Genomic DNA, 72,089 nt, shown 5'->3' with positions numbered 1-72,089 from the left:
TAAAAGAATGGATTTGGAATAAAATTATTTTTAATTTTTATTTATAGAAGAAATTAATAGATCAATTCTAAGCAGAATCATAAGACTCGTAACTTGTTCTCGTAAAACTTGTAAGAACTTATAACTGTAATCTAATTTTATGCGTATGTATCGTAAGATGTAAGATTATTCGTAAATATTTACGATTTCTTGTAAATCTTATGGCTTGTAAAAAGCTATTTATAAAAATATCGTATAAACATTTCAAAATTCATAAATCTTATGAGAATATGTTACGAACCTGACAATTTTGTTTATAATTTAGACATAAATATCAAAGAAATAACAAAGTCAATATGTATATATATATCTTAAAAATATTATACATTTAGGAAATCTAAATGCATGTACATACATATATATATTATATATAAAATTTAAATAGGTATATAATAAAACATATAGAAAACTGTATAAATTTTACTTAAGAAATCTTTTCAAGTTTTCATATATTTTACTGTTCCTACGACAATTACTTACGCATAAGAGCATGGATTACGTATATACGGAAGTGTTAATAATTAATTCTCAAAAATAATATGTTGTAATATAACTTTATTTACACATGGTTGAATTCGTAAAGAAATTTTTAATTTGGTAAAAAAAATTTTATTTTAAGAAAATTATGGGTGGCGGGAGTATTTTGTTAAACAAAAAAATAAACAAAATTTTTTTTATCTATAACTTTAAATTTTTTATCTTAAAACCATACAACTTTTGTTTAAAAAATTTTTTTCTATCTTTTATGTTTCTGACGATATTCGCATTGAAAAAAAAAAATCATTTTTATTAAAGGGGTTTTACTTCTTAAACATGAGTTAGCGTATTAAAAAATACGTGTCTCTTAGATTTTTGTATTTAACAACATATCTCATGCAGGATCAAATCAGTTCCAGACAGTTAAGAACCCTTGTTAGATAATTTTATAAAAATATTTTACAATGTTATCGTAATGTATTTCTTTTAACAATATTATCGTAAATACATGAATATAATTTAAAATATGTGAGCACAAAGATGCGAGATACGTCAAATAAGTATGTATTAGAGATTAATGATTAAAATTTTTGAAAGAAACAGAAAAATAAGAAATTGTTAAATTTTTAACATATAATAAATTTTTAAGTATAAATATAATTCTCTAAAACCACTAGTCTCGGATTCGGATAATCTTGAACAGTTGGTTCCGAGACACTTTTATATCCGTATATTTAAAACATTATAATGACGTATTTTATTGACGTATTTTATTATTATTAAATATAGGTACTTCTTTGTAATTACTATTCTACAAAAAAATTAATCATTTTTAATAAAAGATGATTTTTAATAATGTGTTAGTACAGTGCTGGAATTTATTTATACATTTTGGTCAATTTTTAGCTTGATTCCTATCTCTTATTTCACCAACCTGCCGATCGATATTTAAATTGCGCGCGGGTTAATGAAGTAAGGGACAGGAACCAAACTGAAAATCGGTCGAAATGTACAAGTAAATTCCATCACTGTGTTAGAATATTTTTTATACATGCGAATTTAATATTATTTTAAAGATGCGATAAAAATGATAATTGTAATTAACATCCTGTCAAAATTATTATTATTATAATATAAGCGGCCTGGAAGATTTAGAATTCACATCCTCCTATAAAAAGACAGTTAGTATTCGACGGATAACTTAACTTTTCTTTGAGGATAGATTTTATGGGAATTTTATGGGAATCAGTATACATTAAATTCGCTTTTCAATACAAATTATTTTTCTTTGTACCGGATACTAATCACAAAGAAAAGATGAACATTTATTAAATTTCGTTAGATGAATTTTAATAAATTTTATAATCGCAAGTAACAATTAAAAATAAATACAATTTGATTACTTTAAAATCCGAAGTGCCACTACAGTCTGAGTATTGAGATGTTGAACTAATATATATATTTTCAAACAAATGAATTAATTTCAGAAATGATAATTACGTGCCGATATGGTTGTCAGCATTACAATTTATTTATTGTTGATATTTCATTCCGTCAATACTACAGTAACGATTAGTTCAAAATAAAATGTGTGTTACCATACATTTATATATTTTCAATGCTATTATCCTGCATTATTAATTTTTTAATTTTGCTACTAATAATAATATTTCTATTGTATTTTAAACATTTATAGTTGTACGAATAACTTCCTTTAATTACCCGTTAATTGGATAAATTTTTCTCATAATACCCACAGAATATATCTTGTTGATCAAACATGTCTTTCTGTTAATTATTGGGGCATATTGTTTTTTATGCATAATGTACTGTTTCTCCTTGTTGTTCATCGAATATAAACAAGGCATAAATAATGCATCATATGCATCATGCACTCATAAGGTCTGTTTTTGTTGCTGCACTTTCTGAACTGGTACAAATAGTGCAATAAATTGTAATGAAACAAATACATTTGTTTTATTTCAACTTATTGCACCGGTTCTGAGTGCAGCAATAAAAAACAGACTTATAATCTACGAGGTATTTACAAAGTAGTATGTAATATAGAGAAATTCAAATTAATCCTATCGCTATAATTTTTTTTCAAAATTTTTATACATTTCTCTCATAATTATATTGACGATGGAAAGAGAAGACGTTTTCTCATCAGCCATAGTACATATTATTTCATTCCAATTCACTACAAGAAACAACACGACGACATAAAGTAATATATCATATTCACTTATGTCGACTGATACAATAACTGAACTATAGTGCGCTGAGATTAAAATTAATCATGATTCTGATAATGCATATCTAAAAGACTTTTCTATAATTCCAACCAAACTGAAACATATTAAACAAATTCTTATAATGTAATAAATAATATAATACTTATAATAGTTTTAGTTCTGGTTATAAAATGTTGAATCTCTCTCTCTCTCTCTCTCTCTCTCTCTCTCTCTCTCTCTCTCTTTTCATAATAACCAGAAATACTTTCTGGTTGTTATGAAAAGAGAGAAATACTTTCTGATTGTTATGATAAGATCAGAGATTTTGATTTAAATATAATGCAATTTAATTATATACCCGTGCGCGCATTTCATTCATATCAAACCATAATCAAACAAAATTTTTCATGCATTGCTGCGAGAATAGAAAGTTAATTATATACCTGCGACGTAAGAATTATTGTAACGGACAAAACTGTAGAATACATCTGAAAGAAAGTATGCTACCATTATACAATATTTAATAAAAACAGTTTTGTTAACCCTCTTTCGCTCAGAAAGCGGACAACCAGAATATTACTAATGATCAGGACCCCACGCCGAAAATGTACACATACGTGACGTTAACATTTTCAGTCTTTAACATTTAAAATTACGTTTCACACCTAAACAACGTCACTTTGATATGTTTTTTTTTAAAAAAAGGGAGTATTCTTTAAAACAAGATGATTATAATTTCTTCGTAAACTGTTTTTTAATTAATCCCTTCATGCTGGTAGCATTATAGACATCAATATATTACTACTACTAATTATGTTTAAATATATATCTTTTGAACAAAATCAGTGTTACACTTGACTGTATACGGCTGTATGAGATGATTTGGCATAACTCTTATTATAAGGAACACAATAAATTACTTTGCGCATGCTGGCTATATTTTGGTTGTCCGTCTATACAGATAGCTTTGTGGATGCAAGCATAGCCAACATTAAGAGTGAAAAGGTTAAATTCAAAAGAATTATTTGTAAAGAAGATCTGGAATACATTCTATTTTATATATGCATTTATTCTATTACATATATACAGAGTGGGACAGTAACTTTGTTCACTTAGAATGTTTCGCTATTTTTAGAGGTATAAAATGATATAATTATTAAAGTTGTATAGCATCAAGAGATACAATATACTGGTAATAGTTTTTCTAAGTGGAGGCACTTCGAAGATTTCACTTCCACTTTTTAAAATGGAATTGTATGATTTTTTTACACAATACGAGGTCAATAAGTTTTTAGAAAAACATAGTAAAACACATTTTTTTTGATCGATTCATTTTTATTTCTCAACCTGGTCTCCTTTCAGCTCAATACATTTGATCCAATGATTCTTCAACTTTTTCCAGCCGTTCGAATATGATTTATCCAACTTCAAAATAAGCCTCTGTTTCGGCAATAAGCTCTCTGGTGATGAATCTTTTTCTTCCGAACCATTTCTTCAGGTTTGGAAACAGGAAATAGTCGCAGGGGGCTAAATCTGGTGGATATACTGGATGAGGAAACAATTCGTAGCGGAATTCGTTGAATTTAGTCATCGGTGTCGAGCACGTGTGAACTCGTGCATTGTCTTGATGGAAGAGCACTTTCTTCTTCGCCAAATGGGAACATTTTTTCTTTAAAATGTTGTTGAAACAGTCCAATAAGGCTGCGTAGTAATCGCCATTGATCGTTTGCTTCGATGGAAAGTAATCGATATGAAGGTAATCAATATGAATTATATTGCATGCATATCCCAAAAAACTGTGGCCATCACCTTTCCGGCCGACTTCACGGTCTTCGCCTTCTTTGAAGCTGGTTCACTCGGTGAAGTCCATTGTTTTGACTGTTCCTTCGTCTCGGGTGTGAAGTAATGGATCCATGTTTCGTCCACAGTAATGAATCGACGCAGAAATTCATCTGGATTACGTTGAAACGTTGAACATCTCTAAACATTGTTTTGAAATCGTCACACGATCGCGCTTATGATCCACAGTGAGCAAACACGGCACCCATCTTGCCGATAGCTTTTTCATACTCAATTGTTCGTGCAAAATTGAAATCACTGTGCCATGTGAGATGCCTGTAGCCTCAACAAGCTCGCGCACTTTCACTCGTCGATCAAAATAAACTATCGTGGACTTTATCGATAATTTCTGGCGTAGCAGTTTCAATTGGACGTCCCGAACGAGGTGCATCACATGTGGATGTACAGCCACATTTAAATTCATTCACCCAGTTGTATATACAGTCGCAAATGCTGGTGCAGATGCTATGAACATTATCCAACTCGGCTTTGATTTTTTTCGGCGTTAAATGTTTCATATGTAGATGTTTGATCATTGCACGAAACTCATTTTTTTTCATTTTGCAAAAAATACAAAGGTTGTTCGCTTTAATCGTCTACAGAAATGAAATCACGCGATAAATTCCGTTCAAAATTTGATAGTAATCAGTTGAAAGATGCTACTTGTCAAAAAGTAATGTGACATAACTCTGACAGATTTTCTATGAAACTTTATTGATGAGAAAAGAATTAAGAAGAATTTATTGACTTGCCCTCGTATGATTCCTCTAATTATTCTGCATATACAACTATTGAAGTAGTGGTATCAAAAAGCCAATAATTTACGAGATATTTTCAACTTTATTTGGGTCTTAATTTTATTCTGGCATATACATATATTGACATAAAATATTAAATACTTGTAAATTATTAATATTTTTTGTAATCCTTAATACTTTTATGAATATATATAATATAATGAAATATATATAATAATATAATGAGTAATATATATAATATAAGAGAATATATATAATATAATGACATAAATCAATTGATGGAAAGAAACTACATAGTTGCTTATATAAAAAAATTATCTCTTTTGCATACATATTTTTTTTAAAGCAACTGTGTGTTTTCTTTCTACCAATTGATATTAATACTGTGTTCATAAAAGTATTAAAGTACGATTATAAAAAAATTAATAATTTATGAGTTATTAAATATTTTATGTCAATATATGCCAGAATAAAGTATACAAGTCTCATAAACTATTGGTTTCTTGATACACTATCTTAATATTTTTATATGCAGATAAGAATAATTAGAGGAATCATATTGTGTAAAAAAAATCACACAATTCCATTTAAAAAAGTGGCCTTGAAATCACCGAAGCTCCCCCATCCATAGAAAAACTGTTAGCAATACATTATACCCTTGATGCTATACAACTTCAATAAATATATTACATATTTTTAAAAATAGCGGAAATATTTTAGGTAGACAGAGTTACTAGCCTCTCCTGTACATACATATATATATATATATACACACACACACACACACACACACACACACACACATATATATATATATATATATATATACACAGTGCGACAAATATGTTCCCGGACACGAACCACATCTCAGCAACCAGTGGCGACATCTGTGCGTTCAAACATGCATTTTAAAGGTTGAACATTTTGCTATCATCTGTCAAAGTTTCATTCATTTCGGTTGACATATAACAAAGATATGACAGTTCATGTTTTTGCAACAAGATTTTGGTCGAGATAGAAATTTTAATATGAAACAAAGAGCAGTGATTAAATTTAACGCAAAACTTGGTAAAAGTGCATCAGAAACATTCCGATCGATGCAACAAGTTTACGGCAGTCAATGTCTAGGTCATACAGCTGTTTTTGAATGGCATAAGCGTTTTTTGGAAGGCAGAGAGACCCTTGAAGATGACAAAAAATCAGGACGGCCAATTTTGGTTCGAACACTCGAAATGATCGAAAAAGTACGTAATTTTGTTGCAAACGATCGCAATGCATCACTAAAAATGATGGAGGAGGCTTTAAATATCAGTAGAGAAACGATTCGAACCATATTACATGAAGATTTGGGTAAAACGAAGGTTTGTGCGAAGTTTGTTCCGTACACATTAAGAAGCGATCAAAAATCAGCGAGAATCAATTATTCCAGAGACATCGTTGCAGCCGCAAAAAATAATTCAAACTTCCTAAAATCAATTGTTACTGGTGATGAAATATGGTGCTTTCAATATGATCCAGAAACTAAGCGTCAAAGTGCGGAATGGAAGTCAAAAAATTCACCACAAGCAAAAAAGTACGAAAAGTTCCATCAAAAATCAAGACAATGCTCATCACATTCTTTGATAGCAAAGGTATTATCCACAAAGAGTTTGTTCCAACTGGCCAAACAATTACTGGTGCATACAGGTATTATCTCGAAGTTTTAAAGCGATTGATGCGCAGAATTCATCGTATTCGCCCCGAATATCGTGATCCAGAAGATTGGTCTTTGTTGCATGATAATGCACCGAGTTACACTTCATTGATTGTCCGTCAATGTTTGGCTCGAAATCGTGTCTCTGTGTTAAACCATCCACCATATTCACCTGATTTGGCCCCCTGCGACTTCTCATTATTTCCAAAATTGAAATTGAAATTGAAAGGACGCTTTTTTGATGACATTCCGACCATCCAATCAGCTTCTACACAAGCACTAGAGGCAATTCCGCAAACTGAGCTAGAACATGCATTTGAATCACTATTGAATCGCTGTATCAAGTGTATTGAAGCCAGAGGAGAATATTTTGAATAATAAAACCAAAAAATATGCATATTGTTGTTTCAATTATGATTTTCAGGCCCTGTTCGTGAACATATTTGTCGCACTGTGTATATATATATATATATATATATATATATATATATATATACATATATATATACATATATAGATACACGCACACACACACACACACACACACACACACACACACACACACACACACGTGTGTGCGTGCGTGCGCGCGCGCGCGAGTTTATTACATACTTTTATACTTTTATTTAAAAGATGACTTACCTCGCAGATAAAATTATATCCAAAGTAGTAATGTCCCAAGCCAAATTTTACCTTTGTCTGCTTTATTTGCAATATAAACTGCAAAATATAATTAAAATAGATAATTTAATAAACGTAAATATATACTAACATTATTAACAGTTCGGATAAATTTTATTTTTTTCGGATTGCATAAATTTTATTAAACGGATGAGTAAATTTAAGACATTATTATAAAACATCAATTATGTATTATAACAATTTCGTAGATATCAAGAGCCTATATCAACCCCATCCCTTACGTTTAATAATATTCCGTTATTTTTAACTTAAATATGTGTCAAGATCAATCTATTTTTTTAGTATATATTAATGTATGAACTTAGTAAATAATGAATTAACTTTGAATCAAATTTAATACATTTTCAAGAGTTAAGTTATTTAACTATTGTACAAGGTTTTAATTAAATTAACGACATATTGAGTAGAAGCAAGGTCGACATATAGAAATTATTAAAAAATAAATAACTCAAAATGATTATAATACAACACCATAAATTTAACATATTGTTTTCTTTTATATGTATGTATTTTTGAGATATTTGTACGTATCAACACCAATTACAAAACCTTTATCAATTATTTTCAATTCTATATACCAAAATGCATTGAGTATATTTTGCAGAATATTTATTAGCGTAATAGTAGAATGTAGATGATATAATAATAAAATTGACAGTATGATAGTGTGATAGCAATATATTGATAGTATAAAATAACTTTCAAAAACTCACTTTTGTTATATAGAATAAAAAATAATTTGAAAACTTTTTCTAGCTTATCCTTATCTATGGCGTTAGAATGTGTGTAAAAGTATCCTAAAATATTTAAAAGTATAACACAATTGTTATACTTTGCAATGTCCCAATTTTGTACATAAACATTTCATGAAGATTAAGTAAGTGTCCGAATTTTGAGAGCTAGTAAAATTACGCATAAGATAGTTTAAATTCTATATAAAATTTTGTTGTAATTACCTGTTTATGTAAATCTTCATCGAGATTATAACTGGACAATTTGTGAAGAATTGTTACTGTCTCATTTATCTGAAATTATTAACATTAAACAAAAGTTTGTAGTAAATTGAAAACTTTGTATCCATGATTTGAATAAGATTTTGTCATTTCAAATAAACTTGACATGTATAATTTCATTGCTGCTTGTGCTTATTATTCAAATCATAAGTAATTATTAATGCTTATGATCTACTGTAATTACAATATACCTTACAGTAAACGGTTTGACATATGTAGTTTAATGTGAGAATTAAAATGCTACTCAAAACGAATTCAAAAAATGTATATAATTCTACTGTAATATAATAAAATGTCCACATTTCCTGATGACCTCCAAGTAAATAATATGTTGATTGACAGAACTTAAAAGCTATAGAAAAGTACCATATCATTTGTATTAGCATTTGTACTTTAAATATTATATTTAGTTTGCGTGATATAAAGCACAGTTGTAGGTGGACGTTCCTGTAAATAAATTATAATTGTTATAATTAATCAAATCCCAGAGACATACAAAAAGTATTAAGCAAGATATATTTTTAACGTAAATTCGATATAAACTTATAAACTACAGTATTATAACTTACGGTTCACAATGTGTGATTATTTCAATAAATTAAAGTAATTGAAATTAATTATCCTTGTGCATACATATATATACATATATAGGTCTCATTTCAGCTGTTGCATAAAATTATCTCGAAACGATATGAAAAAATATATTTCAAATAAAAGAAACGATTTCGAGAGAGACATACTTTTTTAAATATTTTTTGAACATATTATTTGTTACATTGTTTCTTTTTTAAGTGCAAACACCTAAAAGATATTAGATTGACAATTTAAGGATGTATTAAATGTACACTTCCTACAAAGAAAATTGAATTTGGACGTATGTTTAATATTTACGTTTCAAATAAAATATATACATATAAAAGTTGTGTGATTATATTTTTGTTTAATAACGTTGTTGTAATATATTTATTTTAATTGTTGTTATTTCGTTGTTAAATGTTAAAATTTTTTTACTGATAAAAGTTTATATTTTTCTTTTATACGTACTTTACACACATATTCACATAAAATAATTTATGTAAAGTTTTATTGCGATTTACTAATTATTTACAAAAATATAAAAATAAATATTTTGTGGACTAGTTCATGCATCACAATGTAACTCTACATATGTAATTCTAAACACATAATACTTATATTAAAAAATTGAGATATTTATCATTTATTCTATAATATACAATGCATTTCCATATACTTTTATTAAAACACAGATTAAAGAAATACTACTATTTATTAAAACTTATTCAGATAGTAAACCGTTACCTTTGTCGCATTATTTTTAAACGTGATTTAGAATAATCTGTAATTTTTTCACAATTTTGTTATCATTTTGAAAATATCCTTAATTATAAAATATAAGTATAAAACATCCTTAATTCTCTGCCTCTACATTTAATCGATTATAACACCCATTCGAATTTAAATTTTTTTCCATATAGTTTTAAGGGGATCATAAAGACGAATATGCATATTGTAAATAGTACATATATACAGACGATTTACATCTTATCGATACGTCATTATATACTACTACATCAATGTCTCACGCACATGTAGGTACGCAAATTTTCATATAATAATAACGTTCTAATTGGACGTCTAAGTTCAATTTTAAGAAATCTATATTGCTTCTTCGTGCAAACTACTAGTCTGTGAACTAATATTTCGTAAGTACACATTATACAGCTTTTATATGAAGCAAATGTTGTTATAACGTAATAGTTCTGGAGTACCATATTGGACTAAAAAAATAATAAAGAAAATCTCAATTTCGAAACTTTTTGTCGTTCTCAACATTTAGATTCTACTTCGCAGATATGTATTAATGCTTATTCTTTAATCCTGGAGAACAATTTTGGAGAATGAATAACAGAGAAAAAGATAACTGTTACACAAAAATTATGTGTTCGGTAATACAGGACACACATACACACACTTTAGGATTCACTTCCATCTTACAGGACCCATCCTCCTTCTGCTTAAATGCTAAACATCTTTCTAAATTATGAATGCGTGATTATGTTTATTTATATTCTGTAAAATTCGTTGAATAATTAGTTGACATTATCTATTCTATTTTTTTATTTTATCATATTCTAACTTAGCTACTTTTTTCTTATATTATTTTTGTTTTGAAAGTAGAGTATTTGTGTCTTTTAGAGAATTTGTATTAGTAAAGCAAAGAATATAAAGGAGAGAATTTTTGTTTTAAAACACAGAATTCGTCTGCTTTACTCCATTTGGAAAAAAACAAAAAGTTAAACATACGTTTATATTAGGTGTAGTAAAAAGAAAACCATTATTTTTCCAATAGATGGCTTTAGTAATCTGTATCGCGTAGACGATCATTGGAAAAATAATGGATTTTTTTTTACTGCACCTAATATTATCAATTTTATTTAATAATAGTTTTCTAAGGAAGGACAAGCGACGACTAAAAATCCTGTAGAAGGTCTCTTAGGATTATGACAATATCTATCATGATTACTGAAATTGGCAAAAGGTCGCCCATTTACTAAAGTTTTATCAAAAAAATAGATACAATGAATAATTTTGTTAAACAAAATGTATATGTTTTCTTTACACCTGATTTATCTCATTATTCTATTCATAAAAGTATTAGGATATTACAATTATCAGAATATTAATAGTTTACGAGATATTTAATGTGTCATGTCAATTATATGTGCTAGAAAAATGTACCTATAATATATCGTAAATTATTAATTTTTTTAAATTTCTGACTTAAAACTTGTAGAATGATTATAGATCATACATGTAGAATAATTATAGATCATATTAAAAAATCATAATTCTATTTTAAAAAGCGCAAATAAACATTACATATTTTTCATTGCGTCTCTCATGGTACCTTTATCTAGAAAAAAATAATGTGATTACAGGCCAATAGGCCTCTCTCGAAACAGTTGCACTTTCATAAAAAATATTTTTTATACTTTTTAAAATATGTCGATGTGAAAGTTAGTTTGAGACATTCTGTATACATATATACATTAGTGTGCACATGTGTGTATACCATATAGTAATTTTATTAAATAATTATTACATTATAATCCATATATATTGAATGTGATTCTTAGCTCCTGTTATCTGCTGATCCACAAAGATGGATCTATTTTGTTTTCTGTAATCTGCACTGTTTCTGGACAGGTCAGAACAGAGTACATGTAAGAGATCATTGATTCGATGAAATCTAGAGCTTGTGTATCTAAAATGAGTGAAAAAGAGTGTGTTTCATTAATATAATTAGTGTTTTTCATTAACATTATGACATATGCATTATGCATATAAGCATATTCTAATTGCGTTAATAAGTAATAAAAAGTCATACTAAATTAGAATTTTTTAATTTTTTTTTTGTTTTAATACAATATTTTATTAGGTGTTGGAATTAATTCGTAGCGTTTTACAAGAGATGGCACAAGCAGTACACTATTTCGTTGTTACCTATAGTTCTGTATACATTGTAAACATCTATCATAGGACGTCATTTGCCGTACATAACCTTTCTTGAAATCATAAATAACAATACTGTATAATTCATTGAATATGTCAAAATTTGTGCCAGATAAAGTGTTTTTGCGGGGAGTTTTGCTTCATTACTTTAATATGAACAAAAGTGCAGCTGAAGCTCATCGTATTTTAGTGGATGTGTATAGTGAACATGCTCTGGCTGAGCAAACGTGTAGGAAGTGGTTTGCACGTTTTAAAGCTGGTGATTTCGACTTGGATGACAAGGAGCGACCTGGTCAGCCGAAAAAATTTGAAGATAACGATTTGCAGGCACTGCTCAATGAAAACTCATGTCAAACACTTAAAGAATTATCTACGTCATTGGAAGTTGACTTCTCAACAATAGGAAAACGTCTTAAAAGTTTGGGCATGATCCAGAAGGAAGGACATTGGGTCCCATATGAATTGAAACCAAGGGATATTGAGAGACGTTTTCTCACGTGCGAACTGCTGCTTCAACGGCAGAAAAGAAAAGGTTTTTTGCATCGGATTGTTACCGGTGACGAAAAGTGGATCCATTATGACAATCCAAAGCGCAGAAAGTCATGGGTTAAGCCCGGCGAACCATCAACATCAGTGGCAAAGCCCAATATCCATGGCTCAAAGCTCCTGCTCTGTATTTGGTGGGATCAGAAGGGTGTCATATACTACGAACTGCTAAAACCGCATGAAACCGTTACTGGAGATCTCTACCGACGGCAACTGATGCGCTTGAGCCGTGCATTGAAGCAAAAACGGTCGGAATACTTCGAAAGACACGATAAAGTCATCTTGCTGCACGACAATGCTCGCCCACACGTTGCAAAACCGGTAAAAACATACCTGGAAACACTTAAATGGGAAGTGCTACCGCACCCGCCGTATTCTCCTGATATTGCACCTAGCGACTACCACTTGTTTCGATCATTAGCTCATAGCTTGTGCGAGCAGAAGTTCACATCTTACGAAGATTGTACAAAATGGTTCGATTCCTGGATTTCATCTAAAGATGAACAGTTCTTCCGACGCGGTATTCATTCATTGCCCGAAAGATGGTCAAAAGTAGTAGAAAGTGATGGGAAGTACTTTCATTAATGTATTTTTTAATGCTCATGTGAAATAAATAACATTCTTTCATTAAAAAAACGCTACGAATTAATTCCAACACATATATATATGGAGTAGACTTTCAAGATATGTTTTCTCCAAAATTTACAATTTAGTTTTAGTCGTTTTAATTTATAATTTGCTTTCAGAAAATGAAAACAAAAGCCACCAGAAAAATATGCGCCTTACAGAAAATAACAATTTGTCAATCAGTAAGCTAAGAAATGTTAAACAAAATTACTAAAAACATTAAATGAATGCATTTTGTTAAGGAGATTTTTACGTTTTAGGGACAAAAAATATCAATTATTTTATATTTTTTTGAAAACTTATAGTCTCAAGAATATCCCAAAAATGTTTTTTGGGAGAAATGACAATTTGGGAGAAAATTGTCCAAGATATACGAGATAAAATGATATGGTGTTTGGTGCCTCTTGATCGATTCAAATGGCGCCCATCTATCAATTGCTATAACTAGAATATAAATAATTTCAGCGCTCGCCATTATTTATATTCAACCTTTCAAAACCATTCTAGAAATTTTCTGTCCAATAGAGCAGAGTTTCGTTCCCTTCTGAGCGTCACTTTCGTTTCTAATGAAAAACGGAGCGATATGTACTAAATTATAATTAATATTGTACTAAAATATTTCAAAAATTTTATTCGCCTTTTTCCCGAAACCCTGTTTTCGAATATGGCCATCACGATTTCAAAAAGTCCGACTGACTTCTACTTTTACGGTTATACTCAGAGAAGATGTTATTATCACACATACTAGAAATAATAGTCTACTAATAGTTTCTTAATTTTAATACATAATAATAGTCTCTTAATTTTTTCTATTTTTTTGAAGGTCAAATAAAAGGAAAAATGTGAAAAAAATTCGAATTATTTTTTCAAACTGTTGTCATTTTAAAAATATGCACATGATATTAATTATTCTGGTTATTCGGGCAAGAATTATAAGTCCATACATTATAAGAAAAAGCTTCACTTTTGCTATCGGACCAACAATACCATCTGTACCTTGATCACCGTTTGACCGTATTCGCAGTGTAGGCCTAATTTCAACGTCATCTTATTACTATCATGTAAAAATTAACACTACAAAAAATATATTTTTTTATATTTGTATTGTACGCACTTTCTAAAGAGACCTGTATTAGTTTTAAACTACCTAAATTTTTGTTTATTGAAAAAATTCTCAAAGAATGCCTTCAAAGTCGACTCTCAAACGTAAAGATTCCCTTAAAGAACCTTTTGTTAAAGCATCTTTGATTAAAAGATTGTTTTTTTTTTCTTTGCAAGTCTCTTTCCAGATGTCTCGCAGGACATCCGGAAAATTCGTTATCCAATCGGATAATTGAATGTATAAAAAAATTTGACGGCAGATATTCGATGTTCTGTACCCCTTAACATATTATGCGGAGCATTCCTAAATAGTAATATAAATAAATTTGTGTTAATATACGGTACTACATACGTTCGATGCATTTACTTTAACATTCATTTTTATATGAAAAGTGTAAATTTCCAATTCCAATTACTCTTTGTAAAAACTTTATACCTAATATTTCCTTAACCAAAACTCGTAAAAATAGTAGAAAATCTATAATAGTGAATTCCAAACATCACGTTTCTTCGACATATTTCAATTTGAAATTGTGAAGTTACATCGCTCATGGCCATCCTTTCATAGACGTTAATGTATCAAAGGCGAATCGGGGACATTTGGGAAGAGCGTAAAAATTTTATAGTAGAAATAATAAGTATTATACAGCCCTTTGAGTCCAAATATTTGCATGCACACTGCGAGCACGCAGATGAAACTTTTATACAGAACTTTTATACAAATTTTTTTTTTGAAATGCATTTACGAAACAGGACGCTTTGGATATAGAAACTTATTCTATTGCGAAGGCATAGCATCTGATTCGATCATAACTACCATACTTATCGACATGCGGCGCGGCTCTCTCTTACAGCCAGGGACGAAGTTACTTTTATCGTTAGTTTTGTCGTTACTCTTTTAGGATGATTTGACCGTTACCTTTTATGTTACAATTTTATCGTTACTTTTCTATGTCAAGATTGAGTTCATTGGAAGTAGAAATTTTGACCGTATATTTATTCGATTACATTACTTAACTTTTCTTCCTTCGAAGCATTTTCTAAAGATGGTCAATAAATATTGTCTTATAAATATTTAACAATGAAAGATAATGATTAATTATTTATTTTAAATAATTTAGTATATTTTTAAAACTCAAAGTAAGTATTGTATATACATGTTTTGTATATACAATACAGAAAGCATATATATGTTGTCTACATCATGATCATTGATGATCATGGCTTCTATTTTTAACATGTTAGCAAAAAGTCTTTATGTGTTTTACACTGTAAACATTTTGACGCACTATGTCAATAAAAATAGCTTACAAAGTAAATATATACACATATATAATACTAACCCAAGAATAGCTGTAGAAATCAGAGCACTTAAGATAATGATGTTTAACGGATAATGGACCAGAAATGTAGTTCTCGTCACATAAAAAAGCGAAGTGAAATTTATGTCATAATTAAGAACGAAAAAAACAAAAAAAATACTACATGCTAATGGACAAAAAACGTATACAATCCATACGATTATCATTCGAATTATCCAGTTATGTAATCTTTGGTATTCCTTTGACGCTCCGAGAGCTTCCAACGTGTTGTCTACTATAGCAAGCTCATGTAAGCACATTTTCAATTCCTTTAAAAAAATCATTGATCATTTATACGACACAGAAAGAATTATTATAATTTTATATTTGAGTAAAAATTGTTATTGCAATATGTATAGGAAATGTGACAGATAAAGAGTTATATTATAATAATGTAAGCATTAAAGTTGATGTGTCCAAAAACTTTTTTTTTTCAATAAGATAGGAAACAAGACCGTTAATATTAAATAACATTACAATCCGAAGCGCCACTACGGTCTAAGTATTAAGATGTTGAACTAATATATATATTATTCAAACGAATGAATTAATTTCAGAAATAATAATTACGTGTCGATATGGTTGTCGACATTAACGCAATAAATCTGAAATGTAATACTCCCCCCAAAATTCCCCAAATTAATCTTAAAAAACTGTAATAAACTTATTGCGAAAAATATTGCCTCGGCCGGGAGTCGAACCCGGATCTCTTGCATTCCGTGCGAGCGTCCTGAGCCTTTAGACTACCGAGACCTTAGCAATAATTTTTCGCAATAACCGATATGTCTCGAGAGTAACGCATTATTTCAGCGCGCGTTTATAAACAATAAGATAGGAAACAAGACCGTTAATATTAAATAACATTACAATCCGAAGCGCCACTACGGTTTAAGTATTAAGATGTTGAACTAATATATATATTATTCAAACGAATGAATTAATTTCAGAAATAATAATTACGTGTCGATATGGTTGTCGATATTAACGCAATAAATCTGAAATGTAATACTCCCCCCAAAATTCCCCAAATTAATCTTAAAAAACTGTAATAAACTTATTGCGAGAAATATTGCCTCGGCCGGGAGTCGAACCCGGATCTCTTGCATTCCGTGCGAGCGTCCTGAGCCTTTAGACTACCGAGACCTTAGCAATAATTTTTCGCAATAACCGATATGTCTCGAGAGTAACGCATTATTTCAGCGCGCGTTTATAAACAATAAGATAGGAAACAAGACCGTTAATATTAAATAACATTACAATCCGAAGCGCCACTACGGTCTAAGTATTAAGATGTTGAACTAATATATATATTATTCAAACGAATGAATTAATTTCAGAAATAATAATTACGTGTCGATATGATTGTCGACCTGAAATTACATTTCAGATTTATTGCGTTAATGTCGACAACCATATCGACACGTAATTATTATTTCTGAAATTAATTCATTCGTTTGAATAATATATATATTAGTTCAACATCTTAATACTTAGACCGTAGTGGCGCTTCGGATTGTAATGTTATTTAATATTAACGGTCTTGTTTCCTATCTTATTGTTTATAAACGCGCGCTGAAATAATGCGTTACTCTCGAGACATATCGGTTATTGCGAAAAATTATTGCTAAGGTCTCGGTAGTCTAAAGGCTCAGGACGCTCGCACGGAATGCAAGAGATCCGGGTTCGACTCCCGGCCGAGGCAATATTTTTCGCAATAAGTTTATTACAGTTTTTTAAGATTAATTTGGGGAATTTTGGGGGGAGTATTACATTTCAGATTTATTGCGTTAATGTCGACAACCATATCGACACGTAATTATTATTTCTGAAATTAATTCATTCGTTTGAATAATATATATATTAGTTCAACATCTTAATACTTAGACCGTAGTGGCGCTTCGGATTGTAATGTTTTTTTTTTCAATTTAATTTAGTTTATTGCTTCATGAAAAAAATTACGTGTTAACAGAGTAATAGACATAAACATAAAATATGATGCAATAGATTAAAGTAACTTGCAAATAGTTAGACGTCAGCAAAACTGCTGTTACAAAGCCTACTAGCATAAAAAATCGAAACGAAGGACAGTAGATAACTCATAAATTCAAAAAATTCTGAAACTTTGTATACAAGTAAAGTAGTACATCCGTAACATAAAACTATTTTTTGTTTATATAGAATTACAGTTTTAGGTGGTGAAACGCTTTTTTGAATAAAATTGATTTTTTTTCTTTTGAAATAACTATCGTCTAAACTAAAAGAGATATGAAAAAATTTCCGAAATAAAATTTGAGTGGTTTCAAAAATATTTTAGGATAACAATAAAAAAAATTTTTTTTTTAATTATTTATTTATTTTATACCCCTATCCGCACCCCTATTTAAAAAATGTTTTTAATTTTTATATAGTGCAAATCAAAGAGCATTTGTCGCTGAAAACAACAATGTACATTATAGCTATGTTTCAAATAACCATTTTTTAAATATGTAACACCTATGTATATCCGTTCCGTAGATATTCGTCTCATACCGCGTTGGCTGCACGAGATAGCGTCAATCGTAAATACAATACAATCCATCAACATAGTATCAGTTCAGCAGCAATTATCAACACAGTAGCAATTATTAAAATATGAGCTTTTATATAACAATAACAACAACAACAGCAGCAATAATAATAACATATGCGTCAAACCAAATATATTTATGATATACATAAATGAATATACGAGATACTTCAGGCAATTAAAAACAAAGTATGAATAAAAAAATTGTTATTTTTATAAAATATTGTTTATTTAATTTTAACTTTTGATAGAGCAACCAGTTGCAACGTATTTCAAAAAAAGAAAAAATATTATATCAACTGTAATTCTGTTCGAACAAAAAATAGTTTTGTATTACAGATAAACTATCTCTATTTGCACACAATGTTTCAGAATTTTCTGAATTTTTGAGTTGCCTAACCTTCGTTGTAAGACTGCGATACAATAAGTAGTGAAGCAATAGATAAAATCATACACAAACGTACCCACACGCACGCGCACATACACACACACACGCACGCGCGCACGCGCGCGCACGCGAGCACCTTCACATATGCCAATTACATCAGTATCTCTGTGGAAGGGATAACATGGTGTGCTCAGTTTGCAAGCGTCTCCCTCTAAATCTCCGCTGTCTATTTCTATGAGGGTCTATTTCTTCTCACTCAAGAAACAAAGCTTCTTTCCTTGTTTGACACACATCATAATTCATCTTAGGTTCTCTTCCTATAGAAAGAGAAACCTATAGTGTGTTAAACAAGTTCAATACCAATTTCACGATGCGAAACAGGTCAGTATTCATATTTGATTCTTGCACTTAAGATTGTCTTAAGTACAATCTTAAGGTGCCATAAATCAATCCGAGGACTGTATTAGTCTTTTAAGATGTTATTTAAGATAGTTTTAAAATAAAAACAGACTATGGCTGCGTTCCGTTTCATGCATAAATGATGCGCATAATGCATCATTTATCCTTGTTTAACATTCGATGAATAATAAGGCTAAATAATGCATCATGCGCATTATGCGTGAAACGGAACGCAGCTTATGAATACCGTCTCATGTTTCGCGTTTCATAATTGGTAGCTTTTTGTCTTTAACGTGACATCCATATATATATATATATATATATATATATATATATATATATATATAAATAGTATTACGAGATATATACATATATATATATATATATATATATATATATATATATATATACAGTATTACGATGGAATTTTAATACCATTATGACAGCGTGATAGTATGAATTCATGCCAAATGAGTTCAAGATGTCATCATGTTACTTTAAACAGTATATATTGTATATTGTAAATGTACCCGAAATTATACTTAGAGCATAGTTTCGCGTAAGAAGGCGTAAATCTTTGACGTAGGAGTAGAATTCTACACCAACTATTTCCATGGTCATTCGCGTACTTACAAGGAAACACAACCAGTTGTATGTCGCCGATTTAAATGAATTTTTAGTATGTTGTTCTACAGACAAAAATAAGAGACACGTATTTTTTTATACGTGCTGAGTCGCATGTTAAGGGGGTGAAATTCTCCCTTGAAGAAAATCGGTTTTTTTCTTTCGAAGCGAATATTTTCGAAACTATGAGAGATAGAAAAAAATTTCTGGAATAAAAATTGAATGATTGCAAGAGTACTTTGTAACTATAACAAAACAAATTTTTTTTTTAGTTATTTATTTATTGTATACCCTCACTCTCTACTGTTATTTTCAAAAATTTTTTAATTTTTTATATGATCGAAATTAAAGAGCATTTTATGCTGAAAACAACGACATGTATTTAAATCATGAAAAACTATTTTTGAGATATGAACGAAAACATCTCCATATAAACGCTCTGTACCTATTCGTATTCGTCTCATACCGCGTTGGTTGCGCGAGATAGCGATAAAGGCAACACAGTTTATTACAGTGCAGTAGTGATTATTGAAATAAGTTTTGTAAATAATAATAATAATAACAATACCAACAGCAACAATGACTTTGTCACTGTTAAAATCAATCAAATACTTTTGAAGGTACGTTTATAAAAGAATATACAAAATATTTTGAACAATTAAGAAGAATAAACAATTAATAAAGAAATTAATACTTTAATAAAATTTTATTCATTTCATTTTCATCATAGAACAGCTAATTTCATTTAATGTTGACATCAATGATGTATTGATAAGGTGTCATCTTGATAATGCTTTCGCACACGGAAAAAATTGCTACAATTACCACAACCAGAAATAATGATAAGGATATGTTCATCTTACAGTTATCACAACCAAATGTATTGACGAGTGAAAATTATCATTTCCAATTGTAGCGTTTTTTTTCCAGGTATTATTAAAGATATCAGAGGGTTAGCTGATTATCGCTGTGTTTTTATCCCTTGTTAATGCCGATGTTTTTTGAACCTTTCACTTTATCAGGGCGAGGTCACTAATATGTCTTATTAATGCGATGTTATGCAAAAATTGATTAGGAGCAAAGATTTGCTCCTATGTGCAATAAGTGCAATAAATCAGCATATGCAGTATTGATTATGCATAGTCAGTTGATTTTGCTATGGAAATAACGTGCAAGTGCGGTGCTTCATATAAATTGAAAATGGATAAAATGTGCAACTGTGAAACTTATGAATATAAATTTGAAGTAACCTGTAAATGCGGTACTTCTTATGAACTCATAACAAAAAAAAAGATACTTATTTCATTATTAATAATTTATATTGCATTTATCAATAATATATGTTTTTGATACATTTTCCTTTCTACTTATTAATTTATAAAAAACATTATAATAACCCGTGTAAACTTGCGTATCCTATTTTACAGTCAGTGTCAGAGACGTCTAGCTAATAATGCAAAAAAAAAAAACAATTTGCCGCAGAATGCCGATAATAATTTACGAGTACATTCTGGAACTCAATTTCAAACTCATAGTCGAGGTCCAATGGAATTTTTTCGAATATTAGAAGTTTGTAGTCGAGGAAATTCTTCTGAAATATTACCTAAATCTGACGATGGAATTTGCAAGGATTGAGGTAGATAGACGGAAATTTGTAAGTACCATTATTTGTGTATGTGAAAAAAACATTAAAAAATATGGTACGTTAATTGTGTTACATAAATTTATTTTTATATTTACAAAACATGAATTGAGAAGTAATGGTATTATACCTTTATAGAAATCTAATATTGGGAGTATAAATAAGTTTCTGCCATTTGACAAAGACTGCGCTACTAGCAAGCTATGGTTAAAATTGTCTGATGTAAAACGTTATATCGTAAGGTTGGATATCTGTCAACAACATAACCTTGAAATACTAGCGATTTTGTATCAGCATGATATATTTTTTTTTGTGCGAAAATGTCGAGTTTTGAGCCGAATAAGCGTCATTTGCGGGAACTTTTAATTTACTTCTTTAATTTGAAGAAATATGCAGCTGAGGCTCATCGATTGCTTGTAGAAGCATATGGTGAGACTGCCTTAAGTGAGAGAAGTTGTCGTGAGTGGTTTCAAAAGTTTAAAAACGGTGAATTTGACGTCCAAGACAAAGAACGTAGAAAGGCCGAAAGTGTACAAATACGCGGAATTGGAGCATTATTGGATGAAGATTCGTGCCAAACACAAAAAGAACTTGCACTTACATTAGGACTCAACAAGCAATTTCACATCGTTTGAAATCATTAGGAATGATTCAAAAGCAAGGGAATTGGGTTCCATATGAACTGAAGCCGTTGAACGCCGATTTTCCATATGTGAAATGCTGCTTGTCAGGCATAAAAAGAGTTTTTTGCATCGTATAGTCACTGGTGATGAAAAATAGATCCACGATAATCCAAAGAAGAAGAAATCATGGGGATCGCCTGGCCATGCTTCAACATTGACAGCCAAGCCGAATATTCATGGAAAAAAATTCATGTTTTGTATTTGGTGGAATCAGCTTGGTGTCGTGTATTATGAGTTTCTCAAACCGAACGAAACTGTTACTGGGGGGGCTCTCTACCGAACACAATTGATGAGATTGAGCCGAGCACTCAAGGAAAAATGCGCCCACTACTACTACTACTCCAGGCATGACAAAATTATTCTCCTGCATGATAATGCTCGACCACATGTTGCGGCGCCGGTCAAAACCTACATGGAAACACTCAATTGGGAAGTTCTACCCCATCCGCCGTATTCCAGACATTGCCCCTTCCGATTATATTTATCTATTTCGATCGATGACGCATGGCCTGTCTGAGCAGCACTTCACATCATATGAAGATACCAAAAATTGGATTGATAATTGGATAATCTTAAAAGATGAAGCGTTCTTTCAACGCGATATCCGTATGTTACCAGAAAGATGGGAAAAAGTAATAGCTAGCGATGGACAATACTTTCAATAAAACATTATGTACCGTTCTTTCACAATAAATGCTTAATTTTTGATTAAAAACAGCGGAAATTTATTTGTACTCCCAATATAATTTGTTTTACTTTCTTTATTTGTAATTCTACGATACAATAATTTTAAAGTTATTGTTAATGTTTGATATTTTTATTAATATAATATGGTATTTGTATTGATATAAAATGTCAATAATCAATATTTGTTTTTATTTTGTATTTACTACAATTAAAACGTGAGAAGCATACACCATGTGTCTTTTTTTAGACATTGCTTAAAATTATCTTTTTACAATGTATACATATAAATCATTACAATATTTACGGTTCATACAGATTACAAATATGATGATTATGGAAAAAATGGATTATACAGAGAGACTTTTTGCACCATGCGCAAGTAATTACAGCTATTTCACCACAAATATCGCTGCTTGTATGTTGCTTTCGAATGTTTTTTAAAACAAAAATCGACCGATGTATCAAATTCTCCTGGTCTATGTTCTAAATATTCACTTTTATACCAAGCGTATTTAAACAAATTAGTAAATCTTGGCGATGAAAACTGATTGTGCGTTAATGACTGTAATTTTAAAATAGCGTTTCTAGAATGAAATTTTATATCAAGATCTAAAAGCATGACTACATCTGAAAAATGCTTGACGAAATTCTTCCATAAACGGAATCCAAAAACATCTAACAGTTGTATTTTTCCTGTTATTCCAGTCGGTATAGTTAATAAAACAATATCTTGTGTAGAATCTGGTCTATTTCTTTGAATTATATCCGGACAATGACCAGTCCATGAATCTAACAATAAAACTGAATTTGGTCCATTTGGATAATATAATGTACTTTTCTTATCCAAGTTTCAAAATGATTAGATGTTAATTTACCAGATTTTAACATAATAAAAATGTTATTTGCAAAAACATCGTTTCTTATACCCTAGGACCTAATGTCTCACTAGGTTCTTTTAACACTACAAGAAGTGGAGATAATAATCTATCATTGGCTGAAATAACAGGTTGTATTATATAATTGCATAATCGCAGATATTGTCTGTACTACAGGCTCTACTTTTTTACACCTTTCTGTGCCAATGTACGACCAGCGTGCAATTCTAATTGAAAACCACTTTGGTCCGAATTATACACATTTTCAATTCCATAACGGTCAATATAATATTTGATATTTTCAATAAACCTATTGCTGCCTCTGCCTGTAAAGCTACCTTTGACATTAAAGCTTTTTTAGTTATAAATTTCTAATAACTTTTCTAGATACAATTTGATGCGCGAGCTTAAATCTTCTAACCCATTCGTGTGATGCTTTAAAACCTAATAAGTTTACTTGTTGTTGCGCTTGCAAAGCCCGTGTAATATCAATATCATAGATCATTGTCCTTTTACGAATAGCTTCAATAAATTTATCTAACGTGTATACTAAAATTCGTTCCAACTTTTCAAGTCTATTACTACCTACATTCATTTGCTTTTCCCATTGTCGCAATTGGTCTGCTTGACATTACTTTCCGAAATCTTGATTTTACAGATTCAATTGTTCTCGGCTTTAACTTACCACTTCTTCAATATTCAACAGCCTCCTTTTTTATATTTTGTTGAAATATCGTCGATATCACAAACCATTTCTTTTATATTGCGTGCATAATTTTCTTTTTCATCTATGAGTTCTATTTCTTGTGCTTCTGGTACATATATTCTGGTCATATGAGTTTAAAAAATCCAACGATTCTTCTTGTTCAATTTCATAGTAGTACATTTCTTTTATCATCTTTTCCATTTTTCTCTGTATCATAACTTCTTCTGTTGTTATAGGACTTTCTGGAAAGTCCACGGCAGTAAATACAGCAGTATTAAATACTGCAGACAGCAGTATTATTACATTTCGTGGATTAAATCGCATTATTTTTTAAAAATTATAAATATTATTTACATGTCCATTTCCAATATAATAATTAAAAGAAAGAGAGAAAAGTTTTTATTGTCTATTTCATAATAAATTTGATTATCCTTCAAAGGAATTCGTTGAACAAGAGAAAAATCAATTTTATACAATGTATATGTATACGTCTTCCTACAAGTGTTTTAAAAATGTTATTAAATTATAAATATACTGTTTCATCAAATCCTAACAGTTGAATACTATTTTTCGCCTAGATTAATAAGACGCAATGTTTTGCAATACATTATTCATGTTAACATTGAAGCTAACACTGCAATTAGCTACTGTACGACAACATATAATGCAGTTATAAAAAATAAATACTTATTAGCCAATTAGTATCATTAGCAACTAGTAGTACTTATTCGAAATCAAAGCACGAAACTGAATTCATTCCAACGATTTGCCCCTTTTTATACTTATGTGTCAATAACATACGCAGACAAAAATTGTTTTATCAGCAAATCTACAATCTATCTATCTATTTTTTACATCGCCTTATCAATACATTATTGATGTCAACATTAAATGGAATTAGCTGCTCTACGATGAAAATGAAATGAATAAAATTTTATTAAAGTATTAATTTCTTTATTAATGCTTTGTTCTTAATTGTTCAAAATATTTTGTATATTCTTTTATAAACATACCTTCAAAAGTATTTGACAGCTGATTTTAGCAGATTGACAAAGTCACTGTTGCTGTTGGTATTGTTATTATTATTATTATTTATAAAACTTATTTCAATAGTCATTACTGCACTGTAATAAACTGTGTTGCCTTTATCGCTATCTCGCGCAACCAACGCGGTATGAGACGAATACGGATAGGTACAGAGTGCTTATATGGAGACGTTTTCGTTGATATCTCAAAAATGGTTTTTCATAATTTAAATACATGTCGTTGTTTTCAGCATAAAATGCTCTTTAATTTCGATCATATAAAAAATTAAAAAATTTTTGAAAATAAGAGTAGAGAGTGAGGGTATACAATAAATAAATAACTAAAAAAAATTTGTTTTGTTATAGTTACAAAGTATTCTTGCAATCATTCAATTTTTATTGCAGAAATTTTTTTCTATCTCTCATAGTTTCGAAGATATTCGCTTCGAAAGAAGAAAATCGATTTTCTTCAAGGGAGAATTTCACCTCCTTAACATGCGACTCAGCACGTATAAAAAAATACGTGTCTCTTATTTTTGTCTGTAGAACAACTAAAAGCTCATTTAAATCGGCGACATACAACTAGTTGTGTTTCCTTGTTAGATGTAATTTTTAACGTAGTTAAGCATAATTAGGCATAATTAGACGTATTTTCTAACGTAATTTGCCATAGTTTGGCATTGTTTGGCGTTGTCTGGCGTAAAGACATGAATCGGTTTACTTTGGCATAGAAGTAGAATTTTACGCCAAACTACTTCCATGTTCGAAACCGCGTATTTAGGAACAGTTTTTGGTGTACTTAGGAATAGTTTTTGGCGTACTTTGACATAGAAATTTTTCCACCAGAGAAGAAATGGCGGAGATTTAGAGAGAGTTACTTGCAAACTGAGTACATCATGTTATCCTTTCCATCATGCTCTTATCTTACAAGTATCAGTCACTAGTGATTGAGCGATTTTTGTTCGTGCAAGTTTCTTTGAGTTTTTCAGTAATTATAAATTATACTACATTTTATTATTTTCCAAAATGAAGTTCCAATATTTTTTATTCTAGGAAGTTGAAAGTATGTTGATGAATTTTTAGAGATTTTTTTTTATCATTCTGAAAAGGTGAAAGAACGGATTCTAGTGATCGATGTTGTATGAATGAAGCATTAAATTGTAACTTGTATGGTAAGAATTAAATATTGTGAATGACGCGATGAAATGCGAGGCAACAGAAAGAAGAAAAAAGAGAGAGAGAGAAGTTTAATCGATACAGGAAGAGAATTAAAATATTTGACTGAGGTGTAGGAGAAAGCAGCACGGAACTTAGTAGAACGATGAATGGGGAAGGATAAGTAATCTTGGTAGCTGATGACAAGGGAGTTAAAAGTGGAATGAAGCTCAGAGTTCAACTAAAGGAGATGTTGCAAATATAGAAAAGCAAGGAAGAAAAACGAGACAGCACAGGTGGAGAATAAAACATTGCCACATTCTAAACTAGCTAAATCTTTGGTATTACGGAAATATATGGTCGTATTTACGGACGATAGGAGAAGCAAGAATTTTTTGGATACGTTGTACACGGTTAAGGAGTTGTTGATTAAAAGCCGGGACGTAGATGACTTTGGCGTAATCAAATAATGAATAACGCGTAATTGAGAAGTTTTTGAGAGCAGGAAGATATGTGGCGAAGGAAATAAAGAAGACGTAGACGGGCGTAAGCAGCCCGACACTTAATGGCCACGTGTGACTCGAATGTCCATGAAGAGTCAACTTACACCAAGAATCTTAATAGAGGAGGAGCAAGAAATTCGAACGGAGTTAAGAGAAATATCGAAGAATTGAATATGGGATAGTAATATTGAGGAATTAACAATTAGCAAAAATGATTTAAATGCAGCGAATAGATAATTATTAATAGACCATTTGGCAATAAATTTTAGATCTTTATTTAAAGCAGAACAGGCTGTTAAAGCATCGAATGAGTGAAAGAATTTGAGAAGAATTACGTAGTTGAAGCTATTGCATAATATGAAGAGCTTGGAGGACAGAGAAACATTAGACAAATCAGAGATAAAAATGTTAAAAAATAATGGTCCGAGAATGGTTGATACCTGCAATATTCCGGCGAGAAAAGAACGGCATGAGGAGACGAGAAAAGAGAAAAAGGGTTATATACGAGGATTTGCTGCGTGCGATTTGTAAGGAATGAGCAGATTAGCGAGAGAGAAGAAATGGCGAATGAAATAGGCTGCATAGTTTAAGTTTGAAAAAATAAAACTACTAAAAGTAGGTCATGGTTGACGTTATCGAAAGCCATTTATAAAAATTTTTTATAATTTTGTATTTGCCTATAATGTGAATTTAAGATCTCTTTTAATACTCTCAATAAAAATACTATTAATATTTATTTATAAAAGATAAGTAATATTAAAAGATCAAATATTATTATATAGGGATAGGGAGTATATTTTAAAATTAATAATTACCTTAAAATGATAAAAACCACTGAGAATTGATGGAATCAAAATCAATAGGAAGAAATAGATATAGTATATTATACCATTTCTCCAATTCCAGATGAATATTGGATAGTAAAAGAAATACGTAAGAGAGCCCCATTTGGCCAAAGCATATAGGCAAGAGAGATACGCCTTAGGTTGGCCACGAAGATTTTCGAACATGCACAAATTGCAAAACGATCCAATGATTAATAATGGTGCCAACGCTTTTTCTAACGTCTCTGCCATAGTTTCCGAGTTGTCGGCTAATATTTTAACTGTATTAGTTCTTGCTGCACGAGGCACAAACACGTTTTAATATTTTTTACAAAATTTTCAGAAATAATTTTCGCAGTTCCTCTAGGAATTTTGTGAGAACTACACTGTAAGATATGTACACTGGAGGTTAACGTATGTAAATGTCGTTTAACTAACTACTAAGTACACTTACACTAAGTATTGAACAACAGAATGGATATAGATAATCTAGATTAGATTGTCTTTTTTTCTCGCGGAATTTTTATTTATAAATAGGTAGATTAAAGCCACTAGATGTGGATCAATCTTGAAAGAAAAGTTTAATAAAAATATTTTTATTGAGAAGGATATCAAATTAATAAAATATCTAATAATTATAATTGATCATAAAGATTACATTATGAATCATTTTATTTCATTTTGATACCGTTTTATACGTTAATTTTGATTAAATTAAATATTGACAATTACCTACAATTAGACCTCATACATTAATACGTAAATCAGTTCATCAAATCTTTTTGGATTTAATTACAATTGATAAAATATTTGATATATTGAAGATATGTGTACAATATAATGCTTTTTGTAATGTAAAGATAAGTATAATTAGTTTAATAATGATGATATAATTTATTAATGTAAAAATCACATGAAATGTGATGTTAATTTTACTATTATTTTTTATTTTTATTCTCAAAATATTTTTATATATATTATATGTATACACACAATTTTATGTACTTAATGTATACACTATCATAGTACAATATTTTTTATTTTCGTAAAATAAAAAGTTTATACAATATACTTTGAAGCAAATAAAATTTGATTTTGGCTAATTGTTTTGCCTTCAATTTTTTAAACTGTAGAAATTCAGATATATTAAACACGCAAGGTATCACAGAAACCACCTTATATTTATACATGGATGGATTGTAAAACAATGAAAAAAAAGTTATATATCAAGATATAATGAACTTAATAAGATGTTTCATATTTTTTTGTAATACATGATAAAAGATAAAGAGAAAGTAGTAGTAGTAGTAGTAGTAGTATTTATTTGCCTTCACACAAAGTGATTACAAAGACTTCCAAAATTAAATCACACTTTAACTTTACTTCTTAATTTCTATTACATTCCTTTCCCTATCTTATTCCTCTCTCTCGTTTTACATTTTACTTCACATTTTGCATTTCCTCCGCTTTCTCTCCTACTTGACATTTTCTTTTCATTCATACTCTCTTACACCTTCTCTCTCTCTCTCTCTCTCTCTCTTTTCATACACATCCGTATTCTCCCCCCCGCACTCACCCACTCACACACCCACCTCCTTCCATCTCATTCATAAATTTCATACATTCATACTCTCGACACACTCAATATATCCACAGCATTTTCCATTTTCTCTTTTCTATCTGTCTTTCTATTTTTCTCTTCTCTTAATCGTTCTATTCTCATCATCCATTCATACCCCCTTCCATCCTCATTTAAAATCCTCAGATTGCTTCCCCCTCTTTTTCCTTTACGTATTCACAGTTTTTCTTCAGATGCTCCCCATCTTCTCTTTCTTTTCCACACAGTCTGCATTTTCTATCCTCTTCTTTCATCCAGTACTTGTTTCCTCTCTCTTCATTCCCACACCTCCATCTTGCTATTTTTACCATCTTTTTCCCTTCTTTCCTCCCGCACTTTCGAATATACTCAGGTATACCATGGACTCTTTCATAGTTCTTACACGATCTTGATCTCCTTACCTTTTCCCCTCTCTCTTGCTCATTCACCTCAATATCTCTCTCTCTCAATCTCTCCCATTTATTCTCCCCCCATCCATTTAAACTTTCCTCACTGACGCCTCCTCTCCATAGATAGTCTCTTCTCTCTAGACTCTCTCTCGTCCATTCTATCATCTCACTTTTCCTTTCCTCCTTCCTCCTCTCCAACATACACAGTTTCCCAATCTCTCCTCCTTCTCCTTTCTCTATCCTTTCTTCCCATCTCCCCGCCCGCCAACTCGTCTCCACTCTGAGCTTATTTCTCTTTAGTTCTTCCCTGACAATATAGCCTGGTGTTGTCCTTTCCAGTCCTAATACCCATTTCAAATATTTTTCTTGTATGACTTCTATCTCTTTCCACTCTTTGTATCCCCATATCTCCACCCCATAGTATAATATTCCTTTAACTATACTGTCAAACAGCTTTAGTCTCCATCTCACATCCCCCTTGAATTTCCTCTCTCCGTAACTCCAAACCCAGCCCATTGCCACTCTTGCCTTTCTTATTCTCTCCCTAATGTGCTCATAATCTTCTCCACTCCTTGTCATTATGTATCCCAAGTACTTATATTTTTTTACCTCTTCCAGTCTGTCCTTTCCCCACCACCAAAATCTCTCTTTTTCCTTTCCTCCTTTGTTCTTAAATACCATGACCTTCGATTTTTCTATACTTATTTCTAACTTTTTACCTTCCATGTATTTTTTACACCTCCTGATCATATCTCTTAGTCCCTCCTCTCGGTCTGATACCAGCACAATGTCATCCGCATATTCAATCGACCACACCCTATCGTTCCCTATTTTGACTCCTCCTCTTCCCTTTTTCAACTCTTCCTCTATATCCGCCAAGTATATATTAAATAGGGTCGGACTTAACGGGCATCTTTGCCTCACTCCTTTCTCCACCCAAAATTCCTTCGACATTTCCTCTCCTACTCTTACTACGCATCACGTCTCCTCGTATATTTCCTCCACTCTCTCTATCAGGTCTTCATTTACCTTCCGTTTCCTCATCATTTCCCATAGAATTTTCCTATCCAACCTGTCAAAGGCCGCCTTTAGATCCACGAACATATATTTTTTCTTTCTTCTTCATCCCTTTTCCTATCATGTACTTCAATATTTTTATGTTTTCCACTGTTCCTCTTCCCTTTCTGAATCCCGCTTGCGATCTACACCATCCTCCTTTTTCGTCTATATCTTTCACCAATCTCTTATTCAGTATATTTGCATAAATTTTATACCCAGTACTTGTAAGTGTCACTCCTCTGTAATTTCCTGTTTCTTTTCTGTCTCCTCTCTTCCAGATTGGCACCACCACTCTCCATTTCTCTGGGAAGCCGTCCTCTTCCCACACTCTTTTTATAAATCCACTTATCTTACTATTAATCTTTTCTCCCCCTTCTTTCCATGCCTCATTTCTAATTCCATCCACTCCTGCCGCCTTTCCCTTTTTTAGCCTATTTATTTCCCTAATTACCTCTTCTTGACTTATCCCCTCTCCTTCCTTCTTACTCCTGTTATTTCTCTGTTGATTTTCCTTTTTTTCCTCTACTCCCCCCAAAACCTCCTTAAAATGCTTTTCCCATTCCTCTATATTAATTTCTTTGCACACCCCCTCCTTCTTCTTCCTCTCTCTGTTTATAAAGTTCCATGCCTCTGCTTCTGTCTTTATGTTTTCAATCTCTATTTCTTCTCTTTTCTTATATTCCTCTTCTTTTTCCACACATAAATTCCTATATTCTCTTCTACATCTTATAAATTCCTGGTATCCCTCTTCCCTTTCTCTTCTATATCTTCTTCTCGCTCTATTCACCTCTCTCTTTTTCTGTCTGCACTCTTTATCCCACCAAGGGCATCACCTTATCCCTCTCCTCTTCCCTTTTCTCTTGATTTTCACCGCCTTCATTATTTCTCTTTCCAACTCTTCCCATTCCTCCGTTATCCCTTTGTCATCCTCTTTCCACTTCACTTCTTCCATCCTCTTCCTATACTCTCTTATTCCATCCTCCGACCAATCTTGCACTCTTCCCTCTTCTTCCCCTTTATCCTCTTTTCTTGCGTACTGGTTCCTCACTTCCAATATCAGCGGTTGATGGTCTGATTCCACTCTACATCCTACCTCAAACTTGGCCACTCTTTGCCATCCTTCCCAATTCACTATTCCATAATCAATGACTGACTTCTTACCCGCCTTTTCATACGTCCACTCTCCCTCCTCATCCCCATATTTCCCCCCATTCAGTACTATCCATCCTCTTTCTTCTATTAAGTCTACTAAATCCCTCCCTTGCTTATTTAAAATTTCATCCTTTGACTCCCTCTCTTCACCGTCCCCTCCCTCATTATTCTCCCACCCTCCGTTTTTTCCTATTCTTGCATTAAAATCTCCTGCCATCACCAAAATCTCTTCTTCCCCCTCTTTAATCCACTCCTTTACCTTATCCAGTAGTTCTTTATTTTCATCTCTATTGTATACTGTTACTACTCTCCACTTCTCTCCGTCCATCTTCACTGTTCTTTCTTGAAACCCCTCTTCCTCTTCACGCTCAGTGTCTATCTCCTCCAACTCCACTCTCAATTCCCTCTTTCGCTCTCCCTTTCGCACATTCTTTACTTGCCGGCTGGCATCTCCACTTCCACCTCTCTGGCATCTTCTGTTTTAATTTCCCCCACTCCCCTTCATCTACCCATGTTTCCGTCAACCCAATTACTTCGAATTCTTTTAAGAATTCCCAGAAGTCCTCTTCTTTTCTTTTTAACCCTGCCACATTCCATATCACCCCTCTCACTATTCTTTCTCTCTCAATTCTCTCCTTCCTTCTATTTTCTGTTATGCATCTTCTGCTGATATTCTTTTTACTTACTGTGAGGGCTCTTAAAAATTCTTTTCATACATACTTTTTCTTTCCTCGTTCCATGCATACTCTCTTCCATTCATCCATGCTCTTCCATACCCTGCTTTCACGCTCATACCTTTCTCTCTCTCTCTCTTTGCCCAAACTCTCATCACACTCTGTCTTAAAGAGAAAGTAATATAAATATAAAATCGCCGATACACTGTCATAAATCTCCTAAAGACATCCTCTTATTTATTAGAAACTAATTGCACTTTATTTAATATTACTAACAAAAATATGATGTGTTAATTGTTTAGTTAATTAAAAAATTGTAAACGCATAATTCGTATATTTTTGGCTTGTTTCTATACAAAATAAGCTAAAAACGAATTCTATAAATGCGAAAATAAAATTCTTATTATTTTCTTTTGCGAATTGCGTAATTTAAATAATAGTGACTATATTATTAATAACAATACATCGTTTTAAATGCTTGTAACTTCCTAAATCAGTTTTATTTATATTATTTTTTCTCTCTTAATTTTTTCATAATATAGTACAATTTAAATATAAAATCGAGGTGCAAAGGTAAATTGGCATATCTGGCTATAAAACAAATCATGAATTAACTTAATTTTCGTAATGTTGTTTTATAGTGTCAAATAACTCAATCGGAGCAATGTACATATACGGTACATATACGGTAAGCATAAACTATCGTTACATATTTGCATCTTGCAGAATAGCATAAAATAAATACGCATATAATTTAACAAAAATGTTTTTTATATCGAAATGAAAAGATTCTAGAAAATCTTATACATTTACTTGTAGATATTTTATACAAATAATTTCTGTAAAATAAAAAAAATAGGAATATGTGGCATATATTGTATTACTGCATACTATGTCAGTTTTGGAGCTCATTTTATCGGACGCTTATCATTTTTGCTTAGCTTACGAAAAAATTAATTATTGCAAAATTGCAAACAATATTATAAAAACTGTTTATATTATCTGATAAAAGATACTTTTTAGTTTGTATTTATGTATTTAAAGTTTATTTTTATCTTTTGTTTATAATTAAGAAATATTGTGTAAAAACAAAATAGTATGGCGACCTTTCCTTAAATGTATAAAATAATATTACCGTTATATTAGAAGAAACCAGGGTTTCGGAACTGTCACACGGGATTGATTCTCAACAAGCTAATAACTTAATCAAGTATTCTCTTTTTATTATAGATTACTGATTAAATTATGTAAAATGTTCTGCACCAAAAATTGTTTATTAATTATAAAAAATGTTTATTAATTACAATATTATAGTCCTTTTTTATCAAACATAGTTATAGTAATAAAAAAGACATTACTTCGTAATTCCATTTTTGCAGACGCATATTATAAAACAAATTTCTTAAATTAATTTGTTTGAATATTTGGTTTCAAATGTCTTAAAATTTAGCAATTTTTATTTCTATATTAGAAGGTACAAAATTAAAATTGTCGTTGTATAATAAACATTGTATTATTAAACATTTACTAAATGAAAATGTAATGACTCTTATTGCAGAGTCAGAACTTAGATTTTCTTGAATCATACGCGAATTTTATGTTATTATTTGTATTTTGTAAGTATATGAGATATCCTTTCTAAACAAAATGTGTATCGAAAATGTTATAAATATGTATGAGCAATTTATGTATTTTATGTAAAAAGATTTAATTCTATTTTATGTTGTATTATGATATGTAATACAACATAATTCTAATTTTATTATATTATTCTTTGTATATTATAATTCTTTCTTTGTGTTCTATAATTTGGTATTAAAATACATGAAAAATAATAAATGTATGTAAACATGAAAACATTCAAATCCAGCAAGCACAAAATTAAACGTACCGTATCTCTTAGGTGTAATTCGCCACAAAACAATAAAACTGTAATATAACACGTTATATAATGTTACAGTTATTTTGTAATTTGGTGTTTAAAATAAAAAAGGGTCACCATTAAAAATCAGTGTGGGTGGTGGAGGGACCAAGTAGGTATCCTTTGATCTTTAAAGCTAATCACTTCAAAATTACCGCGATGTAAATGTTTAAATGGCCGCATTTAGAATTTAATTTTTTGCAGAACCGTACGAAATTTGTCCTAATAAAAATAAAAATCGAAGCGTAAATCGAATAAGAAAGTAATAAGAAAGAATGTAATAAGAAAGTAATAGAAGCGTAAAACGAACTTCTAGGTGAAAATTGAAACAACAGAACATAAAAAGAACGTAAATATCTCTCTCTTACGTTCCTTTTTGCCTTCTACAAGTTACGTTACGCATCTAATACTCTCCAATTCCATTCGACTTAAGCTCCGATTTTTATTTTCATGAGAGAACGAGTACTTGTAGCTTTATCTTTGGCTGCATTAATACTGACATTGTATAAGCGTGTTTTTATGACTAGTGATAAGCGAATTCATTCGGTGTACTGCGTTTCTGTGGCTGTGCAATGTAAGTTTTATACACGAAGTGGAATTTTGCTACACCGCCTCAAAGGGTCAGTATATATAAGTCCAGTGTAATATTTAAAATTAATAATATACACGTATATATATTGTGACGTGACGTTTTCCGTCCGTCACAAGGGCCGTATGGCCTGACCGAACAGTGCAGTCTAGCGTCCTGAGTCCTCTCACATTTTGGGGGACGCACTTGTGCTTTTTTTCCCGCAACGTCGTTTGCGTACCTTACGCGTTCCGCGTTGCCGTTTTTGTTTTCCCATTTCTGTGTATTCTCGTACCAAGGGTTACAGAGACCGGCGACTCCCGTGACCTTGACAGAATGACGCCACCTCACCGGAGAGAAGAGGAGGAAGAACGACCAGGATTGGAAGTCAAGAGACGATCGCTGCTGACGGACCAGCCGGGGGTGCACGACACCTGACCCCGGGTTGCACGCAGGTGATATTCTTCATTATTATGCCCTTTTTATTATCGCAAGGCATTTCCTATCGCACCCTCTTCCAGGCGCAAAGCGGATCGAGAGTGGAACGACATGACGGGGAAGGCCACTCTACGCCCCAAGGACGGCGAGAGCCCCGAATAGGCACCTCGAGGCCATGAGGCGGCCGTTTTATCGGGATTCTGTGTATGATATTGAGTGCACGTGGCATTACCGTGTGGTAGATTTTCAGGGATTTCAAGTACGCGTGTCGCCTCCCGGAACGGCCTTTATCGTCGGGGTAATCCTATTGCGTCCGCCAAGGCCACAGCCTCGTCATTCGTCGTTAGATTTTATCGCGGATCATACAAGTATGTTGCGTCGAAGTTCCGTACCGTAATATTGTCGCGTATCGTGTTGTCTCGAGCGTCTGTAGCGTAAGATTTGCATGTCTATTCGGTCCTCTGTGTCATAGCCATTAACAACAATTTATAATAGCAATTGATAATTGTGCGTATTCTGTCGTATCGAGACTGCGTAGCATCGAGTTTGCACGATTCATTCATTTGCACGACATTCGAGCCTTCTCTGCATCTCAGCTGAGCGGCGCGAAGCCCCGCGAGCGCGCACGAAGTCACGCCGTGTCCACGCTAACATTGTTGCCAAATTCCTTAGTATTTGCGAGGCGATGAGGTATTGTTCGCATAATTCGCGAGAGCATCTCGTGTCGCGAGAACCTAACGAAGTTGATACGTCCAGCGTAAAGTCTCGTGGCCTGCGTGAGCCCGTTATCGTGCTCAAGTAGAACTTATCGTGTCGATTGTATCGCCAGATGTAATGCAAGTCGAAGACTTATTTAATATATTTGTTACTTTTGTTATTGTTGACTCATGTATACTTTATTCTCGCCCCTATTCGCTCCTCCAAACGATCTGCTATCCTCGACCGCGAACCGCTCCTTCTGCCATTTCCGAGGTTGAGCTACTGATTGAAAGTCCGTCGATATTCTCATTAAAAATGGAGAAAATATAAAGAAAACGTAAAGAAAATATCGCGTAATTTCTAGAAAAAGTGGCACGCTCGCTCGTGCCTGGCTCCCGACTATTATTTTGTGATTATGTGCCACCCTTAAGAGCGGCCGCGTAAGACGCATTTCGGTCACGTTTAACATCACCCGTCATCCGATCGCCTACGAAAATCTTAGCTGTGAATGTGCGACGAAGTTGCGCCACGCTCGTAAGTGCGGTTGCAATATATATATATACGAGGTCTGTTCAAAAACTATCGCGAATTTTGTGTTTTTTCAAAAATTATTTATTTATTCATGATTATCTATTTTGTCCTCTTCAAAGTAATCCTCATCAGATATTATACTTGTGCCAACGTTTTTTCCAATCCTCGAAGCACTTCAAAAAATCATTTTTTGTGATCTTGTTCAGCTCCTCCTTCGATGCTGTCTTTATCTCCTCAATCGTAGCGTAGCGTCGTCCTTTTATGGGCCTCTTCAGTTTCGGGAACAAAAAAAAGTCACAGGGGGCCAGATCTGGGGAATACGGTGGCTGCGGCATCATTAGTGTGTTGTTTTTGACCAAAAATCAACGATGTGTGAGCAGAGGCGTTATCATGGTGCAAAAGCCAATTTCGCCGTCTCATGCCCAAATCATTGGTAAAAATCGAATGGCATGAGCCAATTGATATGTTTAGGTCCTCAGCAACTTCTCTAACGGTGATTCGACGATTGGCGAATACTATTTTCTTCACTTCATCAATGTTTTCGTCTGTTGTTGACGTGCTCGGGCGTCCGGCACGCTCTTCGTCGTTCACATCTTCTCGGCCCTCTGAGAACATTTTGTACCACCGATAAACGTTGCTTCGGTCCAAGCTTCACCATATGCCACAGTCAACATTCGGAATGCGTCCGAGCACTTAAATTTGTTTTTCATACAAAATTTGATAGATTCTTTGATCCATTTTTTGGAATAGGCAAAAATCGAAGACGAGCCAAAACACGTGCAAGCAAAGCAGCTATAAAAAATTAACTGAACATTCAAAATGGCCGAACTTGTCGGCATAAGTGAGAGACATGAGTACCAACATAACGCCACAAAAAAATCGAAAATCGAATATACGTAACCCGCGGAAATTCAAAATTCGCGATACTTTTTGAACAGACCTCGTATATATATATATATATATATATATATATATACACACACACACACACACACACACACACACACACACACACACACACACACACACATATATATATATACACGTATATATTATTAATTTTGTATGTATATATATATATTGTATATATATATATTGTATACGAGTACATACGTATGTTGTCAAGGTCATGGACACTGGAAGTACCTTTTTTATATATTTATCGAAAGATTTTTAATTGTTTCAGACTGTGAACATTTTGACGCATAATATCAACAAAAATTGGTTACAATGTAAATTATATAATAGGGGAGACCGGGGTTAGTTGAAAATAGAGATAAGTAGAATAATCGAGGCTGCATTAAAAACAAAACACGCGAGACATGCGTAAATATGTCTGAACACGCAGCAGCGACTGCCGCTAAGTCTGTGTAATATCTTATTGCGAACACATCTATGATAGAAGTTATGTCACAATTTTAAAAAATCGTACACCTAAATAAATATTTTTATTCTTAAAGTTTTTGTTTTACTTTTCGTATATGATTGTCTGAGATATTTGATTTCTACTTAGTAAGTGTAGTTCTTATTTAATAAAGACCAATAGATTTTTTTTGTTATGTGTCTCTGTTATCGTATATTGTTAATATTTTAAAAAAATGAACGGATGGGGATAGTAGACTAACCACAGCACGGAACTGTGTGACTCATTTAGTGACTCTTATAATACTTATTCAAAATTTTATTTCACTGAGGAAAAGAAATGTTATAAGTTTAGTTCCCTCATGTCCAATCTCGAAAACTAAGATACTACTTGTTCAACACAAAATGAACAAATTTTGCAAAAAAGAAGTATTGTTTACTCTGCGAAGCGAATGTTTGTGTTTAAAATATATTTTTATAAAAGCTTTATTAATATGTAGCCAAAGATGTAGCTTAAAATACATTAATCTTTATTTTAATAATCTTAATCGAATTATCCCGGTCCCGGGGCTAGTTGAATCAGATACAGAGAGGAATTAGAAAAATGCATTTTTTTTTCATATTAGTTATCAGTTTCTCCTTATTATTGAAATTCTCCTTATTATTGGAGTTAGTCAAATGTATGTAGTAATTGGTGTAGAATTCATTTTTTCGATAAGTCTCTTAATTTTATCTAAAAATTCGAAACTGAAAAATGAATCTATTAGCCCCGGTCTCCCCTATACATATGTACTAATCCAAAAATAGTTCCAGAAATCAAAGAAAAGGTAATAATAAAGTACTAAAAATAATAATATATATTGGATATATGTTTACAAATATTTTATACATAAAAATGATAAAAATTTCTTCAAAATTTTTTTTCCATTAAAAAAGAGAATTTAAAAAAATTATTAATTTCTAAGTGAGAACAAACGTACACAATCTATTCGATTACAATTCGAATTATCCAATTATGTAACCGTTGATATTCCTTTGGTGTTCCGAGTGCTTCCAATATGTCGTCTAGCAAGTTTATGTAAGCACATTTTCAATTCCTTTAAAAATCATATTGATAGATTATGCGACATAAAAAAAATATTATAATTTTATATTTGAATAAAAATTGTTATTGCAATATGTATGGAAAATATTACAGATATGATATAGGGTGTTTCTTAAATAACGGATCATGGTGTTATTTCTGATTAATTCGGAAATATTTAGAAATTAATATTTCGTCAACCATTGCGAAAATTTCAAAACTGTAGACGACTTTTCGATTCAATTTTTAATTAAAAATAATGTTTTATGATTAGCGTGCTATTTAAGAAACACGCCTATAGTAATATAAGCATTAATTAAATTTGATTTATTCGAACATTTTTTATAAATCTATGATTGCCTATAACTATGACATCTGTAAACTCCTTTAATGATATGACATCTGTAATAAAGTAGATATTCGTACAGTACAATGATTTTACTGTCATATCACACCCGTGACAAAGTAAATATTTGCATGTCATCATGACTTTGTTGCGATTACTGTAACTTCATTTATTATGGAGAATTTATTGATATATAATTAATCAATCAAAATTTATTGTCTTCAAATGATATTTAAATACAAATAAGAATCGTAAAGACTCACTGCGAATCAATATTGTCGTGACTTCATCGAGAACGAGCAAGCGATTGTTTTTCAAGATGGCTCTGGCCAGGCATATGAGTTACCTCTGACCGATGTTGAAGATATCGTATCCAGTCCAGTGTAACATCATTCAGCTGGACTTGCCGCAACACCTCCCATAGCTTGAAGTCATCGTATTGATTAAATTCAGATTGTAACATAGACTCTCAGAAAAGAGCACAGGTTTCTGTATAATGGTTAATAGGTATAATGGAGATTTTGCAGCGCAGTTTACTGAGGTCCATCGTGCTTGTGTCCCGACCATCGATTTTGATCTCGCCTTCTAGACCTTCATTGAACAAGCGGAAAAGTGCCGAGATCAAGGAGGACTTGCCGGCGTCAATTCGTCCAACCATCCCAATTTTCCAGCCAGGCTCGATGGATGCATTCAGATTCTGTAAAGCCCGATTATGTGATAAAACACAAATAATGTTTGTAAGAATGAACATTTTCGATCTATTTTATACCTTCAATTTATTTTATACCTTCAAAACTGGTGAATCATCGATATGATATTTCATGTTCACATCCTTTAAAATCAATTGTCCTTGGGATGGCCATGTAGGTGACGGTGGATTGTCCGAGGTAATAGGTTCTTTCTTAGGAAGGTTCATGTACTGAAGAATCCTTTCCACGGAGGTCATCAATGACACCGACTCGCTAAACTCGACTGTTTTATAGTATATTGTAGACGAACGATCAGAACTGCGATATTGCTAGACCTGCTTTGCTGCCAACTATACTGTCTGTAGTATAAAGAATAAAAAGAACTTGCAATAGTCTGATGATTGAGAAAAAGAATCACACACTGAAATAAGAATGAAAACATAAAGTTTATTTAATTCTACTAATTAATTCTTCTAAATTGTAGCCTTTTGAATCTTTATGAAAAATTTAGAAAAAAAATTTAACTCTCCTTAACTAAGAACTTATTAATTAATTAGATATATTATAATTTACTAGTCTCATTCATTGGTATTAGACAAAAGCAAATGCAGGCGAGGAACAGGCACATTATTAAATCCGCAACGACAGCTATAGCGCATGTTAAAAAGAGATACCACGTGCCGCTGTGACGATCTTGCAACTCATCAAATTGTTTTCGCATTAATTTCTCGATTTCAATGCCGTTGCTTCTGATCGTCGACAAACCATTCAAAGTGGCATTTACGTATGAGAATATGGGACTCTTCACTGAAAACGCAAAAACATATTCAAAAAAATTTCTGAATAATTTATTAAATTTCGGGAAATGTAAGAACTTAAAAATACAAATTCTTTGGCAGGAGTTCACGAATTTAGATCTCAGGATGTAATATATACCGCACTTTTTTCTAATAACGTGTTACTTGCTCTAATATACTTACTTACGCCTTCGAGACGTTTGAGGTCTTGACCAATCTTCATATAGGATTTCGTAGCGAAGAAAAACAAGATGACTAGTATGGCTATCAATGTCAGCATCCACTGATTATCGCCTCCATGATAATTGTACCACATACTACTTAAAACCTCTTGCCTCCAATATTAGTTTGGACAGCCACTCATCCATGATGCCCATATCCTTCGAAAATCTGTTTAAAATTCTTTCTGGAATACAAAAATCGTTAACTCTCTGCAAGAATCGAGAAAAGAAATTACAAGTCCAGGAATCGAAATCGATGTAAGTTCGATAATTTATTAGAATGAAAATGCTCGTAAATTTTCTAAACAAATAAAACAGAATCGTGGCGAATTCGTGACGAATTCGTGAAGAATCGTGGAGAATTAAACAGCGTGGTAGCGATGCAGGTGATGATGTAGAATGTGTATACGTATATGGCATCCGTAGTGCTCAGCAGGCCGTCCGGGTTCAACGTGAAGATCAACCCAAGGAAACTATCGTTATATATATCCGCGAATTGTTTGACATCACTAGTATTTTCAATACGCTTCACATCCTCCAAAGTAGTCCAGTATGACAGCCAGTAATCACTCCCGGTAGTGGCGACCTGACTGAAGATCATCAACAGTACAAATAGCGTGAAATTATTGCTATCGTCATGCAGATATTCCTTGCACACTCTGCCGGCTATTCGACTGTGTGCCGTCATCTCGGCTTCCGGGATGTTCTCCACATAATCCGAATTAGTGTCCGAATGCTGCACGATGGCAAAATAATAATCTTATTACTTGAATTTATCTTTCATAATAAATGTAATCTGAATAAAGTTAATTTAGTTTAAATTATTTAAAAACGAAAAAAATAATGCTAAGAAAATTGCTCGGAAAATTACTTCGAGGAGCCCTGAGTAAGGATTATGGAAGCTGGAGTGCCGGGATTTAATTCTTTCAGTAGTAGACGTAATATAGACGATTTGCCTATTGCATCGACTATAGCACACAATTAACCTGGCTTGATAGAGTCAACGTCAATTGGCCATTGATCCAATTGGCGGAAACCCGCTGAAGCTTTACATATACCGGATGGTCAGATAATCTTTGATATTCGGATAGAACAATACTTCCATTTCTCGAGATGTATCAATCTATAGTTGTCTGTACTAGTTGCTTCCTTTGGTTCCTGAGATTTAAACTGAGATTTAAATTCACAACTTCGTGTGTTTTCCGAGAAGCGTGTCATGTTCACTTCATCAATCAGCAAAAAATTCTGTAAAAATTAAGTACACTTTAATACGTGACAATAGAAATATAACAATACTTACAGATTTAAGTTCACCGTAAATTAGAAAATAATATGATAACATATACTTCCAATCTATTGAATGACATTATTAATTCACCCAGCAGTATTAGCTTTTGTGGAAAGTACAACGCGACGAGTTGAAGTATGTTAAAGTATGTCGACATTTCATATCAGGAGTCAAATTATTTCATAAGTCATATCAGGAGTCAAATTATTTAGACAAACGTTATCAGGGATAACATGAAGTAGACGGTCAATCGTTCAGTGAAGTCTATGATGGCCAAATATGCGGCGCATACTACGAGAATTTGATTTACTTGATCTCCAACTTTCTTATTACTGATTCTGATTACCATCTGGCTGAATGGTTTCTCCTAGGTGTACATCTTCATCACCTGAACCGAGAATTACCATCTCATAAATTTGTTTCATAAATTTTTTTTATAAATGATACTTGGATGTTAATATTTTTATTCAGCTTTTATATCATTCAAGAATAAAATAACTAAACAATTTTTTGAGGATACCTGTATCCTAGCTATGAGTTCGCTTATCAGTTGCACTCTTCGGTCGATCAGAGGCGCAAATGGTTCTGAGTTTGAGATTCAAGAAGCAAAGTCCCTTGTCCTGGTAGGACGATGATTAACAATGTCCCGATGCCGACAAAACTCGAAATACCGACTTTTTGCCACATTATTGTTCCTATGATAGCGATCTGCAAATAAAAATAAAGCCCGGTCAGTTTGAACAGACAATTATTTAAGAGCAAGTTCGAAACAAGTGAAAAGAAGATGTCTTATGTTTTTACAGTTTAAACTAATTCACGAAGTTGTAAAATGTATACAAATAGCTTATATGCATATATAATCTATAATAGATTTTTTACGAATTATACTACAATTATTAAAATTTATACTTATCAAGAATCTACAAAAGAGATTAATAAATTTAAGTAACTTTTTTCAAGAGTATGATCAAAGTGCTGTTTAATTACCGCGGTACACGAATACTTTCACGCATGATTCATATGTAATTCAAGTACATTGTTAATTGATCGAAGCGAATGACATCATTGTTGAGAAGATTCATGATCTGTCCGGTACCGGTTTGGTTTATGGTTGCTGTGTTCAACTGCTATGTACACAGCATAATAATAGAGTTGAAAATAATAATAATAATTGAGTAATAGATCTTTTCACTTTCTTTCGCTCCGTCCATACATTCATCAATACATACAAGCACAACATGAATTTTTCTTTGATTGATTTTCACAAAAAAGATACACAAAACTCTATGAAAACTGTAAAAAAAACTGAATAAAGCAGCTTAATATATATTAGAATCATTCATCTCATAATCAACATCTCTGATTGTGAGATACACACATTCCCTTACATGCTTATTCTCTTTTTGTATATTATTATTAATAATAGTATTTGTATAAGTACGTTTCTATGATTTTATAATGTTTAATAATTTTGATTATTAAATTATAAAATTTATTTAATTATAATATTATAAAAAATTATAAAAAAAGTTTTTTCTACTTGTTATTGCAACAAGTAAAAATTGCAATTTTTTACTTAATTAGATTTTTGTCTATTTATAGTCTCCGGTAAAAAATATTTTTTTCATTTGTAATCACATTTCATGTATAAAAACAACACTATACAAAATTATATAAAAATTTACATAATTATGTATTGTATAATTTATTATAAAATTAAATGTGGACATATTCCGTATACATATATAAATCTTTGGAATATGTATTATAATATTTCAAAAAGTATTTGAATACTGAACAAAATTATTGTTCTAGAATTTCTTGCAGAATGATTCTTGCAGAATCTAACGCGTTCAAAATATAAAATAACAAGTCAATAAAACTAACTTAATCTTTTTCATTTCTATAGTCACTTGAAGCTTTCAGAGCAAAATTTGTAATATATGTACATATTTTTTTAGCATTTAATTTTTCATTTAAAAATTATAATTACTAATAATCTATAAATTGATATTATTATACTTTTTATTAGGTTTATAATGGTGCTGTTCTTTTTGTAAATGTATAATTGCAGGTAAAATGTTGTGTGGTGAATTATTCACAAATAATTTCCTGTCTTTAAAGTTTGGAGATCTGTTCTAATTTAAAACCTTTTAAGTTTCAATTTTTGTAGCATATCAAAATATTTGTTTTTGTAATATTTATAATTGCTAATTTCAAAATGACAAATGAATGTATCATTACTTTATCCTAATATCTTCCTCATTATAGGCACCTTTAATGACTATCAATAACACGTTTGCTGGTATAATATCCATCGCAGCATGATGTGTCTTTCGAGTAATCTTATCTAAAATATAACAGCTCGGTAAAAAAATTCTTGTACATAATTATACATAAACGTTATACATGACTAATTTATACTAGATGGGGTGAAAAGTAACCTCCTTGACCGCCAGAATGCGCCACTACTGCAAAAAAGTTTATGATGCCTTGTAGTCCGTTCATATTTAGGCAGACATGCCAAGTGGCAGTGCCCTTAGTTTTGTTTGAGAGCTGATTGTTGTTGACGTGTTTGCGAAAACGATTTTCGTTCTCTCATAAAACATTATTTTTTGAGAGGCAAAACGGCGAAGGAAACAAAAGAAAAGTTGGATAAATATTATGTGGCTAATACTCCGTCAGATTACACGTCAAATATTGGTTTCGAGAGTTTCGTGGTGGCCGCAACTCCACTACCGATGAAGTCCGCAGCGGCAGGCCCTCCGATGCGGTTACCGAGGAAAATGTCAAAAAAATACATGAAATAGTGTTGGCTGACCGGAAAGTGAAGGTGCGCGAGCTAGCAGATGCTACAAAGATTAGTACTGAGCGAACACGCCATATTTTGGGCGAGATTCTGCATAAGAAAAAAATTTTTTTCATTCCCAAGGAGGTTACTTTTCACCCCACCTAGTACGTAGTTTATTTGTAATGGTTATAAATTGTGTACAACTGTTTATGCATAATTACGTATAAAAAATTTTTTATCGGGCTGCTATATTTTAAAAGAGATAAGATCACTCAAAAGACCCGTCATTCCGCGATGGACATTTTACCAGCAAACGTGTTATTGATAGACATTGAAGGTCATATCTATATTGAGAAAGATGGCCAAATATTCATTGTCATATTTTTGAAATTAACATTACAAATACAAACAATATTGCATATTAGAATATAAATATTACAAAAATAAATGTCTGAAAATTGCTATAGAAACTTCAAAAATAAAAACTTCAAAAGTTTTAGATTAGAACAGTTTGAAGTTTAAAGATGAGAACTTACTTGTGAATAATTGGTCTGTTCACATTTTATCTTGCAATTTACATTTACAAAACAAATAAAAAAAATAGTGCTATTATGTATTATAAAAAGTATAATATGAATTTGTAGATCATTAATAATAGTTGAGTATAAAAATTAAATATTTAATATATGTATGTATATATATATATTAGGTGTTGGAATTAATTCGTAGCGTTTTTTAATGAAAGAATGTTATTTATTTCACGTGAGCATTAAAAAATACATTAATGAAAGTACTTTTAAAACTTATAAATACTTTGTAAAACGCTACGAATTAATTCCAACACCTAATATATATATATATATATATATATATATATATACATTAAAAATTTTGCTCCGAATGCTTCAAGCGATTATAGAAATAAATAAACTCAATACTTATTTTTATGATGACTTGTTATTTTATATTTTAAATGTGTTAGATTCCACATTATTCTACATAAAATTCTAAAATAATAACTTTGTTCAGCATTCAAATACTTTTTGAAATATATTATAATACATATTCCAAAGATCTTTTGCGCTGAACACAATGTTGTTGATAGAATTTGCATAGTTTGTCAAGATTTTGTGTAAATGTGGGGATAAAATGAACGAAAAATAACATTTTTTTGTCATTTTAATATTTTTTATAGTAAACAATATTAAGTGAAATGAGCTGATAAGTGTTTTAACACAAACATTTATAAAGGAGAAGTAAATTATTTTTAGTCAAAGTGAGTCTTGGTGTTCAATAATATTCGTATATACAAGTGACTGTACAAATATAATTATACAAATACAATTTTTTACAATAAAATAAAAAGCTGTTTTGAAATTATGTCTACGGAAACAATTATACAAGTAACTTAACAAAAATAAATGATACGGTCATATCCTAAAATTTATTTGAAAACTCTTTTGAATTGTAATTTTAGACCCGATAAATTTTATTTAAAAATAAGATTTTGTTTTACTGTAAAAGATATTGAAAACAGTAAAAAATGCTATTTCATTTTGCCCATTTCATCTCAATTTACCCAAAATTCTGATTACACAAATTTTACTAATGGCATTGTGTTCATCAAGAAAAAATTTTCGGGATATGTACATTGTACTTCGGAGAAAAAGAAAAGTGACTTTTTATCGAACAGTGTAATAAGCGTATGCAAACAACTGATAAACAATAAACGTGCAAGATAATAAACTCAATACGACGCACTATTTCTTTAAGCACTAAATAAATTTTTTGCACTAAAGGAAACTTTTCAAATAATTTCTTAATTAATTACAATTAAAATCGCACATTAAAATTGATCACTTCGCCTAATAATTTTAAAATTGAATCCTTACACATCGATGTGAGTCCAATGTTATTATATCTAAATATGAAACATTGCATATTGATTCAACAATTCCATAAAAGGAATGTATAATTATTGCTTAATATGTTAATGCAAAGTAAACTTTTTCCAACTAGAAAGAAACTATTTTCTCTTTCTAGGAAGAGTTTAATTGAACAAGTGCATGGATTCACAAACAGAGTTGGGAAGTAATGCATTATTTGTAACATTGTTACTTTTTCGTTACGTTTTTTGATAATGATCGTTACTTTTTTCTGTCTGTAACGCTAACGGTAAGATTACATTTTTGTAGTAATGATAATGATTTGACCATTACTTTTATCGTTACTTTAATTTTTATTGGATGGGTTAAATTGGATTATGTTGTTCGATTACTGGCGCTGAAAGATGTTTTGTTTTTATATGTCTAGAAATGTATTTCCAACCACCCAAGTTGTGTCGTTGTTATAAAAAATAAATGAAATGCTTAAAAATTTTTTTAATGCTCGCAAGTATACAAATATATATTTACAATTTAACATTGTATTATTTATAATAAGAGATTATTAATTGCAATAAATACAATTACAAAATGTTCACTTTCTCATTTTTATTTCTTAAAAAATATTTTATATTTTACATTTTAGACTGCATTCCAATAATCTCTATCAGTATTGAAAATCTGTAATTCACATTACATGTATTTTTCAGTGCTGAAAGTGAATCTTAAAATACATTTTTAAAAATGACTTTAATGTTTAAAAGCCATATATTTAATTTATTCGGTAATTGTTGAGTTTAGCTCCCAATGATTGTTTTTGCCAGATTTGGCTTTTGTGTAAAAACGCGTCGAATAAAATTAATTTTATCAATATCGTATGTAAAGGAATTAAATAATATTCAACAATATCTCGAAAAGTAACTATTCATTACTTTTTCAAGTAATACGTTACTTTTTATAATGGATAACTAGTGACGGTAACAAGTTATTTTTCTAAATAAAAAGTAACGCGTTATTTTTTTAAGGTAACGTTCCCAACTCTGCTCACTAGTTAATTCACATTATTACCTTCCGATAGAGAAGAAAATTGCAGGCGTATCCGCAGGCGTATTATTAGTAATGATCAGGAAGGTGATGTAGATCATCACTTCATTTGTTTTATGTTTCGCGTTAGGATTACTAATGAAGTATTTGATGATCCAACTTTGCAAGATCGATACCATTACGCTACACTAAAAGGGAAAAGTTGAAATTTAATTCTCCCCTCTCCCACCAAATAAATTTATAAATTTAATAAATCTGAGAAGAGCGAGCAAAAAGGAGAGAGAAAGGGAGAGAGAGAGAAATCTCAGATTAATTCCGATTAATTTTTTTCTTCTTCATTAAGTATTAACTAAATCTAATTATATATAGGGATGCACCAGAAAAAGATTGCTGAATATCTGATTTCTGGCAATTTTTTCCGAATATCTGATGCATATTTAAATCTAACAAAGGATTAATGTCTAACAGAATAAATTTTTTTATTATTATTTCTTTCTCTTGTGGGAATATCTTACAACACTTCTTTCCACATAAACACATTTAATCTAAATTTCGTAAATATTAATATCACATGGTAGGTATCTCTTTTTAAAAGTATCAATATACTTGGATAAAGAGCAGATTCCGATTATGAAATATGACAACCAAAAGGTTTTGTAGACCGCCTTGTACAATTTTGGACGAGACTCATTTTTCAGCGGCACTTTCTGCCCATTTTTTCTTACGACATATTCCAAGTTCTTTAGTTTATCCAGCTCGCGATTCCAGTATCTGGACGAAAAAAATGCATTAGGATTTTAGAAAAGACTATTAAGTTATTAATTTTATTTTTTAATTTTTCTTTCTTCGTATTTTGCTGCGTTCTCATTTTAAAAGGTTCAAAGAGTATATAATGTAAAATAATGGTGCCGCAAAATAGAATATCAAAATTATACGATATATGCATATAATATAAATTGCATTTTTAAAACAATTGTTAAGATTTGTTTATTATTTCACGCCGGTAGAATAATAAAGTTCGCCGGAGGCGAACAACAACAATAATAACAATAATAATAACAACAACGCCAGCGATCACCCGACGCTGCCGACCGACAGGACCGAGGCGTTGGTGCTCTAAATCTACGAAGTTCCGCAGACGTGATGACATATTTTCCTTGTTTGTCTCTGGATCTCTGTCTAGGATCTTCTATTGCTTTTTAGGACGCTTTGAAATAATATTTCTAATAAATTCTAATTTCTGAGATTTCCTATTCTTGATTCAAGAATTAATTTTTGATTAAAAACGGAGAAACATTATATTCTAAATAATTGTCGCGAATTTTTGCAATAGGTTTTGTTACTTATGTAAAACGATCATATTTTTTTAATCACTATGATCTAATTAATTTAATTCTGGGAAATATTTACGAAATCGATTTAATGAAATTAGGCCTACTATGTTATATCTACTTCTGTATATCGTATTTTTTAACAGAGATTCCAGGAAGAGAAAGAGAGATGAAACATGTCGAAAACGCGACGATTAAAAACGAGGACTTTTTGTTGTTGCCAGTTTATATATTATATAATGAGCGACTATCAGATTTCTTTAGTTAGTTGAATATTACGTTATGTGATTTTTGTTGACTCAGGGATTCATTTGAATTTATAAGCCGAAGGTATCTATGTGTAAATATATATATATATACATATACTTATATACATATATACTTACATATATATACATATACTTATATATATATATATATATATACATGTATGTATACATATTTGTTAGATTGTATCATGTCGAATTGCACTATAGAATATTACCAAATATTTCAAAGTGTTTTCTGAAATGTAATACATATAATTGTAATATCTATATATATATATATAAATAAAACGGCGGAAGCAAAGTTGTACACCTAATATATATATATATATATATATATATTAGGTGTACAACTTTGCTTCCGCCGTTTTCCTATAGATGGCTTTAGCGGTAAGTGGTGGTCGAAATAAATAGATCATAGACGTCATACAATAAACTTGGGCATCTGTCAACATAACCCCGAAACATTAGTCGATTTGTGTCTGCATCATAAAGTTATTCTTGATTGAAAATGTCAGTTTACGAATCAAATTCTCGTCATTTGCGGGAGGTTTTAATTTTCTGCTTCAATATGAAGAAATCTGCGGCTGAGGCTTATCGAATGCTCTCAAATACTTATGGTGAGGCCGCTATTAGTGAAAGAACGTGTCGTGAGTAGTTTCAACGCTTCGAAAACGGTGATTTTGATGTCGAAGACCGGCATAGCGGTGGAAGAGAGGAGGTTTTCGAAGATGCAGAATTGGAGGCATTATTTGATTAAGACTCGTGTCAAAATCAAGAAGAATTGGCACGATCATTGGGAATGACTCAATAAGCCATTTCAAAACGTCTCAAAGTTATGGGAATGATTCAGAAGTAAGGAAATTGGGTGCCGTATGAGTTGAAGCCGAGAGATGTTGAACGGCATTTGTTTGCTTGTGAACAGCTGCTTGAAAGGCAAAGACGGAAGGGATTTCTGCATTGCGTTGTGACTGGGGACGAAAAATGGGTTCATAACCCCAAGCGCAGAAAATCATGGGAAGTTCCCGGCCATGCTTCCACGTCGACGGCCAAACCGAATATTCACGGCTCCAAGGTCATGCTCTGTATTTGGTGGTACCAGCTCGGCATAGTGTATTATGAGCTGTTAAAACCGACTGAAACAATTACAGGCGATCAGTATCGAACGCAATTGATGCGTTTGAGCCAAGCATTAAAAGACAAATACACGGCCGCAATACAACGAGAGACACGGTAAAGTGATTTTGCAGCATGATAATGCTCGACCTCATGTTGCGAAAGTGGTCAAGACATACTTGGAAACGTTGAAATGGGAAGTCCTACCCCACTCGTCGTATTCTCCAGACGTTGCTCCCTCTGACTATCACTTTTTTCGATCAATGGCACACGGCCTGGCTGAGCAGCACTTCCGGTCTTATGAAGAATTAAAAAATTGGATCGATTCGTGGATCGCCTCAAAAGATGACCAGTTTTTTTGACATGGGATTCGTATGCTGCCCGAAAGATGGGAGAAAGTAATAGCCAGCGATGGACAATACTTTGAATCATAAATGTATAACCAGTTTTTTACAATAAAGCTTCGAATTTCGGAAAAAAAACGGCGGAAGCAAAATTGTATATCTAATATATAAATACAACATACAAATATTTTCGTGCCAGCTGTATTCAACATAGCAAAAGAAAGATAATAAATAATAAATATACCAAATGATATTTTGCAAATATTACCTTTCTTTTCTTGCGTATTCATGGATACCACTTTACTCTTCAGAATAATGTTTCTTTAAATCTAAAACCGAAGGGAAAAACAACTGATATATTTCAATAATGTTGATTGAGTTGGAAGGGACAGAATATCTTTCCTGCGTAGATGTTCATATAAAGCAGAGTTTCGCATAAGTATGTACTCGTATACGCAGTCAGAAGTGTTGGCGATCCTGTTTTCCTGCTTTTTTTGCGACTGAGAAACATGCTTGAAACCCCCCGGCAAGTATAATTTTATTTGAGCCCCCGATAAGTCTTCAATTGCTTTTGCAACAAAGGAATCTTATTTTTTGGCACATCTTTCATTGAGAATGTTAATTTTTTTTCAGTATCACTACCTACAAATACAATACATGTAGTTAGAAATACAGTTTTACATTACGACATTTATGCAGTATATATTTATTTTATTTTTAAGACGTTTATTTTGGCGCATTAACAATTTCTTGGATCTTGTTATTTTATTTATTTTCGCCTCTAGTAATTTAAATTCCTTAATCTTGTTTCTATTTTTATTAGTGCACTTCTTGCATAATATAGCACTTCTTGAATAAATTGTTCTTTTGTAGAAACCCATCACATCGCCAATTCATCCTGTCAGAATTAATCAAATGCCGAATACATTAACAATTTTCGTATATATAATACAATTATAACAGATACTTAATTTGCACAACGGCCAACAATATCGCCTAACACCGTCCGAGTACATACACATTTATTACATACACATTAAATATTGTTAATACAACAATATACAATAATTAATTTATGATACAAAATTTTATATATACAAGTTTGTATATAATTAAATTAATTATTTTTTAATAACCTTTTCGCATTTTTGAAATTTTCGCGTACTTTCATATTATGAATGAAATGAAGTATGTTGACAATATCTTTCTGTACAGAACTACACATTTTATCCTAATCGGAATATAACCAGAAACACTTGCATATTTAGATCATCATAAATTTGAAGACATCGTAACACTTCATTTTTGTCAACTGTTAAAATTGTGACAGATTTTCCATTTTCACTTTCGATTGCACCCATGAACGACTTGAAAGCGATATGTTCGAGTATGTTGACACTAATATTTCAAAGTTTAATTTTTCAGAAATATTGTTGGTATCTTCTGCGGTGGATGATTTTACATCTTGCACAATTGCCGTTTCTCGAGGAATAACATTATTGAACAAGGACGGTATTTCTATATTATACATCATCACAATCGTCATCGTCAAATTTGCCAAATCTGCTGCAAAAGTCAATTCATGTTCAACACTGGACTTCCTTTTTGAATAATTCTCGGCAACTATCGGAATAGTATTTGATCTCAATTTGGTCCTCGCTCTTCCTCTATTAAGATTCTTGGTTTTTCTTGGACATTTGAATCATACGTGGCCATCAAGTGTCGGGCTGTTTAAGCACGTTACTTCTTTATTCCCTTCGCCACATCCTTTTCTGCTATCAAAAACTCCTCACTTCTTAATGATTCCTTATTTCGTTATTTAATTACGTTGATGTCGTCTACGTTCCGGCTTTTAATCAATAATTCCTAAATTATGTACAACGTATCCAAAATTCTTGCCTCCGCTTCTCCTAGTGCGTCCGTAAATATACCTGTGTATGACCATATATCTATGCATTACCAGAGATCTGGCTGGCTTAGGATATGACAACGTTTTATTCTGCACCTGTACTCGTTTTTCGTTTTTCCTTTTTTTCGCTTCAATGCTCCTCTATATCTTCGATGCCTCCTTCAGTTGAACTCTGAACTTCATTTTATTTTTGATTTTAACTATCGTTGCTTAATCGCAGTTTTTTGTTGCTGGTAAGCTTTGTAACAATAGTTTTGCTGACGCCTAACCATTTACAAGCTACTATAGTCTATTTTATATTTAATGTTTGTGTCTATTACTCTGTTAACATATAATCTTTTTCATAGAGCTTTGCAATAAAATAAATTAAATTTAAAAAAAATTTATTTTGAACAGATCATTTTAATGCTTACATTATTATAATATAACTCTTTATCTGTCACATTTCCTGTATCATCGCAATAACAATTTTTTTCTTAAATATAAAGTTATAATAATTATTTTTTGTGACTCATAATCAATCAATATGATTTTTTTAAAGGAATTGAAAATGTGAATTTGCTACAGTAGACGACACGTTGGAAGCTCTCGGAGTGTCAAAGAAATACCAAAGGCTATGTAATTGGATAATTCGAATAATAATCGGATAGATTGTATACATTTTTTTTTCGATTAGCATTTTATCATTTTAAGTTTAATTACTGCCATATTGGATTTGACATCAGACATTAGAAACATTTCTGATCATTTACCCGTCATGCGTCATTATCTTAAGTGCTCTGATTTCTGCAGCTATCCTTGGGTTAGTATTATACTTTGAAAACTATTTTTATTGACATTGTGCGTCAAAATGTTAACAGTGTGTAAATACTTAGAGATCTTAAGGTAACATATAAACAATGGGAGTAATCTTCATCAGTGACCATGATCTTGACAACATATGCATGTTATCTACAATTTAATACTCAAAGTAAGTATTGTATGTACAAAACATGTACATACAATACTTACTTTGAGTATTAAAAATATACTAAACAACAGTTTTTAAAAATAAATAATTAATCACTACTTTTTATTATTAAATATTTGTAAGATGAGCATGTTTAAAAAACTGTGAAGAAAGTAGTGTTGAGTAATGTAATCGAATAAACATACGGTCAGAATTTCGATCTCCAATGAACTTGATTTTGACATATGTTATCATAAACAAATAACGGCAAAAGTAACGGTAAAATTCTCTTCATAAACTCCTCTAACTCGTCCCTACTTATTACCGGCTCTCTCTCTCTTTACTTCCTCGTCTCTTCTTTTTCTCTGTCTCTCTCAATTCCTATCTCACAATCTCATAATTTTCGATATATTCGGTATATTTTGACCCTTCTTGGTCCTTCTGTCATCATGTCTCCATCAAATGTCAGATTGTTTTCTTTCATCTATTCTATCCATTTTGCTATATTGTTATTACTACTCAGAAACTTCTAGTGATTCAATTTCTTATAGTCTCTCTTTTTGATTATGCCAATGTCATGTACATTCCTGCTCTAACTCAAAAAACGTTATCCTGCGTCCAGCAAATCCAAAACAATTGTATTCGCTTCTCATATAATGCTCGTAAGTTTGATCATTTACTCTCCTTTTCACAAAATTTAGTTGGCTAAACGTTCAATAGTGTTTTACTTTTTTATACTGTCTCGTTTACTTTGGTGCAATACTCTCTCTTAACTTCGCAACCTTTTACACTTCAACTATAAATTTCATTCTAATGATATCCGTGACATCCGTTATCATGACTCCTTATCTTTTCCCTTGTACCACTCTGTCAAATTCCATCCGTCTTTTCCTATGTTGCTATCAAAATTTCTAACATTCTTCCTCCCTTTATCCGTTTACTCTTCTCTTTCTCTTTCTTCTTTTTGAGCGATTGTGTCCTTTATTATCTTATCTTATTTTGTAACTCTTATTGATGCACACAAATAAATTAAATTAAATTAAATTAAATTAAAATGTAACATAAAAAGTAAAACCGCCATAAAAAAGTAATGATAAAACTATGGTAAAAATAACTTCCTGTCTCTGAGACTGTAAGAGAGAGCTGCGCCGCATGTCGACAAGTAGTTATGATACAAGTAGTTATGATTGAAGAATCAGACGTCTCCGCAATAGAACAGACTTCCATATTCAAAACGTCGAAGGACGTAAATATGTTTCAAAAAATTCTTATAAAAGCTCCGTATAAAAGTTTTATCTCTGCAGTGTTTGCAGCATTCATGCAATTATTTGGACGGCTCTAGAAGCGCAATTGTGTAAAACTCGTTTCTGCTGTAAAATTTTTACTCTCTTCTCAAATGTCCCCGCGATTCACCTTAACGTTTGTAATGGGATAAGCATGAGCAATGTTACTTCACAATTTCAAATTAGAATATGACGAAATAATGTGAAATTGGAATTTACTATTGTAGATTTTTAGCGATCAATCTTGATTCAATTGTCCGACCGGCTCGAACTAAGAATTATTATCTTAGTTTGCATATTTTCAAAATGGCAATAGTTTGAAAAAATAATTCGAATTTTTCTCACATTTTTCCTTTAATTTGATCTTCAAAAAAATAGAAAAAAATTAACGTAGTCTATTAATTCCAATTTGAGCGATAATAACACGTTCTCTAAATATAACTATAAAAAAGTAAAAGGCAGTCGGACTAATAGTCTTTTTGGAATTGTGATTATCATATTCGAAAATACGGTTTCAGAAAAAACACGAATAAAGATTTGAAACATTTTAGTACAAATATCGCTTCGTTTTCCGTTAGAAGCGAAAGTGACGCTCAGAAACTCTGCCCTATTGGATAGAAATGTTCTAGAATGATTTTGAAAGGTTGAATATAAATAATGGCAAGCGGCGATTATAGCAATTGATTGGTGCGCACCATTTAAATTGATCAATCGGTTTCAAACACCATGTCATTTTAATTTATATTTTGGACAATTTTCGTTTCTCTCAAAAAACGTTTTTATGGGATATTTTTAAAACTAAGCTTTAAAAAAAAACGAAAAAAAATTTTACCTTTAAAACGTAAAAGATCCCCGTAACAAAATGCATTTGTCTAATTGTTTTTAACAATTGTTTAGCAATTTCGTTTAACATTTCTCGATTTACTTTAATTGATAAATTATTATCTTCTATAAGATATGTGGCTTCCTTTTTTGTTATTTGATAACGTATTATAGATTAAAACGACTGAAACTTAATTATACATTTTGGACAAAACACAATTTAAAATTCTGCTCCTCATATATGTATAAAATATTATATTAAAGTAAATAATAAAATTCTAATTTAGTCCGACTTCCGATTATTTATTAACGCAATTAGCGTTAATATGCTTATACATAATGCATATGTTAATAAAAAATTATAATTATATCTTTTTCAATTCAGATGTCTAAGCTCCAGATTTCATCAAGTCAATAAACGTTTACGTGTATTATATTTTGATCCGATTCGAAAGTAGTACAGATTACAGAAGACAAAATAGATCCATCTTTGTGCATCAGCGGATGACAGGAGCTAAGAATCATAGTCAATATATATGGATTATAATGTAATAATTATTTAATAGAATTACTACACACGCATGTATATATGTATAGAGAATGTCTCAAGTTAGCAATATAAGGAAGCAATAATTTACGAAATGTTATAGGTAATTTCTCTTGCACATATAATTGACATGACATTAAATATCTCGTAAACTATTAATTTTTATAATTGTAATATTCTAATACTTTTATGAATAGAATAATGAAATAAATCATGAATCGAATATGAGATAAATTAGCTGCAAAGATAATATATATTTGTTTGTTTCAGTATTATTTTAATTAATTTATTTTTTAATTAATTTATTTTTTAAACTAATTAATTTATTAATAAAACACCAAAAATCACAATTGATAATAACAATTCAATTTAGTGAAATTAATTCTCAACTATGCTTTTGCACAACATAAATTTTTATCAGTGCTTCCAACATAATTTCTTCCGTATTTTCTATTTTTCTTAATTCAGCAATTATAATATTTTTTTCTATTAATTTCGCAAATGAAATAATAAAAGTCCTGCAATTTCTTTAATATCTGTATTATATATACTTTTTACTTTGTACAAAAATACAATTAAAAAATACTCTTCTTTCGTTCATAGGGGTGTTGTCTGTCTGTGGCTCGGATCTTTGTCAGATCCCTTGCACAAACGCCACGCTGCCAATCTCTTGGAGTCCCGGAAGAAGAATAACAACGGCCGTGTGGTAGTAATCAAAGATGGTTACAAGCAGACCCTGCCGGCCAATGACAGGGAGCTCTTTAGCAGCGTGCTCGATCCCTCGGCAAGGATAGTGGCGCCCGATCGCCAGCATCGCGTCAATCCTCCGAATCCCATCAAGCTCTACAAGTGCAGCGAGTAATCGGGCAAGTACAAGCTCGCCGAACTTCGGCCCGATTATACGCGACGATCTGACTTCTAGTTCTGTGTACTTGGTGGACCGAGGCGAAGCTGGTGTCTGGGCCTGGGTCGACTGTGATGTCAATGCGTGGGAAAGATTAGAGGCCGTGAGAAACGCACGGGGTTTTATCAAAAAGAAGGATTACAGTGACGGCATATCGGTGGCCAGGACAACGAAAGATAGAGTTGGATTTGTTTTATCGTGTGATAGATGAATCTCTTTCGGAGGTACACAGTATTGTTTACAAATTTCTTAACTCTTTAAGTGTGGGATCTCAAAATACAAGAGTGAGTTTAAAATGTATAAATTATTTTCATAGATAAGAAAAAGAATTTATATATTAACAATAAATAAATAAAAATAAATAAATAGAAATCACAATTATATATTAAGGTTTTCGAGGTTCAGAATTATACTCTTATTCTACCCTTATATTATTAAAGCCGCTGATTACGAATTTAATGTTAGAATTATAAATCTTCAAACAGCGTTTTAAATACAACACAAAATTTTGCAAAATTTATAATAAAACGTATTGTACATAATTCTAACGAACGTGGTTTATAAATCAAACATATAAAAAAAAGGAGCATGAAACCACAGCACTGGATGTTGTTTTGTCACGCCACTAATTGAGATGCACGAATTGGATTGGGATAATATTAGAATTTTAGATACAGAACAATCATTATTGAAAAGAAGAATTTCTGCAATGATATACATAAAAAGCCAAATAAGCAGTATCAATAAGCAAAGTGATACTGAAGGTTTACCCGATGTTTATCTGCCTTTTCTAAAGAAAGATCTCTCTCTCACATTTAATAAATAATTCTAGAACAATCTAAACTTTTGACATATATATAAATAGCGGTAACGTATACGATATGACAAATAATAATACACAATGTCACGACGAATTTCTGCGTAAGGGAAGTGCTTAAGATTCATCATTTTTTCTGTAAAACAGAACAGGTAACAATTCAATTCTCATACAATTGACTAGAAGATATTAATGATAGGTTAATTTTTTAAATTAGAATCTGGAAATTCTTGTTCTATATAACTTGTAATATGATAATTGGCGCTGCAACATTATTGTACGATGCATCTTTACAAGATGAAAGAACACATAGTTATATACATAGTTATATTATATACGACGGCTGAATTTAATGTCAGATACAAATGCTGAATTTGTTTCCCTGAGGACTATATGTAATTCTGCGTTTTACTAATATTTGTAATTTTACTGAAAATGACCAGATTGTGGCCGAAACGTCTAAAGATTTTTTATTAATATAATGAATAATTAAATTTCACAAACAATATCCAGTGCTGTGGTTTCATGCTCCCTTTTTTTATATGTTTAAAATATATTTTAACACACATATTTAAAAAAAAACTATACAATATAAAAGAAAGTGTATCATTTATTTTATATAAAATTTTTATTTCAGTTGTTTAAAATAAGTGTTTAAAAATGTAAATCCTACTATATTAATTTTTCAAAAAAATAAATTAAAAAATTTTTATTCGAAATTTGAAACCCTTGAAAAACTAAGAAATAATTTTCGCATAATTTTAATAATATTTATAAAAGAAAACTATTAATTCAATGACGTCTATAAACATCATACACTCAAGAGGTCGAGAATAAATGTAGATGAATGTAAACAAACTTAGCAGCCAAAAAAGATAGACGTATTTAAAAATAGAAATTAATTATGGATGATTGAAATAAAAATAAAATGATTGAAATAAACTGACAGAAATTGGGCTTAAGCTTTAAGAATTTTTAGGTTTTTTTTAAATCGTAATAATAATACGTAACAGACAAACAAGAAATAAAACGAATAAAACAAATCAAAAGTCACGAACCGGCGGAAACGAAGGCGCTGTTGAGGGGCTGGGAACCTTCAAAAATGAGACCGTTGACTTTTTCGATTACATGAACGAGAGGCCCAGGATGTCGGCCGAGTGTCAGCTAGTGGACGACGGGTCTAGCGAACGAACTTTGTGGAGGGTCGAACTAAAAGAGGGCATGGTCCAGGTTGAGGATGATAAGGGCATCTATTACGAGAAAAAATCTGCTACGTGATGCTGTACAAGTATGGACAGGGACGAGGTGTAGAAATATTGTATGTGGACTTTACTTTCTTCTCGTATACGCAAAAATAAAAATTTCTATGCAGAAATAAATAAAAAATATTGGAAAAAGGGCGAGAAAGCTTTTTCTTTTAGTCTACACAATTTTACACGAAATATCTAAATATTAAAGTCCTTAGGGAAACAAATTCAGCATATGTATCTCACATTTTTAAGAATTCATGTTTAAAATTTATGAAGGTTTCTGAAAAAATATTTAAGAATTCTTCAGATTTTCTCAAGATTATCTTTCAGATTTCGAAATTACAAAATAAAAAACTTTAAGACTATTTAGAATTTATAAAAAATTTTATAAAAAATTTTAGGAAAAATACGAACTTATCTCAGCATTTTTGAAGTGTTTCAATTTGTTTTATAGAAAAATCTGAGAAATTTTTTACAGAATTATGAATTATTATACAAAAATTTTAAAATTTATATAGAAATTCTAAAAATTTGTTTATCAATGTGACATTCATTTCATTACTGTAAAAATATTACTGTAAAAAATTTCAACGACTATATCTCTCTTCTTCAGGTTTACTGTTGGGAAGGCTAATTACTGTAAAAAATTTCAACGATTATATCTCTCTTCTTCAGGTTTACTGCTGGGAAGGCGTCCACTCGATTAAAATGGATCGAGGTTTGCTCGCTGTTTCAACGGTAGCTTGCCGTCTATCTGAAGAGACGAACGCGCAGTTGATGAAGGCGGTCCAAGGCAGAGAACCACCTCATCTCTTGAACGTCATCGTAATTCGCGCAGTGTCCCCATTATTCGATTAAACAAAAGTTTAAAGAAATAATTTAAAAAAAAATATATATATATATATATATTTTTTATATATATATATATATAATAATATCGATAATCAAAAATAATGAATAATATTAATAAAATATCAAAAATAATAACAGCGAATATGAAATTTTTAACAAAAACTTTTAACTTTTAAGAATCTTTCATCTTTTTCTTTGACACTGAAGAGAATTCTAATTTGAACCAAAATATGAATAGAGAAATGAATTAAAGCTTCAACTTGATAGATTGATTCAGTTGCGTTTTGAATTGTTCGTTTGCATCCATTTATACATTATACTATAATACAATTTAAGATAAAATATCAAAAAAGTTTGTATTATGGAAAGAAAAAAATAGAATAAAAAAAATTTAAATGAAAAAAATTTGAAAAATATGCATCTTAAAGAGAACGTAGGGTTCGAATTTCTATTTTTTATAATAAAGATTCTCGGTTTGCAGCACCAAAAAAATATCTGGTTAGAGTGTTCGGCTCGACGCCATTCACTTCAAAAGTGGAACGCCCATTATGAGCAAGTAGCTGAACTCCAGTGCGGTATTCATCCTTTTCTTCAGCGTTCCGATCGTCTGGTGCGGTGACAAGAGCACTGGCTACGCGAGACAAACGTCGCGACGTCTCGCGCCTAGAAACGCGCCTCATCACTGAAGGTAAAGAAAGTGACTTCTGGGGCGAGCTTGAAGGTAAACCGAACGAAGAAATAGAACATCTCGAATCCCAAACAACACAAAGTCTAAAATTGACAAAAAAGCGTCTTTAAGTCGACTTTCAGACATAAAAAATGTCTTATGATCCGATTTTAGACACTTTTTGTTGTCTGAGATGTTTTTCTAAGATCACATTCATTATCACAGACGTTATGATGATTTATCCTCCTCAGGAGTAGGTGCCTACAGCACGGAGACTGAAGAAGTCGGGGAGGAGCTAAACAAACATCTGTTTCAATGCCGAACCGAGAATGGCCTCTTTGTGGACGAGCAGATCCTTGGATTTCGACAGAACTCTCTAATATCGAAAGCTGTTTGGTTGCTGGATGCTGGCAGCGTGATCTGGGTATGAATAGGCAAGTTCTCCAGCCCGAGGATGCTGCAAGAGTGCGTCGAGGATGCGATTGTGTATCTCTATACTCATCCCGCAGATCGAAATCGCAACACGATCATTTCCGTGATCAAACAAGGTGAGTTCCAGGCAACACACAATCAGTTCGAAAAGATCCTTTCACGATCGATGACGTATTTGTCGAGCTAATATTTGTAAAGTCGAGCTAAAATTTGTAAGTGATAAAAATTTAACAAGGAAATACAGGAAAGTATTTACCTCCAATTTTGAATTTTTAATAAATTGTAGTCTAAATCAAAATAAGATATATTTATTTACGTGCCTATATTTTTAGAAGGTAAAATACTCAAATTTCTTTTGAAGCGAATTCGTCAAAACTATAAAAGATGAAAAAAAACGTTTCAAATAAAATTTATTTTATTGAAATTATTTCAAAAGTAATAACGGTAAAAAAATTTGTTAATAAAAAATAAAAACTATTTTTAAAATTCTTATTATAAAGTACTCTTAGAATCATTCAATTTTTATTTAAAAAAATTGTTTCGATATTCGCTTCGAAAAAAAAATAACTGAATTTATCCGAAGGAAAAATTCACGTTTTATCTCCTAAAGTGCGAATGCACACATATAAAAAAATATATGCTTCTTATTTTGGCCTAGACAACATATTAAAAGTTTATTAAAAAATGAGAGAGGGAACTTTTTTTTAGTAGTAGCTTAATTTAGCTAATATCTTTTATAGATTTATTTTTCAGTCCTTTCTATCGCAAAAATTTTTTAATCTTTATGTATTTTTTTTTACATTTTGTCTATATTTTTATTTTCATCGTTTCTTAGATTGGGAGCCAGCTACATTTATCGGACTGTTTGACAATTGGAACCGTTCGAAATCTTCTGTACTCTGCTGGAGGATACAGATCAATAGGCAAGGATGCAGATGACCTCGAAGGTCACCACACTTCGACAATTATATCAAGTACCCGCCCACAATGCTGAAAAGCGAACCGGATAATTTGCCAGTGTGGACGTTAGACGCAAAGAAATGCACCTGACTTATGACAATTTCATTGCAATCTTCAAAATGGAATCCGCGGTATTCGAAAAATTACCGACATGGAAGAGACAGCGCCTCAAACAAGCTGCTGGACTCTTCTAATGATGTTCTTTTAACTTCGATTCCAATTCAAATATTATCTCTTTTCTTTACGGAATCAGAATTTAGAAATCATACATTTATCTTTACCTTCACAATATTTTTATTACAAGAAGATCGAACTGATTTTCAACCGTTAAATCTCATTGTTTGGAAAAATGTATTTATTATTACATATAGAATGCTAGATTAATTAATAGAGTTCTATGCAGACGTGTCCATCACTTTTTCCTCCTCCACAATGATTGGCTGTATAGTCTTTGTGAGCACCGATGTAGTACCGGGCTTCGTAACGTAGTGACTCTGTCGCCCGCCTTTACGTGGCAGATATATGGACGCAAACTATCGACATGCGTTTGAAGATGCAGGGCTCTCGTTGGATCTGAGCAAGAGCGTTGCGACCCGCACGATGTCGTCGTACCAATGTGTCTGCGCGGTCTACTAACAAATACGTTCGCAATTCAGAACATGAAGATTTTAAATAAGGAACCTACTTATCTATATATATCTATATATCTATATTATATAAGAATCTCTCTATTAAATTCCTGTAAATCAATTCCCACATATATTAAGATCAATACACAACTCTACATTTGACTCATCAATTTTGTAACGTTTATTACGTCCTCTCTAAATCAATCTATTTGTAACCTTTAATTGTCACTATTTGTGGGCTACTCAGTTTTCTTTGCCTTCCCCTTTTTCCCCTTCTTCTGCCTTCCCACCCCCCTTCCATCCCCTCGCTCTCTTTTCTCCTTCCCGCCCCCACATTTGCTTGTAGAGCGCCTGAACATCACCAATTCTCCTCCGTCGTCTTTTTTGTATCAAATTCCCAATAACAAGTGACGTTAAATAAAAAACGCTCGTTATAATGACCGTTATATGCAAATTAACTAACATTTTGCTGTGATTAGATTATATTTCAATGGGTCCATAGTATTGAACAAAGAATGGCTAAGTGCTCGAAAGCATAATTTCGCAGATTCTGTATCGAGAATTTTAGTCAACAGATAAGGATAGAGGAGAGATTTAGATTGTAAAAGACTAGATTGTCATAGTGCTAAATACGATAATAAAAAAACTTTTTTTTGTTATCGTTATCGTTATTATTTTATTGCAGAATCTGAAATGCGAAAATTATGCATTTGAGCACTTAGCCATTTTTTTTCAAATTTCGGATTTAATCTATTAAGGAAAATTTATTTAATCTGCATATAACTATCATTATAATATAAAGAGCATTTTTCATGTCAAATTTATTGGAACTGACAAGACTCTAGTCTCACAATTTAAGGCATTGGTCAATCTAATTGCGATAATATCTTATTTTAAATTAATATATTATTATTTGTATACCGAAGATGATTTAATTAAGACCGAAACATTTATAATATATTTTGAAATTGTTTTGATATTTAATAAATCTATCTATTGTTCGCTCAAAAGACCTTGCGTAGTGGTGTATGCTCTTGTAATATTGTTTTCATATTAAAATATATTTTTATAATGAAAGTAATTATTACAAGTAGAACTATTAATATTATTAGCTTTAAATAACAGAACATATAACCAATAAAAATGTTCTACTTAAAAAATTATTTAAGGCTCCGACTTACTGCAGCCATTTGGATTGTCACGTCAGAACTGAGGAAAATACATTTAAAAAACTCTTGCTAAGTAAATTAAAATGCAAATAAGAGGATAAATAAAGCCATTTTTCGGTCAAAGCGGATCTTAGTGTTTATATATTCATATAATTGTTCTTAATATTAGGTGTTGGAATTAATTCGTAGCGTTTTTTTAATGAAAGAATGTTATTTATTTCACATGAGCATTAAAAAATACATTAATGAAAGTACTTCCCATCACTTTCTACTACTTTTGACCATCTTTCGGGCAGTGAATGAATACCGCGTCGGAAGAAACTGTTCATCTTTAGATGAAATCCAGGAATCGAACCATTTTGTACAATCTTCGTAAGATGTGAACTTCTGCTCGCACAAGCTATGAGCTAATGATCGAAACAAGTGGTAGTCGCTAGGTGCAATATCAGGAGAATACGGCGGGTGCGGTAGCACTTCCCATTTAAGTGTTTCCAGGTATGTTTTTTACCGGTTTTGCAACGTGTGGGCGAGCATTGTCGTGCAGCAAGATGACTTTATCGTGTCTTTCGAAGTATTCCGACCGTTTTTGCTTCAATGCACGGCTCAAGCGCATCAGTTGCCGTCGGTAGAGATCTCCAGTAACGGTTTCATGCGGTTTTAGCAGTTCGTAGTATATGACACCCTTCTGATCCCACCAAATACAGAGCAGGAGCTTTGAGCCATGGATATTGGGCTTTGCCACTGATGTTGATGGTTCGCCGGGCTTAACCCATGACTTTCTGCGCTTTGGATTGTCATAATGGATCCACTTTTCGTCACCGGTAACAATCCGATGCAAAAAACCTTTTCTTTTCTGCCGTTGAAGCAGCAGTTCGCACGTGAGAAAACGTCTCTCAATATCCCTTGGTTTCAATTCATATGGGACCCAATGTCCTTCCTTCTGGATCATGCCCAAACTTTTAAGACGTTTTCCTATTGTTGAGAAGTCAACTTCCAATGACGTAGATAATTCTTTAAGTGTTTGACATGAGTTTTCATTGAGCAGTGCCTGCAAATCGTTATCTTCAAATTTTTTCGGCTGACCAGGTCGCTCCTTGTCATCCAAGTCGAAATCACCAGCTTTAAAACGTGCAAACCACTTCCTACACGTTTGCTCAGCCAGAGCATGTTCACTATACACATCCACTAAAATACGATGAGCTTCAGCTGCACTTTTGTTCATATTAAAGTAATGAAGCAAAACTCCCCGCAAAAACACTTTATCTGGCACAAATTTTGACATATTCAATGAATTATACAGTATTGTTATTTATGATTTCAAGAAAGGTTATGTACGGCAAATGACGTCCTATGATAGATGTTTACAATGTATACAGAACTATAGGTAACAACGAAATAGTGTACTGCTTGTGCCATCTCTTGTAAAACGCTACGAATTAATTCCAACACCTAATATATTCATATTATTATATATAATAATATGAATATATTATATTACGAACAATCATATGAATATACAGGGTGATTCAAAATGAACATATTGTCCTTAAAATGTCATATTCCCTTAATTATTCTAAGACAATTTTTCCTTTGCCAAAATTTTGTCCGAAGCTTAGTTTCAAATTACAAGAAGAAATAGCGTATCACGGGTCGCGTATAGGAGACGGACAGGAGCGGCGCTTACGGTTAGTCGCGGACGCTTTACGCACGGGGCGCACTGAAGGGCACACATTAAAAAAAAAAATACATTCACACGTTTATAAAAACACGTTCCTTCTTCTTCTCTTCCTTCTACCTTTCCTCTTTACCATTATCTCTTTGTCTTTCATATATTTAAATATGCTAATTTCATTAAATTATAAATTAGAATGGTAAAATTAAAATGGATATTGAACTCTCTGAATATTGGATTGCATTTTAATTCATTGATGAAATTATTAAAGAAATGTCGTAAAAGAGAGGACTTAAACAATAATTACGTGCGATAAGTATTATAAAACTATTGACAAATCATACAATTATTTCTGTACGTCGAATTCTAAGTGTTTCATACAATTCAACGTACTGAAATATTTGTTAGATTTAATTGTATAATACAATATGTCAATAGGTGTTAAATGCTTGTGGCAATTATTGTCTAACTTCTCAATTTTACAAAAATTCTTCTAACAATTTTATCTGCGATTATTACATACTTTGAAAAGTTTTATGAGAAATACGATCGTGCTTTTTAGCATTTATAGAGTTATGAATGCTTAAAACAAAAATATTAGCCAAGTACACTTTAAAAACTTATTATTATCTCAATTATAAAATTGTTATTACCTTGTAGATGTTCAATGATTTCATTTTACTCTAGCTTTTTGAAACAGTTGGAGGAATAAGTTTGGATGCACCGTAATAATGCTCAACACAACTGTTTACTGTAATTCTCTTCCATCACTCAAATATTAAATATCTTTTAATTTAAATATTAAATATCTTTTACATATATATCTAGTCACACGTTTCCACGATGAGATCCTTTTTTTATAAATTATGTCACGTTTCAACATATTGACACAATTCGATTACATTCACTTGACAACACGAGGAATTTATTAACCGATTAATCAGTTAATCACTAACAATTACAAACGATTGATTATTCGGCGATAGAAAATCACACAAAGCTTTAAAACACGTAAGTGCGCACACAACAACACAACATGTGTTGTTACGTGCGGCAAGCAGCTGACTGACTAATAATCAAAACTAATAATCTTACAATAATATAAACATTGTTCTAAATTAAAAATATGTACATGGTCTTACAATATTCTTACAATTCCTTAATATAAAATTTTTTCCGTTATAAAATTTTACTTAATTACTAAATTTTACTAAAATTGGCTCCGTTTTCCAAAAGCTCCGGCTGTTGTGAATGATTCATAGTGACAGCTAATTTTGGCATTTTCAGAGAGGTTAGTCATCTGCTAATAATATTCAGTTTATATCGCTTTGAGTTTCATATAAAAACCTTGATTTTTATTGTGTTTGAAATGTCGAATTTTGTGTTAACCAAGCAGCATTTGCGGGAGATTCTAATTTTCTGCTTTAATTGGAAGAAAAGTGCAGCTGAAGCCCATCGAATTTTTGTCGAAGTTTATGGTAACACGGCTCCAACTGATAAATCATGTAGGGAATGGTTTCGACGTTTCAAGGATGAAGATTTCAATGTTGAAGACAAGCCTCGCTCTGGACAGCCAAAAAAATTCGAAGACAAAGAATTAGAGACATTACTCGAAGAAGATCAGAGCCAAACGCAAGAGGAGCTTGCAGAATTATTGAGAATAACTCAACAAGCCGTTTCTGCACGATTGAGAGCCATGGGAATAATTCAAAAACAAGGAAATTGGGTGCCTTATGAACTAAAACCGAGAGACGTTGAAAGGCGATTTTTCACTTGCGAACAGTTGATTCAAAGACGACAAAGAAAAAGTTTTTTGCATCGGATTATTACTGGAGATAAGAAGTGAATATTCTACGACAACCCCAAGAAGAAAAAATACTACTCTAAGTCCGGTCAATTGTTGCCATCGACCTCAACATCAATATCAAAGCCGAACATTCATGGTTCGAAGATCATGCTCTGTATCTGGTGGGACTAAAAGAGTGTTGTTTACTATGAGCTGCTGAAACCTGGCGATTCCATTACGGACGATCGGTATCGAACGCAATTGATTCGTTTGAGCCGTGCATTGCGAAAAAAACGGCCGGAATACGAGAAAAGACATGATAAAGTTATTTTTCTTTATGACAACGCTCGGCCTTATGTCGCAAAAGTCGTAAAAAAATATTTGGAAACGCTCAAATGGGATGTATTATCGCACCCGCCGTATTCTTCGGACATTGCTCCTTCTGATTATTGGTTGTTCCGAAGGATGCAGCACGATTTGGAAAGTCACCGGTTTACTTTTTTCGCAGAAATCGAAAATTGGCTCCAAAATTGGATCGCCTCCAAAGACGAGTCATTTTTTCGGGATAGAATTCGAAAATTGCATGAGAGATGGGAAAAAGTAATAGCCAGCGATGGACAATACTTTAATTAATCTGTTCATTCATTTTGTTTTGAAATAAATGCATTTTTGAACACAAAAAAACGGATCGAACTAATTTGTACTCCTATAAAAATTAGTAATATGATAATGTAAATTTAGTAAATATGTTAAGAGTCCAATAATACACAACGAGAAAAAAATACAGACTATAGTCCATTTCGTGGTACAATAATATAATAGTCTTTTTATTTTATAAGTTATTATAAGCAAATTTGTAAAGGTGACAAGCATCTGACTTGCACGATGTCAAATAACGAAATGTCAAGCAGAAAAACATTATCGAGAACGAAAAACGGCAAAATAGGGGGGAAAAAAGGAGAGAAGATATTAGGAAGGAGAAAGAGAATGTATAATGTCAGAATACAATTCCGGCAAAGACTCCATGTCATTTTGTCTATTTATTCCATGTTTCTGTTTTTTAATATGGACCATTTCAGATATCAACCTTTTATTATATGAAGGCTCTACATCTAATATATCCATTTTATCCCATTTAAAGTTATTATTCTCCTCAATACGATGGTTGGAAATCACTGATGGAGATTTTGAACTTATATTGATATCAGAAACATGTTCATGCAATCTGATCTTTAATTGTCTTTTAGTTTGGTCAACATAACTGACATCACAATCCTCGCAAGATATTCTAAATCATCCTTTCCTCTCTTTATGAAACTTCTTAATGTGTTAGGAATAGTAAAAGCCAATTTACAATTAAACATGAGTTAATAATAGGTATAAATCTTTCGGATATCGTATTAACATATGGAAAAAATCTCTCAGTGTCATCCTTATTCTTATTCAAATTATTAATCTTATTAATGTGATATTTAATTCTATTATGAATAGTCGAAAAAATAAAACGTAACGGATACCTATTCTGTAAAAAAAATCTCTTTTTTCCTAACTGACATCACAATCCTCGCAAGATATTCTGTAGACCACATTTTGATTCATCCTCGAAAGGATGATTTAGAACACGTTCAGAATCAAAATGTGGTCTACAGAATATCTTGCGAGGATTGTGATATCAGTTATGTTGGCCAAACTAAAAGACAATTAAAGACCAGATTGCAAGAACATGTTTCTGATATCAATATACGTTCAAAATCTCCATCAGTGATTTCCAACTATCGTATTGAGGAGAATAATAACTTTAAATGAGATAAAATGGATATATTAGATGTAGAGCCTTCATATAATAAAAGGTTGATATCTGAAATGGTCCATATTAAAAAACAGAAACATGGAATAAATACACAAAATGACACGGAGTTTTTGTTGGAATTGTATTTTGACATTATACAATCTCTTTCACCTTCCTAATATCTTCTCTCCTTTTTCCCTCCTATTTCACCGTTTTTCGTTCTCGATAATGTTTTTCTGCTTGACATTTCGTTATTTGACATCGTGCAAGTCAAATGCTTGTTACCTTTGCAAATTTGCTTATAATAACTTATAAAATAAAAAGACTATTACATTGTACCATGGACTATAGACTGCATTTTTTTCTCGTTGTGTATTATTGGACTCTTAAGGGGATGTTGGAGTGTCCTGTTTTATCATTAAATTTTAAAAACGCCTTTCTCGTAACTGTGTTTATGGATTGAAAAATCCTTCTCCACAATTAAAGTATCGACAACAACGCAAATCGCCAGCTACATTTGAATACGAAAGAAAATTAAAGACTTACAGTTTTGTTATCGGCTTCTGTAGTCAACACATCACAATATGTGTTGCATATAAGAATTTCAGATCTTGCACGTTCATAAAAAGTAGCTGGCGAATTGCGGAAAACCTAAACGAACAATCCTATGCTTTTAGAAACGCGGTAGGAGTTTTAGTATAAGAGAAATGCGTGTACAAAAATTTCGTTTGTATATATATTACGAGTGAAATTGACGTGAAGCCATGAAACTGAGCAGTATTTTAGTTCCGCGATATTCCGACAGCGGCGCTGTCATGAAAAGTGCATCGCTGAACCATAGAAATGATCTGAATTATCGATCTATTCAGGCCCATATCAATAAACGTGCCCTGGTCAAAGTTTTTTCTTTTGAGAGGAAAAATAATAAAATAAATATGATATTAGTTATTTCAATTTTGTTGAAATAATTTCTTCCTAAACAAGAAACATACCATATTATTTATATATGAATACAAATGAAGATAATTATTTTAATTACACTGTTCTGTCTTTTACATACATTTTATTTAGTAAATTATTGATGCATACATATAAAATAACATATATATATATATATATATATATATATATATATATATGTATGTATGTATAGTATGTATATATATATATATATGTATATATATATAAAATATATAATAGCATAAATACACACGCGTGTGCGTATGTATGCGTATGCGCGCGTGTATGTGCGTGTACATATATACAACATATGTCTAAATTTTATTTACTGAATTATTTACATATGCATATATCAAGGTTCGGAACGCGATGTGTGTTTCGGTTGAGCTTCCTTTCTGCTCGGATGTCGGAACGACAAGCGGCAATCTCGTAATAGACGTAGCATATAAATGAAATTTTCGAATATTCTTTGCTCTTATATTAAAGCTCGTAACTCGTTTCTGCAAGCATAGTATTGTTCTTTGAGGTTTTCTGTAAATCGCCAGCTACTTATGCAAGGTCTGAAATTATTGTATACAGCACATTTTTGACTCGACTCGGATGTCGAGTCTTAGTAAGAAGCGCCATTCCTCCTATCGGTCGCGCGCAAACGAAGTAGTATCGCTATTCAACTATAGAAATGGATTGAACCATTGTAAATAAACCAGCAATATGTTATCAGCCGAAAACGCCATAATAATATATTTTTGTATATATAGAAATATATATCAGGATCATTGTTTAGAGAAGAAATCGTGCGTCCTTGCTGCATCGACGATGATACCAGAATCGATAGAAATCACATTCTTGAATTGCAGAACGAATTATTGAAACAGAAGTACGACAGAGTGAGACAGAGAAAAAACAAAAAAGGATAGAAACTCCGATTGTAATCGGTGAGGCTCCGCATGCCGAGCTGGGCTCATCGAACGAAACAGCGAGTCTATCCTTCAGAGTCTCTCTCTCTCTCTCTCTCTCTCTCTCTCTCTCTCTCTCTCCCCTCTTCTCCTCTCCTCTCCTCACCTCTCCTCTCCTCTCCTC

At 31.8% G+C, this 72,089-nt stretch overlaps 4 pseudogenes across 3 annotated transcripts; 1 reads left to right on the top strand and 3 right to left on the bottom strand.

Moving 5' to 3' along the window:
- Positions 1-19,820: 19,820 nt before the first annotated feature.
- On the bottom strand, positions 19,821-25,685 carry LOC147906799 (uncharacterized; annotated as a pseudogene).
- Positions 25,686-37,344: 11,659 nt separating this feature from the next.
- LOC105150733 (putative multidrug resistance-associated protein lethal(2)03659) lies at positions 37,345-42,309 on the bottom strand (annotated as a pseudogene). Its single transcript, XR_015548041.1, has 6 exons — positions 41,865-42,309; positions 41,512-41,779; positions 41,105-41,338; positions 40,612-40,890; positions 40,106-40,539; positions 37,345-37,655 (listed from the first exon to the last, which is right to left on the bottom strand). The product of XR_015548041.1 is annotated as a putative multidrug resistance-associated protein lethal(2)03659 (transcript).
- On the bottom strand, positions 42,309-48,734 carry LOC147906798 (putative multidrug resistance-associated protein lethal(2)03659; annotated as a pseudogene). Its single transcript, XR_015548040.1, has 3 exons — positions 48,580-48,734; positions 43,358-43,627; positions 42,309-43,225 (listed from the first exon to the last, which is right to left on the bottom strand). The product of XR_015548040.1 is annotated as a putative multidrug resistance-associated protein lethal(2)03659 (transcript).
- Positions 48,735-54,371: 5,637 nt separating this feature from the next.
- LOC105152751 (uncharacterized) lies at positions 54,372-63,423 on the top strand (annotated as a pseudogene). The gene is made up of 4 exons (XR_015548039.1): positions 54,372-54,406; positions 57,639-58,226; positions 61,819-62,160; positions 62,880-63,423. The product of XR_015548039.1 is annotated as an uncharacterized LOC105152751 (transcript).
- Positions 63,424-72,089: the final 8,666 nt, after the last annotated feature.

Source organism: Acromyrmex echinatior, chromosome 17 (assembly GCF_024713525.1).
Source record: "Acromyrmex echinatior isolate Ae372 chromosome 17, ASM2471352v2, whole genome shotgun sequence".
Taxonomy (NCBI): domain Eukaryota; kingdom Metazoa; phylum Arthropoda; class Insecta; order Hymenoptera; family Formicidae; genus Acromyrmex; species Acromyrmex echinatior.
The sequence above is the reverse complement of the archived record's forward strand: the minus strand, read 5'-3'. Positions and strand labels throughout refer to the sequence as shown.